Source organism: Polyodon spathula, chromosome 14, assembly GCF_017654505.1.
Source record: "Polyodon spathula isolate WHYD16114869_AA chromosome 14, ASM1765450v1, whole genome shotgun sequence".
NCBI lineage: Eukaryota > Metazoa > Chordata > Actinopteri > Acipenseriformes > Polyodontidae > Polyodon > Polyodon spathula.
Window position 1 is genome coordinate 19,237,941 of NC_054547.1, and position 72,089 is coordinate 19,310,029.

General features: G+C 39.8%; 1 protein-coding gene and 1 pseudogene across 1 annotated transcript in view; both read left to right on the forward strand.

The window, feature by feature from the left end:
• Nucleotides 1-9,926: 9,926 nt before the first annotated feature.
• Nucleotides 9,927-38,207, forward strand: LOC121327139 (annotated as a pseudogene).
• A 27,700-nt stretch (nucleotides 38,208-65,907) lies between these two features.
• The window catches only part of LOC121327166 (vitellogenin-like), a 16,322-nt gene continuing 10,140 nt past the window's right edge, over nucleotides 65,908-72,089 (forward strand). Inside the window, exons 1-20 of the mRNA XM_041271014.1 lie at nucleotides 65,908-65,983; nucleotides 66,669-66,689; nucleotides 66,775-66,926; nucleotides 67,216-67,467; nucleotides 67,552-67,713; nucleotides 67,793-67,941; nucleotides 68,058-68,208; nucleotides 68,310-68,467; nucleotides 68,560-68,725; nucleotides 68,815-68,940; nucleotides 69,024-69,242; nucleotides 69,334-69,551; nucleotides 69,645-69,742; nucleotides 69,832-69,956; nucleotides 70,049-70,150; nucleotides 70,511-70,630; nucleotides 70,735-70,924; nucleotides 71,434-71,527; nucleotides 71,620-71,805; nucleotides 72,048-72,089. The exon at nucleotides 72,048-72,089 is cut by the window's right edge and continues 106 nt beyond it. Coding sequence (XP_041126948.1) covers nucleotides 65,923-65,983; nucleotides 66,669-66,689; nucleotides 66,775-66,926; nucleotides 67,216-67,467; nucleotides 67,552-67,713; nucleotides 67,793-67,941; nucleotides 68,058-68,208; nucleotides 68,310-68,467; nucleotides 68,560-68,725; nucleotides 68,815-68,940; nucleotides 69,024-69,242; nucleotides 69,334-69,551; nucleotides 69,645-69,742; nucleotides 69,832-69,956; nucleotides 70,049-70,150; nucleotides 70,511-70,630; nucleotides 70,735-70,924; nucleotides 71,434-71,527; nucleotides 71,620-71,805; nucleotides 72,048-72,089 — 2,792 coding nt within the window. The 5' untranslated portion in view covers nucleotides 65,908-65,922. The remainder of the gene's footprint in view (nucleotides 65,984-66,668; nucleotides 66,690-66,774; nucleotides 66,927-67,215; nucleotides 67,468-67,551; nucleotides 67,714-67,792; nucleotides 67,942-68,057; nucleotides 68,209-68,309; nucleotides 68,468-68,559; nucleotides 68,726-68,814; nucleotides 68,941-69,023; nucleotides 69,243-69,333; nucleotides 69,552-69,644; nucleotides 69,743-69,831; nucleotides 69,957-70,048; nucleotides 70,151-70,510; nucleotides 70,631-70,734; nucleotides 70,925-71,433; nucleotides 71,528-71,619; nucleotides 71,806-72,047) is intronic.

Below are 72,089 nucleotides of genomic sequence, written 5' to 3' on the forward strand. Positions count from 1 at the left end.
TCTAGAAGCTAGAAAGGGCAAATTTGAAATGGAGCGAAAATTATTAAGATTATCCAAGCCATATGGGTTTTTTTAGGCACAGGTGTTACTGCAACAGTTTTAAAAGCAACCGGAACCACACCGGAACTCGTTTATAATAATTAACTCCAAGGGGCAGAGCATCTCGAAACAGGACTGAAAAAGAACAGAGGGGATAGGATCCAACAGAAAACTGGTGGCTTTCATACGAAAGGCCAGGTCTGTAAGAGAATTAAGAGTGAGAGGTGTAAAACAGGATAGAGAGGACCCCACAAAGCAAGACAAACCGAGAGACTGTGCAGGAGGAGTCTGAGAAGAGGTACTAATGTGTAGGCGGATATTGTCAATCTTAGACTTAAAAAACTCTAAGAAACTATTGCATAACTGATGTGAAGCAGGTAATATGGAGGGACAGTTAGGCTTTAACAATCTATCAATAATAGAGAACAAGTGTCTTGGATTATTGTGATTATTAGAAATAATATTTGAAAAATAGCTTAATCTGGCAGCTGCCAAATCAGCCCTGTATTCAACCAAAGATTCCTTCCAGGAGTGTAGATGGACAGTAAGAGCAGAATCCCGCCATCTACGTTCAATTTTACGACAGCCATCCTTAAGAGAGAGCAGCTCCATGGCATACCATGGCGCACGACGGATGTAGGAGACATACCTAGTCTTGACTGGGGCCATGGAGTCCAAGGTATTAACTAAGGAGCTGTTGAAAGACTGCACTTTCTCATCCAATGTATTAGGAATAGGAGAAACAGAGAGTGAAGAACGAACAGATTCAGAGAACTTAACATGATCAACAGAGCGCCAGTTTCGAAAGTTGACTGTACGTTTTGGAGTAGAAAGAGGGACAATGAATTCTAATTCAAATAAAACGGCTAGATCATCAGATATTCCTAAATCTAAGTTATTCATGAAAGACGCCGAAGGACAGTTAGTGATAATTAAATCAGGTGTGTGGCCTTTATTGTGAGATGGAGCGTGGAATGTCTGTTTAAGGCCAAAACAGTCCAAGAGGGCTAGAAAACCCCATGCTAGGTAACAGTGATCAGAGTCACTGTGAATATTAAAATCACCTAGAATTACAATCTTGTCAAACTTAAAGCACCACAAAGATAAATTCACCTAGAAAGGCAGCATTGTGTTTAGTCTGTAGACAGTAATAACAACCAAGGACTGGGGAGCAGAGACTTTTAGAACCAGGCACACGATTGAAGTGTAGTTGGGAGTAAAAATAGGGCTCAGACTAAATTCTAGCTTATAAACTAAAATAAGTCCACCACCACAGCCAACAGGGCGGGATTTTTCAAACAGCCCAAAACCAGGGGGTACAATTTGATTAAGCAAAAAATTGTCATTTTGTTTGTGCCAGGTTTCAGTTAGGCACAAAAAGTCGAGATCCTTGTCATTAATAAAGTTGTTTAGAAGTTGTGCTTTGTGATTTAGAGAGCACATGTTAAACAAAGCAAATCTATCTGGACGCACAGAAGCACAGTTGTTGAGAGACGAATGTTCGAGACTTGACAGTTTACCTCTGAAACGGGCCGACAGACAGAGTTCAAAGAAGTCGGGATGAGACAGTGTCCAAGGCTGCGATGTATATATCTGGGTCTACACAAAATCCCAAGTTCATAACAGTTACTGTAAGCAAAAGGAGCAAAAATTAAGTTTTGTTTATAATGCAATAGTAGCCAAGGAGAGTACCTTAAAACCATAGTGGAGATGATCAGGTCGAGAGGGCCAGAGATCGGAGATCCACAGTTGAAAAACGATGATCAACAGAACCAGCCACTCCAAAACCAGGAAAGCCTCACAGCAAGGGACCAGTGATGAGGGATATCAAAGGCCGGGCCACACACACAGAGCAGCAGACCTAACAACACAGCCCGCAGTGACATCGACAAGCCATAAGAAAACACCCAGCCAGCACCCTGCTCACCGGGCAAGCAGGAAAGAGCACCTCTCTAGAGACCGAGACAGGCAGGCGGAGGCAGCCGAAGGACGGGCAATCACGTCAGTCAGGTAGCACACAGCAGCAGGTAGCAACGGTGAGCAAAACAGCCCGGCAGAGAGACGGCAGACCGGGCATGTAGCAACGGAGACAGCTGGGCAGAGCGAGTGCATTTGATTATTTTTTTTTTTGCCTTTTTAGTAGCCTTTACGCTCAATTTTAGTTGGTTGTCTCTCTGATTGTTTGCCCGTTACTCGGTCTACCGTGGTTACCTGCCTGTACTGCCGTCGCCCGGCTGTCTCTGCTGCTACCTGCCTGGACTGCCGTCTCTCTGCCCAGCTGTCTCCACTGCCAACTGCCTGGACTGTCGTCTCTCTGCCCAGCTGTCTCCGCTGCTACCTGCCATGATGATGGTGATGATAATAATAATGTATTTGGGGAGTAATGTTTATCGATGTCCCCTCCTCTGCACGCACTAACGTTTTGTGTTCTGTGTTTTATGTTTGTTTTTAAACCGTTTTTAATTTCGGATCCTTTTAATGTGATTTAAAACAAAACTCTTGTTTGTTTTTTTTTTTCTTGCACAAAGCACATAGTGCTTTCGTAATGATCTGCTGCTAACTATTTTAATTCTGTGCAATAAAACATTATTTTAATTGATAACGACTGTGTCCTGGTTGCTCAGTTCCCCGATTTGCCCTCTGAAAAAAAGAACTTAAATTCCGAGGGTGTAGTTTCCCTCGGTGGTGTAGTCAGGGCTACCTTGCAGGTGTCACACTGGCCTTATTTATGAACACTTCATTTAAGAGATTTGGAGGTTTAACAATTAATGGTTTTCTAGTTGTGTTTTTTTTTTTTGTCACTAGAACTTGAAAACTTATTACTGCATCCAAAATCCACAGCTCTTGTTCAAATATACCCAAGAGCAGCAACACATACTGTATATGTGGTCATCTTTGATCAAAGAAATGAATGCTTTTCATGTGCAAAGGCAAATCTACAGTTTATATTATCATTCTAGTTCATCTATTATTATGCAATTACTACAGCGATTTCCAGATTTTAGTCTGGTCCCTACAGCTCTGCCAACTCCAGCAGTGACATCCCAGTTCCCAGCTAATTTTCAACTGAACCTATCTATCAGTGGACTGCTCAATACAGAGCAAGCATACATGGCTGCAGCACTTGTTCTTCCATCACCCCTCTTATTTCACAGGCTGGACCAGCTATTGACTTTCTGTTCCCAAAGCAGGATTAATTCGACTCAGTTTAACCAGAATTGAATCATGGCTTTCATAGTTAAATAATGCTAAATAATCTTTACATCTGGCACCAGCTACTATCAAATCGCTTCTCCAATTATAATATCAATCCCAGTTGTTCGTCTCCTCTTGCAAGGAATTTCCAAGTGCTCTCTGGCTCCATCTGCTCACCTGGCTATCTCTATATTCATTTTAGGCAACTTTGTCCACCCAAGCAGCTTCTCTCCATTTGACGATTTAACTATGGAAATCATATGCCTAACAGTATTTTGGGGTTTTGAGATGCTCTGAATATAGAGTTCTTTCTATTTCCAGCTTTCCTACTCTAGGTATCTGCTGCAGTAACCTGAACCTCATTCAGGATTCTTATTTCATCCTATTCCTTTGAATTTCAAAAACAGATCAGCTGTGGCAAGCACAATGTATTCAGCTTTCAGAAATCAACTCTCCTCTGTGCCCCTACACTTCCATACTGAAGTAAATCACAGAACGCAAGACCATTTCATCCTCTGACCGTTTGTTCTTCAATTCAAGTCAGTCCATTGTAAAAAAAAACAAACAAAAAAAACCCAAATAAACAAAAAAAATCTCTCCTATGCCCATATGCTTACATGCTGAAATACATGATTACAAAACGTAAACCCAAATCTCCTTCTGACCCCCTATTCATCAATGCAAGCGGATCTGTTGTTTCAAGGCATTGGTTTTGTTCTCAGCTGTCCGCTTTGGTTTCCAGAGCAGGTCTTTCCCCACAATTCTACACTCCGCATTCATTCAGAATCGGGGCAGCCACTTCAGCAGCAAGAGCAAAGATTAACCAGCATCTAATAAAAAAAATATTGGATGCTGGACCTCATCTGAAGACCTCAATCGAAGCTTACATTCGTTCTTCACCAGCCAAAATAGCATCTGCCGATCTGTCTATTGCTAGTATGTCCATAGTGGGGACAACCTATCCAGCTGGGCCACAAAAAGTTTCTTCCTAAATAGAAATTAAATAAAAATAAAAGGGGGTTTTTCCTTTCCACTGTGCGGGGGGTCTTCACATAGTTAACAGGGTACAGTTACTAACCCCTGTGTCACATTAAGCGTTTTCTTTCTTTTTGTGTTAAATGTTTTCTCATTTTTCTTATTTTCTATATGCATTAACAGTTCTCTTTTTTCTTCTCATAAATGTCTTCAGTGGGGAGCTGGGGGTCCATCATTTGGGGGGTTAGTGTGTAGCAATTCACTTGCTCCATAAAGTGGGTGTAAGTTTCACCCACATGTCCCTTTACTTAGGGACAGTAGCCTGGCCAGGTTAACTAAATTTCCTGTAGTTCCTTGCTTTCACCGTCTGTTCATCCTCTCCCCCCATTGGCTCATTCAGATATCCACTCCTCCAATCTCAGAGCTCCTTGGAAGCCAGTACCGGTATTAAAGCTGGCTGGCTAGGCCAAGGAGGACTCAATTTTCTCTTGAGGAATCCATTTACAAACAAATAGCATATTACTTAATTAACTAATTTAGAAATTAAACTACTGGTGCATCCATTTTCTCTTTTCATAATCTTGTACTTTGTCTAAACCTTTCTTTTTTGTTTCCACTGTTACTTGTTTAAGTTTAGTTGCTGTTCAAGGTCTGTTTAGGGTTTGTTTTTTTGGTAGTGTGTTCAGTCTCCATTTTGTTCCTGATCCTCCAGATATTTTCCAAACGGCTGTTCACCACTCAGCCCGGTACTACTCAACAGACTCACCATTTTCAACGATCGTTATTTTTTCATCAGCCTTCATCCGCCATCATCAGTACAGGACTCTATTCGGGACTTCATTATTTGTTGGTGAGATTATTCCTTTTCTGTTGGCTGGTTTTTTTCTACTTTACTTTGATACTTTTGTTCCTGTAGTTTTGGTTTTGTCACTTTTTTTACTTTGGATTTCATGCGCATTGCTTCGCTGGACTTGTTAGGCCTAAATTTAATTTATCATCCATTGCCATCAAGACTGTCTTTGTAATTGTTTTCCCTGTATAATTATTCATTCACCTTCGTCTCTTTTGCCTGTCCGTGTGTTAGGTGTATATTGGAAAAGTGTTTGTGTGTATGTGGGTTTATTGGAGGCCCACTGGACACCGCATTCATTTCGCTTTAATGTTAGTTTGTTTGGATGTTTGTTTAATTCACTTTACTTTCTTACTCACCTGTACCTTCCACTAAATGTTATCTGCAATATGTTGTTGCCATTATATTTCATTTATTACATTATAGTTTACAACAATAAACCTTTTGTTTGTGAAATTGACACCTCTGACGTCCCTGCTTTTGCTGTCTGTCACTCTTGCTGACTTAAATTAGTTATAGATATTGGGCCAGTAGTATCTCCTTAGGGAGGACAGTACAACTGCTTCTCAGTTGTGCAGAGTGATCGTTACAAGTGACTCCACTTTCTCCAACCCTTTGTTAAGCGCTGCTTCATTTACTTCATAGAGGAGGGTTCTCCATGAGTCAGAGGGGACCCCTGGCCAAACTCTTCTTTTATCATGCATGATTCTTTGTCTTCTTCTCTTTCATGTGCTGATGCCTCTATTTATGTGAGGGCCCCAAGCGGTGGAACCACTCTTGTTTTTTGGGTCTCATCAAAGATAATGACCCCTCTGCTGTTTGTCGGATCTCCTCAGCGATGGAACCCCCCTACTGCATATGTTGGGTCATTGAAGAGCTGGAACTGCTTTTACATGTTAATATTACTAACCAATGTGTTTTCTCTCTGGTTCATGAGCTTCTTTGTATGTTGGGTCATCTCAGAGATGGTGACCCCTCTTCGTATGTCGGATCTCCTCAATGACGGAACCCCCCTTTATATGCATAGGACCTTTGAAGGATGGAGCCTCTCTCTTTATATGTTCTATTTGTTACTAACATTGTGTCCTAAACATTACAGCAGGTGGCCTAGCTCCGCCCCTTGAAATGCTTGTGCACGGTAGCGTTAAAGATGTATTTTAACTGCTGCTGATATGCTAATAAGTAAATCATGGATTTGTCTACCAACCGTCACTAAAGAGGGGGTGCTAAACGGAATGAAAAAAAGAAAATTAAAATTAAAAAAAGCAGATTTAGTGCAAAAAATTCCAAAGCATAGCGTGTTTTAAAAAAAGAAAAACAGACAAGCCCCTACAAGACAGCTGTGAAGTGGCTGAAAAAAAAGACGAGGAGCAATATGGCCTGTCTAGAGCTGGTAATGTTAAGGAACTGCAAGCAGAATAAAATGCAATAGAAATACAACAGCCTCTTACTACATTTGAAGCTGCTCAACAAAAGGTACATTTATCTACCATTGTCCAAGTTTCTACAGCTCCTGCACTGTGGAGAAAATTTGATGAAAATGACAGGCTGTTTTGGTTGCTAAAGAATGTTTTTTAAAGATCCTTTTTCATGTCACCTGCACAATGGCATCTACTGGCAATGTGTACTGCTTTGCATGTAAGCTTTTCTCCAGTAGATCACATGCTTTTACATAAGGATTTAGCGATTGAAAACATCCTGAGCGACTCTGTGTTCAAAGGGTACAGAAAACAATAATTTTAGCCAATTGTTCATTAATTCTGCTTTAGTGAGTATTATTACTATTTCCCACTACAAATTCTATCTATTTCCCACTACATCTAGCTTCTGCTGCAGTCCCTACTCAATCCCTCTGTTTCTGTTCCCCTGTAGCGCACTCATGTCTTTTTTTGCCTTGAATTGCTGATATATCTAATGTAGCTTGGTATTGAGCAGACAGTGCTTCTGTAGCTAACCCTAATTCTGTATATCTGGCTATTGTGCGTGTGTTGATCCCTTATTCTGTTAATTCTTTAAATTGTTAATATTGTTAATTCTGTAAATGGCATGTATTTATTCATATTGGGAAAATGTAAGAAAAGGGTGGGGTGGGCTCAGGATATTCTGTGCCCAGGGCCCCATGAGTTCTTAATCCAGCTCTGAATTACATAATTACAAACATGACAAAGTTACAAAGATATGTGTACTCACCATGGAAGAGCACGCATTTATATAAGCATGTGTTTTACAGGATTGCCAGCTCTATTATTTAGAAAGAGCAGATATTACAATTAAAAAAGAATAATAGTAATAACAATTTGCATTTCTGCCTTGTCGATTTAAGGCAATCATTTTTCAACTTCTGTGCTTTTCAACTTACCCTTTCAATGTTATGTTGTGTATTTTTGGTGCATTATTAAAGTATGAAGTTTATTTCAGGAACTGCTGATCAATGGCAGTAGCTGCTGAATCGCTGTGAACCTGCTTTGACAAAATCAGCAGATCATGTGTAGTGACTGGAAAAAGATAGCTCTACATATGTGAACAATTATCAGGGGACACAAAATTCTATGGGGAACCGAATTCGATGCTACACCGGATCAGTCCAGAGATGATAGACAAAGAGAAGGAGATGCAATACCTTTTATTGGACTAACTAAACAATAATTAATCACAAGCTTTCAAGACCTCAAAGGTCTCGTCTTCAGGATAAAGTAGGAATCTCTCTTTTTTTATTTTTTTTTGCACAACATAAAGTATGCAGCACATACTTTTAAATATATATTTTTTATTGAGTGTTTATAACTGTAACACAATTATAACTAATAATTTGTTTTGTACTTACCTGAAAAAAGAAAACAAAGGCAAAAAACTGAAATATGTAAAAATGCTACATTCAGCAATTCGGTTTATTTTTGAAGATAAATACCACATGTGTACTACATGACCTGTTGTTATCTGAGACAGCAGAGTATAAGAACTGACAGAGCTTTCAGAACAACCTGGCCAGCTCTTTCTGTTTATCTTTGTCTGACCTGGAACTGTTGGACTCTGAAGGTATTTCTTAGAATGAAATTCAATATTTATCTGAATTATCAATATACATTTGTAGATTAAATGGTCAAGTTTAGTTTTACATAAACTAAATATAGGCATATTCCAAAACAACAAGTTCAAAATGGATTTCAAAAACAAAAAAAGCATTTCTGCTTATAAGTGATTGATAATACTTGTATTTACAGTGGTGGACAGAAAAAATTGAAAGCACCTGATAACTGCAGATTTCAACCCACAACTATTTGCATGGAATCATTGAGAAGTGGTCTGTTATCCCTCTGGAACAATCACCTTGGACACTTGAAGATCAGTGCATTCCTGTGCAAATAATTCATACTTTTGTCTAGAAAAATAAAAAAAAAAATGTTCTCAAGTATCTCTTAATTTTGAGTATGCATATTTAACAAGGCAAATCATGCAGTTTGAAAAGACATTTGTACGAAACAATTCAGGCGGACACCCACCCCCACCAAACACACGTCAAGGGAAACAAAAAGCTAAATCCAGTGGTGTACTGTATTCAATTCAGTATACATATCAATATAAATACTCATGTCATCATATTGATTCAGACTGCAGTTTTTCACCTTTAACAGAAAATTACAATTTTTTACAATTACAATTACAAAATCCTATATATGAATGTAATGTACACATAGTTAGCTGTCAGAGTTGGAGAAATCAACATTTAACATAAAGAGAAATATTGCAGTATATATTAACACTACACTTGGCAACTCCAATACAATCAATGAATTGCCTAACATTTTGTGTGGAAGAGACTGTCGTGGAACTTTTCAGGTCCGCAACTAAAAGAACAGCTCAGCACATCAGTGCTAGGAAACCCGAGCAGTGTTCTGCCATACAGAGTTAGCATACAGTTATTATACCTTTACAGACAGACAGGGTCGTTTCCCTTTCAACCAATAAGCTGGAGCCAGCTCAGTTGGGGCAACAACAACAGGGGGGACAGGTATTTACGAGGTAACACAATAAAGATCAACAGATAAGCTGGAGCCAGCTCAGTTGGGGTAATTAACAGATAAGCTGGAGCCAGCTCAGTTGTCACACCATCCACAGTTTAATTTTCAGTGACATGTACCTGCAGTTTAATACATTTCATAAACTCAGATTGTTTTAAAACATATAACTCGGTGAATAATGGTAGTACAGGGTAGCAACAAACAGGTACAGGAATGGTTCTATGCAATTATTCCCCTACAAGACCCAAGAAGCACAGGACGACCGGTGGTCATCTAGGTCATCACAACCTAGAGTTAAAACAACTGCCAGTTTCTTCTAATGTTTCAAATATTATCTATCTATCTATCTATCTATCTATCTATCTATCTATCTATCTATCTATCTATCTATCTATCTATAGAGAGATAAGGAAATGTTGGCTCAGCATATATGTATATATTAGCTCAAAGAGCCAGCTGCCCAACATTTCGATATGTTGTACATATCTTTCTCAACGGAGCATGTGTCTGAATCAAAACATTGGAGGTTTTTATAGATGTTTGACAGCATGACAACGACAAGTTATTGTTTATATACAAATCCATGATTTATTCTTACATGATGTAATGATGTATATATAGATAGATAGATACATATATTATATGATAGTCCTTCCTAACCATTACATACATAGTTAGGTCTGTTCTCAAATGTTATATTTAATTATTAATGCATCATTATTATTTTCCATAGAGAGATAAGGAAATGTTGGCTCAGCAACTGAAATGGGCCACCCCACTAGCATGTGTGGCTTATTGGTCTCTATATAATGACCTGACATATTCAGTACCCTCGTTCAGCCTTCACCATGAGGGGAATCCTACTAGCACTAACTGTAGCTCTTGTGGGTAAGTGAATAGTTTTTTTAACACAATGTAATAAGTAATACTGAACAATTATCTATTGCTTTTTTGAGACTAGTTTTAATCTTCTTTTAGTTTAGTACCAAAAAAGAAAAACACACTTTTAAATAAAGTGTTTGTAACTACACTGTAATTACACAGAGTTACAAAGTAATTATATTCATTTACAACATAACCTGTGAATACTAAAGGTGCTACAAACTGGCAACATTTGAAATCATTTAAAGAAACCTGTTGTGGCATTGTAACTACACAATAATCTGCGTAATTACTATGTTATTACATACACTTAAAAACAGATTTATGCATAGCCAAATGTATCTGATTTTTTAAATGTATTCCTACATAATCCTTGTTTGATACTTTGATAGTACAACTGACTACAATCCACTTAGTTAAAAATAAGATAAAGGGTATATAATACATTGGGTTTATAATGCTGTCATTTCATCTCTCATATTCACTCTTGTATCTCAGGACTTCAGGCATACATCAAATTGTAGTACAGTACAGTACTGCCAGAAGTTTTAAAAAATATATATTGACAGAAAGTGCTCTAAGTGTGTTCCTTATAGTATTTCTGTTTTCAAGAGGTATTGTTTTATATGTGTTACAAGCTCAAAACCATTACAAATAAGCAGTGTATGAAAAACATTATAAACATAGTCTTCTGCGTAAGTCTCATTTTCAGGTTTAATCTAGTAATGGATGTATGTGTGTATTTTGGCTTTTCTTTCTTAAGAAGCTCTTTCTAATCTGCCTGTAATATTTTAACACAGAACCAAGTTTCAGTGGAAGCAAGACCTATCAGTATCAGTATGAAGGTGTGATTCTGACTGGCCTCCCTGAAAAAGGATTGACGAGAGCCGGACTGAAAGTGCACTGCAAAGTGGAGATCAGTGAAGTGGCACAGAAAACATACCTGCTGAAGGTGAGTGCCATTTAAAGGAAAGGGTCCAAGGAAATATTCCAGCTAAAACTGCTGTGTCCAACAGTCAAACTCGATTCACCACAGGCCTCTTGGTTGATGTTACACAACTGTAAAATCAGAATTCAGGAATCATTGTTGCTTTTTAAATGTGTGTGTAAAGTGTCTCCTATGTTATAAGATATGTCATCTCATGCAGGTTGAAGCTGAGCTAAAACAGTGCCTAATTATTTGTTATAATAAGAGACATCCTACACATATATTAACTTATAAAGCATTATAAATCACAAAAATCAAGATTAAAGTATATTAACTACTTTTAAACATCAACGGATGCTTTCACAGACCCTGATCAACATGTCTTGGACCACTTCAGTTAAAATAACATTAGTTAATTCAAGATAAGTGACTATCGGGGTCTTTAGAACTATGATATCTGTATAATGCACGTAGATGACATCTATACATAGGATAAGATGTACTAAAAAGGAATTTTGTTTCCTGATACACCTTTTTTGTTACTGAACACTATTTACTTTCAGATTCTGAATCCAGAAATTCAGGAGTATAATGGGATCTGGCCAAAGGCCCCATTCTACCCAGCATCCAAGCTGACGCAGGCACTAGCAAGTCAGCTAACCCAGCCAATTAAGTTTCAGTACAGGAATGGCAAGATTGGTAACATTTTTGCCTCTGAAGACGTGTCTGACACAGTCCTCAACATCCAGAGGGGGAGCCTGAACATGCTGCAACTAACCATCAAGACCACACAGAATGTGTACAGTCTGCAGGAGGCAAGTGTCATAGCTATCCTTTCACACACACACACACACACACACACACACACACACACACACACACACGCAATTCACACTCTCCTCCCCTTGTGTTCATTTATTCATTGATTCATCCCTCTCTTTGTTCCTAGAATGGCATTGCGGGTATCTGTGAGGCAAGCTATGTCATCCAGGAAGACAGGAAAGCTAATAAAATCATTGTCACAAAATCCAAAGATCTGAATAACTGTGATGAGAAAATCAAGATGGATATTGGCATGGCTTATTCACACACATGCTCAAACTGCAGAAAGGTCAATTTCTTTAAATAATGTGTCTATGTGCCGGACGTCTTATGTGTAGGGGGTCACATGAGCGTGGGCAGTTCCAGTCTTGATACCTCTCAAATGGACCAACTTTTGGGTCAAAATAATCACTAGGGCTTTCCCATTCACAAATATTTGTAAATGTCTAAACTAATTGCAGTTAACTAACCTGTAGTGTTTACACTTTGTGATTGACTATTCCAAAAGAAACACAATCCTGGCAGCAGCTCACAGAAGTATTGCCCACATTCTACATTGCTCAAACAGTGCTGTCAATTGGTAAGCAATATAGAAGGTACTGAATTAAATAGTCTTAAGAAAGAGGAAAGAGAAAACTTACTGAGTGAATTTAGCAGTGCAGCAGTCTGCGATTTTTTTTTTGTTTACTAAACCGAAGGGAATACATGTTTAAAATTGGTCTCTAACTTTTACACAACCCTAACTCAATCTTTAGCTTGTACTGTATTAGAAACAAAATGAATATATTGTTTTAAATTTAAAATAAGTGGTCTTTTAATTGTATTCAGATTAGAAAGAACTCCAGGGGTACTGCTGCCTACACTTACATCCTGAAACCCACAGACGCTGGCACTCTGATCACTCAAGCTACTTCACAGGAGGTACACCAGCTCACTCCATTCAATGAAATGACTGGCACTGCCATCACTGAAGCAAGGTACAGTGACACTGTAGTAATACGAAAAGAAACTTCTCTTGCTCCGGCCCCCTGAACCACACTGGTTATAATAATATTACCATTAGTAGTTGTAGTGACAGTAGTTGTTGAAATAGCAATAGTCATTATTATTATTATTATTATTATTTATTATTATTATTATTATTATTATTATTATTATTATTATTATGACGAAGGGGAATAAGAATAAAAGCCAAAGTGTTACTCTGTCCTAATTTTAGTAGCAGTTGAGATAAAAGGAAACTTAAAAGGGCTAACGTTTTCCAGTTACATTTGTGTATCAAACTGATAACAACTTGTTTGACTGATATTTGCTTAAACAGGCAGAAGCTTGTTTTGGAGGATGTTAAAATAGTCCACATAACTGTTCCAGAGCAAGAGTTAAAGAATCGGGGGTCTATTCAGTACCAGTTTGCTTCTGAAATTCTCCAGACCCCAATTCAGCTTTTTAAGACTAGAAGCCCAGAGACTCAGGTCAGTATGTGAAATAATAAAAAAATGTGTTTAAGACCACAAATGTATGATGCAACATCAACAATACTGTTTACAGATTACACACCGCTGTACAGAAGTAGAATAAGATAAGAGAAACTCATCTTTTTGCTTGTTTTCTAATTGTAAAGCACCTGCTTTGTTATCCTGTGAAGCACAGTCCTGAAACATAATGCTTCCATACAAGCCCCAATTCTCCCTCTTAAAGATCAAAGAAGTCCTTCAGCATCTCGTCCAGAACAATCAGCAGCAGGTTCACACTGATGCCCCCTCCAAGTTCCTGCAGCTGACTCAGCTGCTGCGGGCCTGCACCCATGAAAACATTGAGGACATCTGAAGGCAGTACGAACAAACACAGCAATACAGGTAATAGCACTTAGGGTCCAGCTCTCTTTTCCAGTGGAACATAAAACCTACCTGGAATATGCAATGCTTTTCAATTGTGTTTGTAAATGGCAACATAAGAATTAAAAAAAAAAAAAAATGTACAAAAAAATCAGTAGTGAGAAAACTCCCAAATATACTTGTAATATACTTTTTAAATAATATAATGAAAAACTATTTTATTTCCATATGGAAATATATATGTGTTTCATTTCCACAAACATATAAAGAATATACAGGGTACAATAAAAAAAAAAAAAAAAAAAAAAAAAAAAAAAGTCTTAGAACATGTTTTCTTCACATTCCATCTTTCTAATTCTAAGGCGCTGGATTCTCGACGCACTCCCTGCGGCTGCTACACCCACTGCATTCAGGTTCATCAGCCAGAGGATCGTGAAGAGAGCTCTCACAGACAATGAAGCAATCCAGACTCTGGTCACTGCAATGCATTTAGTCCAAAAGAACCACTAAATAATGCAAATTGCTGCTGTGAGTATGACAGCTGTCTTTGTCCTTTATGGCGTTCTAATCGGTAGCCAAAGTTAAGAGATTGTGCTATTTGTGTTTTAACTTAGAACTTGATGTACTTGTTTTTTTACAACCCAAATGGCGAAACACCCCAAAACCTTCACTCTTAACAACAACAGAGTTGTCAATCCTGTTCATCAGAATAGATTATGTTAAAAAAAAGGCTACGCAAAGGCCGGCATGCAGCTATTGACACCAACAATAAGGCATGAAAACTACAAACCGATGAGAACCTGAAGCATATATGGAAGCTACTGTAAACCAAAGCTAATACATTAGGTCTTGAAACAAAAATGCGATCACTCTTTTTTAATGTTTTCAATTGAAGCCCTGAATCAAAGCATAAGCAAACACATTAAAGTAGACACCACAATGGGCCCATAACCATTTGTAAAGCAAAGTAAATGCATAGAGTGATCAGGAAAAAAGGATGTGGGCAATAACTAGACAGACTAACTGGCAAAAACTTCAATAAAGTTATTTTCTGAAGAGCAGTAGCAAAAGATCTATGGCTATATTCAGATTTTCTTTTTTATATGCAATAGCAACTAATGCTTGGGAACTTTTAAAGTTGTTGTGAGGCGTGTGAGTAAAAATGGATTTTCCAGACAGTGATTTACGTGTAAAAATTAAAATTTTATTTAATATTACACAGAAAAAAAAAGAAAAATAATAAAGAAGGATGTGAGGGAGGGAGTGTTGGAGTAATCAAAAATAAAGGAACGGAAGCCTCTTAGTCCTCTTCGCGCTCTGCTTAAATCCAAAAATAAAACAAAAAGGAATAAAAACAGAAAAGATCCAAGTTAGTAAGGCCTCCGTTCGTGACACAGTCCAAACTCCCACGTACTTCCCTCCAGCCTTTTTTCCCCCGCCTCTATTCCTTAGGACCAACCCCGAACACAGTAGCACGTTCCCTTTAGTATGCAAACCCTGCCCCGGTAGTCAGTGGATCACCAATCCCAAACTGACAGGTATCCTTAATTTCACTTGACTCCAGTGGCTGGAATTTACAAACTCGTACTTCCGCCCCTCACCAAGGTGCCGCCCCTCAAAAAGATGACTTTTGTCATGGTCACAAGACCTTGGTAAGGGAAGTCCCGAGTTGGTTTGATGCCTTCTACTGTTGGGAGGCTGAATTGCAGACCGAAACCCCTTTGACTCATCACAGTTGTGTTGTTATATTAATACATAGACCAACTGGGAATTGGAAACTTGAACTATTGACAATTCACCCCCTCAGGAACTGGTGTTCGACCAGGCTAATCTGAAATGCCCTGTACTTCGTAAGCATGCTGTGCTGGCATATGGTTCCATGGTGAACTGATACTGTGCAGAGACTCTCAATTGCCGTGAGGAAGCTTTGAAGGTGCAGTATTATCTCTTTATGCCCCAATTCCCACAACACCTAGAAATGTGAGATGTTTTTTTCTCCTTATAACATCCTTTTGTTGTACATTGGTGCATAATGCCATTGTGGGCAATTATTCTAAATGTACTCAGTGTGTGTCTTGTAAGAAGAAAACTGGAGCTTAAACTAAAATATTTTTTTACTCCAATAAATCCCCTCCATGACTTTGCCAATGATGCTATAAGCAGAGCCCATGAAGAGGATTCAGTACTTGCCCTGAAGGCTTTGGGCAATGCGGGACAGCCTTCTAGTATCAAGCGCATTCAAAAATGCCTACCAGGGTTTTCCTCTGGAGCTTCGCAGCTTCCAGTCAAAATTCAAGCAGATGCTGTAATGGCCCCCAGGAACATCGCCAGGAAGGAACCAGGAAAGGTGACAGCTTGTGAACACATTAGTCCAGATTGTTGTTAAAGTGCCCTTCTGTAAGTCATTCTCTTGAAAGGAAAATACAACTGTTACAACTGCTTTGAAGATTATTATAGCTTCCCTTATATAAGCTTCCCACAATAAAACATAGCAAGAGTGTAATAAAACATAGCGAAAGCACAGTAAAGCATAGGTCAGCATTGTAAAAATAGCAAGGTATGGTAAAGCATATTAATAAACATGACAAACTAGGATAAACTATGGTAAATGCACAGTATAATCAAGGGAAAAGTAAAACAGCAAAGATACTGAAAAATATGGTGGGTTTATAAGGGTTAGCTAAGTGAACATAGGTCATCAAATATTCAAGCTAATCAGAGTCTGTATGTAACTCAAAAAAATTAAATTTTTTAATTATCTGACATCAAGTCTCTATGTATTTGCTTTCTTCATGCAGGTGCAAGAGCTTACCATGCAATCTTTATGGCTCACCAGCTTCACTCTGAGGTCAGAATGGTTGCCTCCATGGTTCTGCTTGAAACCAGACCCCCCATGGCACTGGTGGCAACACTCGCTGAGGCCCTGCTGAAGGAGACCAGTTTGCAAGTGGCCAGTTTGACATACTCCCACATGAAGGCTCTCACCAGAAGCACTGCCCCAGAAAACTATACAATGTAAGCAAGCCATGAACACACATTCAGTACATCTGTGACTAGAACTTTCAGTTATTCTTTAAAAAAAAAAAAAAAAAAAAAAAACTTTCTTTATAAATGGACTTTATATCATCTACATTTTCATCACATATAATTTCTAAATATTGTAATATAGCACTATTGTCTCTATTGCTATTTCTTCGATGGCCACTGTTTACCATGCTTAGGTACCACTGGGTCTGCTTTTAAAAACTGAATTTCTGAAGTGAGGTATTTAAAAAAATTACCACAAGCTGTCATTTCAGAGGGGGTAGAAATTACAGTTGTACACCTCTAGTGGATATTTCTAAATACACCTCACTTCAGAAATTTATCTTTTACAAGTGTTTTTAGGAGCAGTCCCCATGGCTGAATAAGGGGATTCGTCTGTAAGCCTGGTAAAAAAAAATAATAAAGTCAATAGGTAGAAACAGCTTTAAAGAATCATGCAAAACAATCACAAAAGGATCTTAAACTGGTAAGAAAGTACATATTCATACACTGCAGTGCCAATGACTCATGATGGATATTAATAAGGGTTGCAGGATTAGCAGACACTCATACTTTATTGTCTTGACAGATCTGCAGCCTGTAACGTAGCTGTTAAACTGCTCAGCCGTAAACTTGACAGGCTGAGCTATCGGTACAGCAAGGCTATGCAAATGGATATTTTCAAATGTAAGTAAAAGGAAACAAAAAATTAAACAAAGATATGGCCTGTGCCAGTTATATATATATATATGTGGTGGTAATATTAAGATCCAATGCTGTTGAGACGAATTGAATATATTTTTTGTGCGATATATACTGTAATGTTTGTCTGATCTTAAGTTTCTTTTTAGTGCTGTTTAATATTTGCTCAATATCTTTACATCAGTAACTGCACATCAGATGCCTGTCTTGCATAATAACTTTCAATGTACTGCTTTACAATTTGTCTGTTGGATGCTGTTAACCCAAATGCCGACAGTAAGACTTGTTCTTTTGTTCTTTGTAGATCCATTGATGGCTGGCGCAGCAGCAAACATCCATATAATTAACAACGCAGCCAGCATCCTCCCATCAGCTGTGGTGTTGACATTTCAAGCTTATATTCTTGCTGCAACCACTGATCCTCTGGAGGTATGTCACCCGTGAAATTCATAATCTGTACATTAGAACGTACAACATGTAAATCAGGAACAACAAAAGGCCAGCAATCCCAAGACTTCATGCTTCATTTCAGGTCTGTCTCTCTGACTGCTTTCTTACCATATCTACCTTAGGCTCTTTTAGTAAACACCTAAGGCATCACAGACAGACTAAAGTTTTTTTGAAGGACAAGTTTTAGTGAACTGCTGAAAATGTATGTTAGAGAGAGAGAGAGAGAGAGAGAGAGAGAGAGAGAGAGAGAGAGAGAGAGAGAGAGAGAGAGAGAGAGAGAGAGAGAGAGAGTACAGGGAACTCAAACAGCAAATAGCTCCATATTCAAGAAGAATCAGGATCCAACAAGATACTTATCAATCACTAGAAATACTTAATAAAAGAACAAAAGTAAATGATAAACTGAAAACTAGGAATCCAGAAGTTTTCCTTTTTATCTAACATGTTAGGATTTTACCGATACCGATAGGATACCGATAATAATACCGTGTTTCCATAGTCAAGCCAACTCAAGGGCTCCAGGGTTAGCCTAATTTTTCCAAAACTCGAGTTAAAACGCAACGCGAGTTTGCTATAAAAATACAGTTTCCAGGGTTTCCTAAGTTTCTTGAGTTATTACGTGAGATGGACAAGTCTCACTCATGTTATCGCGAGAGGTGACCAGATAGTGACCAGATAACCAGATTACTGTATCATCGTTATTGACAGTGGGTGCATTAAGTAAGTGAGCCACTCAGAGTGAGAACACTCAGAAAGCACACTGAGCTCATTTATATGACTTAACACTCTGCTCCACGAGAGCGCTGAGCAACATTTAAAAATGGAGAATAATAATTCGTTGCTTGTTTGTGTTTCTGAGGTGATGGTAGATGAAATCTCCCTGTGTGAAGTTACTGTCCCCTGCTGTACCTCACTGAGTTGGGCACTCTGTTTGGACTGAACCTCCTATTTGGCTGTGTTTAATACCTACAATACTGACAATAATGAAAATTATGAATAATATCAGTACTACAAGGCTAATAATAATACATCAATAACCGTAAAACAGCTCTACTTTTTAAAAAAATGAAATTAAATGATACAAATTCGAAAAACAACAATTTTTAGCCTCTTATTTAGCCAATTAATTCATAACTTCATAAGTGGAAACCAGTTCAAACGTATCTGTCAATCCTGCCTGTCATCTCCACTTGTGTCCTGCAGGTGGCCATTCCTCTTGCTCACTCTGATCACTGATGAGAAATGCTCAGGAGCTGCTCTGAGCGGCTCAGCAGGAGCGGAACAGAACAAGTCGTTAAGTTGATTCTTTTACTGAGCTGCTCTGAGCCGCTTACTTACTTAACACACCCACTGACTTTCATAGAGATTGTGGCTAAGACCTGGGATTCCATGATTAGTGACGTATTTTGTGCTTTTATAATTGTACCTATACTGTACAGTAGAAAAGAAATGTAGCCTACGCAATGTCAAGTACAACAACGTTTGTTAAATTCTTAAGCATACACTGCTTAAATGCAGCACAGCTTAAATTGTTCACTTAATCAAGAAAAAAAAATCTCATAAAAATATAAAATTTCTGGTTATAAAATTCTCTCAAACTTGAATTTGTTACTTAACAAAAGACTGCACAGTAATCAATTTCTGCTTCAAAATGCCACCAAATACACCTGCTAACAATGCAGACAAGCAAGATAAACACATTATAAAAGGTCCTTTTGAAGTACATTGTGTAGTAATAATAATAATAATAAATAATAAATAATAATAATAATAATAATATAATAATAATAATAATAATAATGACCTGGCAGTCTGAGCTAACTAAGTGCTGTTTGGACACGGTGAGAGTGTTGAACAGCACTGGGCAGGCTAACACTTGAGTCTTAAATATTCAAAGAAGAGAGCTTTCTTAAAAAGCATCACAATAATATTCTACTTACAGTTCGTCGTTAGATTTACTGTAGCATCAAGTCTGTTCTGCAAACAATTTGCTATCCTATTGTTGTCTTCAGATATAAAATTTAAAAAATAAAAATAAATAAATTAAAAAAAAACATTTTGAGCACTGGAAAATTACTGTCTCGGTGTTTTTATGCCATTAGTATAGTAAGCAAGCATCCTGACCAAACATTGAATTATGTGCTGGAAGAAATTCAAGCATGACTATTGATGTACATTGTCAGCTAAAATAACAAAAACTGCCAATTGCGATTGCATTTTTTTTCTTGCTTGTATCGGCGCCTTGTAGATAGGGTACCAATTTTATATACAGTGGCTTGCAAAAGTATTCAGACCCCTGACCAATTCTCTTATATTACCGAATTACAAATGGTACATTGAAATTTCGTTCTGTTTGATATTTTATTTTTAAACACTGAAACTCAGAATCAATTATTGTAAGGTGACATTGGTTTTATGGTGGGAAATATTTTTAAGAAAAATAAAAAACTGAAATATCTTGCTTGCATAAATATTCAACCCCTGTGCTGTGGAAGCTCCTAGTTTGCACCAATGAAAGAAATAGCCCTAACGAGGACACAATTACCTTACCATTGGCCTCCACCTGAAAACCATTAAAGTTGCTGTCACATTTTCTGGATAAAAAACCCACTGTTGAAGGATCATTGGTAAGGCTGTGAATCTGAAGGAAAATGAAGACCAAAGAGCATTCTACAGAAGTTAGAGATAAAGTAATACAAATGCATAGATTAGGGAAAGGGTACAAAACAATATCCAAGTGTTTGGATATCCCAGTAAGCACAGTTGGATCAGTAATCAGGAAGTGGAAGCTGCATCACACCACCCAGGTGCTGCCAAGAAAAGGCCGTCCCTCAAAACTCAGCGCTCAAACAAGAAGGAGACTTGTGAGAGAAGCCACAGCGAGGCCAACAATCACTTTGAAGGAGCTACAGAGTTCAGTGGCTGGGAGTGGAGTAATTGTGCGCCATTCAACCATATCAAGAGCTCTGCATAACGCTGGCCTGTATGGGAGGGTGGCAAGAAAGAAGCTGTTACTCAAAAAGTACCATCTGAAAGCACATCTGGAGTTTGCCAGAAAGCATGAGAGTGACCCAGCTGTGATGTGGGAAAAGGTCAGATGAGATCAAGATAGAGCTTTTTGGCCAAAACTCAAAGCGCTATGTGTGGCGCAAAACTAACACTGCCCATGCCTCGAGACACACCATCCCTACAGTGAAGTATGCTGGTGGCAGCATCATGCTGTCTGGATGCTTCTCATCAGCAGGGACTGGGCATCTTGTTACACCTGAAGGAAGAATGGATGGAGCAAAATACATGAAAATACTGCATGAGAATCTGCTTCAGTCCGCTAAAAAACTGAAGCTTGGGAGAAAATTCACCTTTCAGCAGGACAATGATCCCAAGCACAAGGCCAAAGCAACATTGGTGTGGCTCAAGAACAAAAAGGTGACTGTCCTACAGTGGCTCAGTCAAAGTCTTAATCTCAATCCCATTGAGAATCTGTGGCACTATTTGAAAATTGCGGTCCACGAGCGTCGTCCAACCAACCTGAACAGCCTGGAGCAAATCTGCCAAGAAGAATGGGCCAAAATCACTCCGACACTGTGTGCAAAGATGGTACATAGTACTAAACAAGACTAAACAAGAATGGCATTCATGGAAGGATATAGTTATGTAATTGAGAGTTCGGTTGGAATGAAAACCAGCAGCCACAGGGGGTCCCCAGGATTGAGTTTGAGAAGCCCTGACATAGTCAAAGGTAGAACTTTTTGAGAAACACTATGTTTGGCAAAAACCAAGCACTGCGTTTGAACAGAAGTACCTCATCCAAACCACCAAGCATGGTGGTAGAAGTGTGATCGTTTGGGGCTGCTTTGCTGCCTCAGAACTTGGACGGCTTGCCATCGTTAACACCACCACAAATTCTGCCTTGTATCAGAAGATTCTAGAGGCGAATGTCAGGCCATCTATGACAGGACATGAAGTGAGCTGTCCTTGTCACCGAGTTAAAGCAGTTCTGTAAGGAGGAATGGGCCAAAATTCCTCAAAACAGATGTGAGAGTCCAAGAATTATAAGAAACGCTTAGTTGAAGTCATTGCTGCTCAAAGGGGTGCCACCGGTTACTGAATCTAAAGGATCACATACTTTTTTACACATGGATATTGAATGCTGAATCATTTCTGGATAAATGTTGAAAAAGTATCATGTTTTGTGTCATTTCTTTAATCAGGTTATCTGTACCTATCCTGTGTATTAGTACTTAGATTAAGATCTAATAACATTATAGGTTTGAAATAGGTGAAATATGTGAAAATCTTAAGGGGTTCACAAACTTTTTCTTGGCACTGTATATATTGGACAATAAGGTTTATGTTTATGTTTTAGGCTGCAGAACAATAACCACCCTTTTGGTTTGTCCTATCTAGATTGGTTTACATACAGAAGGCCTGCAGGAGGCTCTAATGCAAAACCATGAGCACATGGACCAAGTGCCTTCAGCTGGGAAGATCCAGCAAATTATAAAGATGGTAAGTAAAGGGGGGAGTTTTCCTTGATGTAACATTTTTTGTTCAGTTGAGCTTGAACTGCATAGTCAAATATATGTGAATAATATAATTATAAAGTATTGTGCCAAAAAGTATTACCCTGCCAGATGCCTTAATACTTGTGTCACAAACACGGCTGTAGTAGGTGATGTCAGACCAGAAACAAGAACCAGGAAATAAACAAAGAGGTGGAGTTTTGGAGAAGCTGAGCTCTTCCTTACGCTCAGCATTTAATAAATGAACAAACAGTCAATAAAAAGGTTGTAACAAAAACATCACACGACACGTTAGGCCAAAATAAACAGATAAACAAAACGGACTACACTTAAACAAACAGTGGACCAACAGACAAACATGGTGAGTCAAAACAAAGGTTATATATTTTACTTTGTTTAGTTTTCTTGTTTTTAATTCTCTCCACTCCATACCCTTTCACCACTCACCGAACACAAAACTCCGTGCCTAAATACAAAATATACATTTTAAACACTTGTGCTCGCAACCCATATTTATATCCCATGTGTTTTATACATAAACACCAACATTAAACACACTACATACAACAAAAACAGTTATAATCATAAAGGGGCGGGACACTCTGCCACATATGCCCCCCCTTGTGCACAGCACACCTGGCCTCAATGGCCACCTCCCCTCTCAGTCCCAAAACCCCAGGTTTATAGTCCCGGCCCAGGAACAGGGGCAGCAACGGGCCAAAGGTCTTGGCCATGGTGGGAGGTCCTCGTCCCACCCCAGCAGCTGTAGTGGCCAGGCTGACTGTATCCAGGCCGGCTCCTCCGGCCAAGGCAATCCTGGCCGCTGTCCGGCTGTCTGTGGGGTTGGTCTCCAGACCTCCCCCAAGATCTCTGGCAGCGAAACTGCTGCGGGGGAAGGTGGTCTCCTGACCTCTCCCCCCTTCATAGCCGGCAGCTCCCTCTGGGGAGACTCCAGCCCCCAGAACTCCTGCAGCGAAATTGTTTCAGGAAATGGTGGTTTCCTGACCTCTCCCCCCCCCCCCTTTTTCATAGCCGGCAGCTCCCTCTGGTGGGGCTCCGGCCACACTGACCCCTGCGGCCAAGCAGAGCTGACAGCGACCCCTGGTGAAGCAGTTCCAGCGACCCCAGGCTATGCGGAACGGCTGGCAACCCCAGGCGATGCGGAGCGGCAGGCAACCCCAGGCGATGCGGAGCGGCTGGCAACCCCAGGCGATGCGGAGCGGCTGACAACCCCAGGCGATGGGGAGCAGCAGGCAGCAACAGGCAGCCCCAGGCGATGCGGAGTGGCAGGCAACCCCAGGCGATGCAGAGCAGCAGGCAACCCCAGGTGATGCGGAGCGGCTGACAACCCCAGGCGATGCGGAACAACAGGCAGCCCCAGGCGATGCGGAGCGGCTGGCAACCCCAGGTGATGCAGAATGGCTGGCAACCCCAGGCGATGCGGAATGGCTGGCAACCCCAGGTGATGCAGAATGGCTGGCAACCCCAGGCGAGGCGAAACGGCTGGCAACCCCAGGCGATGCAGAGCGGCAGGCAACCCCAGGAGATGCAGCACGGCTGGCAACCCCAGGCGATGCGGAGCGGCTGACAACCCCAGGCGATGCGGAGCAACAGGTAGCCCCAGGCGATGCGGAGTGGCAGGTAACCCCAGGCAATGCGGAGCGGCAGGCAACCCCAGGCGATGCAGAGAGCCAGGCAACCCCAGGCGATGCGATGCGACAGGCAACCCCAGGCAATGCATTGCCTCCCCACTTTACAAGATAATTGGGCAACATTATTGTAAAATAGCCCTGAAACCATGTAAGGATTCTTTACCGTCTATGGACTTGGGCTAACTATGAATTATCAAAAGCGTATTTGGTTAATTAATAGTGGTATAAGTAAAGGTTCTTGTAATAGAGGTATAATGTACATGCATAATTAATAGTGGTATAAACAGAAAGCAGTGTTGGTTTTCTCTTAATCGTTGATTTGTTTTTGCATTACCAACTTCGAACCATCATGTATCCTCTCTGTGTGCATTTCAGAACTGTCTCTAATCATTTGTGTTTTACTGACAGCACACAGTAGTGAAGCAACAGTAGAGAAGATTGAGCTTGAACTCCAAACAGGGAATAAAGCAGCTTCTAAAATCATCAGAGTTGTTGCAATGCAGGGTCTTGCCGAAGCAGACGAAATGAAGGGCAACATCCTGAAGAAACTGAATAAACTCCTGACAGTAGATGGTGAGACCCAGGTACGTGGAAATTGTAAAGAGCTCAGTTGTACCCAGCCTTTACTTTTACTGCTCTTCCATTATCCAGACCTGAGATATGATGCTTTGTTTGCGGAGTTTCATGTGCAGTTTTATGTTTTTTGATGATCATGTTTTGTTTAGTATTTTTAATCGGGTTGTAACAGGGGGGAGACCTGTACTGGCTCTTTGGTGCAAGCATGATCCTGCAGGGGGAGCTCGGGAGCCATGAAGGGCCCACCTGTTAATCATGGCAGTGACACAGGGAGGTTGGGAGTGGGCTTGCTTTTTTCTTTCTCTCGGAGTGGTTGAAAGGCAGGTTTTGAGTGGCGCTTGACCTATAATAACACATTGTAACAATTTTATTTAATTTTTTTTGGTTCCTGGGTAGTAAGTGTTATTTCCTAATTGCTTATGCCTCAAAGGTATAGACAATGGCTATTATTCCCCACAAACTTTGCTTTTGTGACCAGGACAGTGATATTTTGAAATTTACCTATTTTCATGAACATTCCAAATAGATTCACTGCTGAGTACACTTGGAGTAACTTCTAGAACTTTCTAGAACTTTCCAGTAATATAAATATTAGTATAAATACAGGGGCCTTAAGCCCACCAGTTCAGTTTAGTTCCAGCTGCCTAAGTGGATACATATCTGCATTTTTCTGGGACGTCATACGAGACTTCAAAATGGTGGCATTCCTGATGGGTCTCCAAGGCGGTTTTACCAAGTGTCCCTGCTATCTTTGCCTTTGGGACAGCAGGGACACCAAGGGGCACTACCACAGGCGGGACTGGCCACAGCGGACTGAGTTCTCTGTGGGGAGGAACAACGTCAAGTGGGAGCCACTGGTGGACCCCCGGAAGGTGCTGATGCCACCACTGCACATCAAATTGGGCCTTATGAAACAATTTGTCAGAGCTCTAGATAAGGAGTCGGCAGCCTTCAAGTACCTTCAAGACTTCTTCCCTAAGCTGTCTGAGGCAAAGGTCAAAGCCGGTGTCTTCGTCAGACCACAGATAAAGAAGATCCTGGAGTGCAAAGAATTCCCTAAGAAGCTCACTAGTAAGGAGAAAGCAGCTTGGAACAGCTTTGTCGCAGTGGTTCAGGGCTTCCTGGGCAATCACAAGGCCAAAAACTATGTGGAGCTGGTTGAGATTCTGATGAAGAACTACGGCACAATGGGCTGTAGGATTTCCCTCAAAATCCATATCCTTGATGCTCATCTTGATAAAATCAAGGAGAACATGGGGGCGTACTCGGAGGAGCAAGGCGAGCGCTTCCACCAGGATATACTGGACTTTGAACGCCACTACCAAGGACAGTATAACGAGAACATGATGGGAGACTACATTCGGGGGCTGATTCGTGAAAGTGATTTACAGTATAATCGTAAATCCCGAGAAACTACTCACTTCTAAATCTTTTGTAGTCATTTTTGTATTACTTTAGTATAAATACATGTTAATTTGGATTCATATGTTGTTTTTTTCTGACTATGTGAACGAAGAGACACAAATTCGCCCATTTTCTCATTGGAAATAGGTAAATTTCCAAACATCACTGCCCTGGTCACAAAAGCGAAGTTTGTGGGGAATAATAGCCATTTTTTATACTTTTGAGGCATAAGCAATTAGGAAATAACACTTACTACCCAGGAACAAAAATTGTGTTACATAGTGTAATGATGCTCTGCTACTCCTCAGGGCGGCCCTTCTGGGAGAACGACAGTGGGAGCTCTACTCAAAAATAACAGAGAGACTGCAACAGAACGCCAGCGTCTGGAGCTATCAGACCAGCAAAACAAGCAGAGGAATATAGCCTGGAATCGGGGAGGACACACCTTTCTTTTATTATGGTCCCAAGGGGAAACGTGTGTAGTTAGCGGGGAAACCTTGGGCATCCCCACACAATGTTAGGTAGAGGAGTAGCGAGCAGACACAGGCTTGTGGCAGCAACCTTTTGTTTGTAGTTTTATTTTATTTTATTATTGTGTTTTATTTTCTCTTTTTGCTTTCACATTTTGTTTGGACTATTATTTTGAAGCACTTGCTGTGTGTGTGCCTTCTCCATTCTCCCCCCATTTACCATAGTTGGTATTCGGGTGAGGTAGCAGTGCAGTGCCACCTTGTGGTGAAATTAATAAAGTACACCCCTGCGGGGTGTTCAAACGTGAAACTTTGTGTTTGTGTTCAGTGAATTCCATCACCCTCTCACACGTGGTGTTAGTAGTGGGATTCACTGGCACTGCCCACGTACAGCAGTGCAAGCAAAGACCAGTTTTTCGCAATGATGGACCTCCTGCACCAAACTCTGATGGCCACCCAGACTTGCAGGGCAAGACCCGAGGCTACAGAGACCGACCAATATGATAGCGGAGGATCAACCAGAAGCGTATTTGGAGATTTTTGAAGCTATGGCGACCTCTGCTGGGTGGCCCCAGGCTCAGTGGGCTGGATACCTCCTACCACAATTCACAGGGGTGGCGCATGCGGCCGCCAGGTCCTTGGATCCCGAGGCGATGGTCGATTACCCAGCATTAAAAGCAGCCATTCTTAACCACGGAGGGCTACTGCCGCAAGTTTCGGGAGGAGATCTTTGCGGCAGACTAACATCCTCCAACCATCGCCCATTGGCTGAAAGATTATGCCATGAGCTGGCTAGTCCCGATCCAGTCCACCAAAGCAAGGTTGGTGAAAACCATCGTGGTGGAGCAGTTTGTGGAATGCTTGGCCCCAGAACCGTGTGTATGGGTGCAGCGGCATGGCCCAGAATCTTTGGATCAGGCGGTGTTATTAGCAGAACAGTTCAGAGCCACGGAATCAACGCCTGCCAAGCCACCTGGGAAGATCGCGACTCTTGCATCATCCTCACTCCTAGCCCCAGGGAGGTGAGGGAACGGGGGGGAAGGGGTAGCCAGGGTTTTGGACGGGGTGTGGCTGTGGGAGCTCCCGGCCCGGGATCCGGGGCGGGGTGGGGGTACCTGCGTGCTGCTGCGGGATCGGGCCAGGGTCCCGCACGACCACCCTACTGTCGAGCCCCTTTGATGGCTTCAGTTTTTCAACCACATGCTGAAGCTCCAAGGCAGGAAACTAGCCCACCGAGGTGTTGGACATGCCGGGAGGTGGGTCACATTGCTTGGGATTGCACTGCTATGGAATGTTACGTCATCCAACCATGTAAGAATGTTCAATTATCTCAGTCACTCCAGCAGACGGATTTTGTCATTCCTGTTACCGTGGATGGTACACAAACCCAGGCTCTCTTGGATTCGAGGTGTAGTCAGTCCCTAATACAGGAGAGCTTAATCTCATTGGGGCATAAGCCAATATTGGGGCGGGTGCATATTAAATGTGTTCATGGAGATTTGTGCACTTATCCAAAAGTTAATGTGAATTTAAAAATTGGCCAGAGGGAGATGCGAGTACAAGTGGGTTTGTTTTCTCCAGTGCCGGTAGTTTTTGTTTGTTTTTGCCAGTGCCGGTAGTTTTTGTTTGTTTTTGCCAGTGCCGGTAGTTCTGGGACGGGACTGCGAGCAGTTTAAGGGTTGACTAGCTGCTGTGACAGCCCTGTCCTCCTTATTGGCTAGAGGAAGTAATTGGAGAGATCTTTCCCTTTCGTGAGCCGGCTTGGTTTTGCCATAGATTTAAACCCCAGAAAACTAAACGGGAACACCGGGCCACTAAGAATGAGGGCTGGCAATGGAGCGGGTCCGAGAAAGTTCAGGTGGGGGTGATTGGTGAAGAGTCTGGGGAGGAGGCCACGAAGCCAGCACAGGGGTCTGGCTTGGCTGCCTCTGCTCTGGACCGACCTGATCCCGAGATGGAAGCCAGGGGAGCTGATTTTTTAGCTCGTTTCCATGACTTCTGACTTGAGCAAGTGCACGACGACGTGCTGGGCAGGCTCTTTGACCAAGCAGCTATGGTTAATGGTCGGGTGGTCGAGCCCAGACGCGCACCCTCACTTTGAAATCAATAGAGACCTCTTGTACCGTGTTGAGAAATTATCACAGACTGGGGAAGTGCATCACCAGTTGCTCATTCCCTAGCCCTTTAAGGAGGATTTGCTGCAGCTGACTCATGCTATTCCCCTGTATGGTCATTTGGGAAGGGACAAGACTAGAGCTAGGCTCGTGACACGGTTCTATTGGCTGGGGCTGGATGGTGACGTCAAGCGGTTTTGTGAATGCTATAGGCAGGATCAGAACGCTAGCCCTAGAGCCATCCCACGAGCCCCATTGATGCCATTGCCCCTAGTGGAAGCTCCGTTTGAGAGTATTGGGATGGATTTGGTAGGACCCCTAGAGGGGAGCACGGCAGGATACACTCACCTATTGGTCATACTGGACTAGGCTATGTGTTATCCAGAGGCCATACCCCTTCGCTCTGAGTCCGCTAAGTCTGTTGCCAACGAGCTAGTGAAGTACCCCAGGCTTCTAAGGGGTTTTCGCCATTCAAGCTGCTGTATGGGCAGAGACCCCGGGGAGTGCTTGATCTGGTTAGAGAGATGTGGGAGGAGCAGCAGGATAATTCGATCAATGCTGTCCGGTATATGTTGGACCTGCGCAAACGTCTTCAGTCTGTGGGGAAATGGGCGCATGATAATTTGCAGCGGGTTCAATGCAGACAGGAGACACAATATAACAGGGGAGCCCAGTTGTGCACTTTTCAGCCAGGGGATAAAGTGCTTCTATTACTATTTAGTTTGGAGTCTAAACTTCTGGCCATCTGGCAAGGACCTTATGAGGTTACACACCGGATTGAGATGGTGGACTATGAGATCTGCTAGCCGGCGCAATGGAGAGAAAAACACGTTTATCATGTGAACCTCTTGAAACCCTGGTTGCAACAGGAGGCTTTGTTAGTGGCACAAACAGAGGACGTCACAGACCTGGGACCTGATCTTTCTGTGTTGGCGAAAAAGGGGTCGGTCCAAAGAGGTCTCATTGATGACGACACTGGATTTAACGAAGGGGTACTGGCAAATACCCCTGACCCCAGAATTTAGAGAGAGGACGGTATTTTCGACTCCCTTTGGGTTGTACCAATTTAGGACCATGCCCTTTGGGTTGCACGGAGAGCCATCCACGTTCCAGTGGATGATGGATCGCATTTTGCGGCCCCATCAGCAGTACTCCGCTGCTTACATAGATAACGTGGTTATCCACAGTGAGGACTGGCCTAGTTATTTGTGTAAGGTAGCGTTGGTACTGCAGTCCTAGTAAGAGGCTGGGCTCACTGCTAACCTAAAAAAAAGTTGCAATTGGGAAGAGTGAGTTGGAGTATTTGGGGTATCGAGTAGGGAGCAGCCAGATCAGACCGCTAATTGCTAAGGTGAAAGCCTTGGCTGACTGGCTGGTCCCTACGACCAAAATCCAGGTGCGCTCTTTCTTGGGATTAGCAAGCTATTATAGAAAGTCGAGTCACTCCGGTCTGGGCAGTCGAGTCACTCCGGTACTACCTCCTTGGGCGACACTTCACTCTGGTAACAGATCATGCCCCCTTAGCATGGCTCCACTGGATGAAGGATAACAATGCCAGAATCACACGGTAGTACTTGGCGCTGCAACCTTATGCCTTCACCGAGCAGGAAAACTGCATCAAAATGCAGATTTTTTTCTCTCGGGAAGGCATGGGTTTGTAGGATTTTCGACTGGACCAGTGGTGCCATTTTGAGGGGAGGGATGTGTAACAGGAGGGAGACCTGTACTGGCTCTTTGGTGCATGCATGATCCTGCAGGGGGAGGTCGGGAGCCATGAAGGACCCACCTATCAATCATGGCAGTGACACGGGGAGGCTGTGAGAGGGTTGAAAGACGGGTCTTAAGTGGCGCTTGACCTATAATAATGATGCTCTGTTACTCCTCAGGGCAGCCCTTCTGGGAGAACGACAGTGGGAGCTCTAATCAAAAATAACAGAGAGACCGCAATAGAACGCCAGCGTCTGGAGCTATCAAACCAGCAAAACAAGCAGAGGAATATAGCCTGGAATCAGGGAGGACAAACCTTTCTTTTATTTCTGTCCCAAGAGGGACTGTGTGTAGTTAGCGGGGAAACCTTGGGCATCCCCACACAGTGTTAAGTAGAGGAGTAGCGAGCAAGCACAGGCTGAAGAGCCGTACGGGTAGCAACAGTGGGGGAATGCTGCTGTGTCAGCATCCTTTTGTTTGTAGTTTTATTATTGTGTTTTATTTTCTCTTTTTGCTTTCAAATTGTGTTTGGACTATTATTTTATTATTTTGACGCACATGCGTGTGTGTGTGTGTACCTTCTCCATTCTCTCCCCGTTTACCATAGATGGTATTCGGGTGAGCTAGCAGTGCAGTGCCACCTTGTGGTGAAATTAATAAAGTACACCCCTGCGGGGTGTTCAAACGTGAAACTTTGTGTTTGTGTTCAGTGTATTCCACCACCCTCTCACACAGGTGTGTCTAAAATATGCAGCTATGGCCAAAAGTATGGCATCAGCTAGAATTTTAGGATTGGGACATAATACAAAAAACAACAATGACAAAAAAAAACAAACTATATGAACATAATTTAGATAATTTATTTAACATCATGTAATCAAAGAAACTACAAAATGACATCGCAAAAGTCTACTGGAAGCCATAATGGTAGTACAGTATTTTATGTTCGATTTCGCGATGTCCTATTTTTCAATTTTGGTCAGTTTTTTGTTAGTACAAAGCACTACATAATTCAAAATGTTAATGTAACATTATTGAGCAGGTTACATTTGACTTCATGATGCAAAATGATTTAATTCTATAGGGTGATGCAAAACTTTTGGCCATAGTTGTAGGTGTACCAAACCAAGCAACATGGTTATATCCCTGGATGTGATTTTGACAGCAGTCAGCTTCATCTTTATTTCATCTTCAGGTACTGAATCTCTTTTGTCTTATCTTCTAAAGGGCTCAACGTTGAGAGGATTTAAAAGAAGGTCTTCTAGTTCATCTTCGAGCTCTTCTTCCAGCTCATCTTCTAGCTCATCTTCCAGCTCATCTTCTAGCCAGCATTCTGGGAATCTGGAAAGAGTGGCGTCGCAGAAACTTACTGAGAACCTGGAGCTTGACAGAGATCACATGCGGGGAAAGCAGGCTACAAACAAGAAACAGGAGAGGAAGGACAAACAGAAAAAGCACCAAAAGCAGCTTTCTATCAGCAGCAGCATTAGCAGCAGCAGCAGCAGCAGGAATCACAATCATAGAAATAATACCAGAACCCCCAGTAAGTCCAAGAGGTATCAAAAAAACAATAACAACAGCTCTTCTAGCAATGGGTCCAGTTCATCTTCAGAGGAGGTAAAATAATCGATTTATTTTTATTTTTTATAAATCACTGTGCTTAGAGAAATACAGACTAGCTGTGCTTTTTCACTTCCAAATATTTATTCTAAAGACATTCTAAATGATCTAGACAAGATTCAAAACTGGGCAGACACATGGCAAATGACATTTAATAGAGAAAAGTGTAAGGTACTGCAAGCAGGAAATAAAAATGTACATTATAAATATCATATGGGAGATACTGAAATTGGAGAAGGAATCTATGAAAAAGAGTTTTTGTTGACTCAGAAATGTCTTCATCTAGACAATGGGGGAAGCTATAAAAAAGGCTAACAAGATGCTCGGATACATTGTGAAAAGTGTTGAATTTAAATCAAGGGAAGTAATGTTAAAACTGTACAATGCATTAGTAAGACCACATCTTGAATATTGTGTTCGGTTCGGGTCAACTCGCTATAAAAAAGATATTGCTGCTCTAGAAAGAGTGCAAAGAAGAGTGACCAGAATTATTCTGGGCTTAAAAGGCATGTCATATGCAGACAGTCTAAAAGAATTGAATCTGCTCAGTATTGAACAAAGAAGACTACGTGGCGACCTAATTCAAGCATTCAAAATTCTAAAAGGTATTGACAATGTCGACCCAAGGGACTTTTTTAACCTGAAAAAAGAAACAAGAACCAGGGGTCAAAAATGGAGATTAGACAAAGGGGCATTCAGAACAGAAAATAGGAGTTACTTTTTTACACAGCGAATTGTGAGGGTCTGGAATCAACGCCCCAGTAATGTTGTTGAAGCTGACACCCTGGGGTCCTTCAAGAAGCTGCTTGATGAGACTCTGGGATCAATAAGCTACTAACAGCCAAACGAGCAAGATGGGCCAAATGGCTTCCTCTCGTTTGTAAACTTTCTTATGTTCTTATATTAGTAATTGTTGTCAGAGGTTCAATGTAATTATTTTCAGGGTTCATTAATAATTGTTTTCAGGGTTCATTAGTATTTGTTGTCGGGGGTTCATTAGTAATTGTTTTCAGGGTTCATTTGTAATTGTTGTCAGGGGTTCATTAGTAATTGTTTTCAGGGTTCATTAGTAATTGTTGTCGGGGGTTCATTAGTAATTGTTGTCAGGGGTTGATTAGTAATTGTTTTCAGGGTTCAATAATAATTGTTTTTGGGGGTTCATTAGAAATTGTTTTCAGGGTTCATTAATAATTGTTTTTGGGGGTTCATTAGTAATTGTTTTCAGGGGTTCATTAGTCATTGTTTTCAGGGTTCATTAGTAACTGTTGTCAGGGGTTAATTAGTAATTGTTTTCAGGGTTCATTAGTAATTGTTGTCAGAGGTTAATTAGTAATTGTTTTCAGGGTTCATTAGTAATTGTTTTCGGGGGTTCATTAGTAATTGTTGTTGGGGGTTCATTAGTAACTGTTTTCAGGGTTCATTAGTAATTGTTGTCGGGGGTTCATTAGTAACTGTTTTCAGGGTTCATTAGTAATTGTTTTCAGGGTTCATTTATAGTTGTTTTCGGGGGTTCATTAGTAATTGTTGTCAGGGGTTCATTAGTAATTGTTTTCAGGGTTCATTGGTAATTGTTGTCGGGGGTTCATTAGTAATTGTTTTCGGGGGTTAATTAGTAATTGTTTTCAGGGTTCATTAATGAAGTACTTGAAAAATAGATGGTGAGTAAGTAGATTCAAGTCCTTTTCTTCAATCAGTTGCCAGGTTTATTGAAATATGCAGGGAGTCTGGTCCCAGGTACAGGACAAACAACACTCAAAATTACAATGTATAGATGGTCCACCTCCCCTTTCTCTGACATTAACCAATGGTCAAGGTAATTTAATTTATTGTGTGAGTGTTAATGTGTGTGTGTCTGTGTGTGTAGTCTAGTGTGACAACCTCTGAACTCAGTGCATTCTTCACACTCCTGGAGACAAAAGGTCCATACGTCTGCCTTTTGTTATCTCCTTGCGACCCCCTTTGATGCCAGTGGGATTATCTCTTTTGATCTCTCTGAAGTCTAGAGCCTGTTCCCTTCTAGTCCACAGCATTGTTATCTCATTAGCTTGCAGTCATTGTTGGGCAGTTTGTAGATGCAGCGTCTCTATCAGTGGTTAGCAGTACATGCAATTTGAACCAAACAGTCTGCTATCTGCAATATTAGTCTCTTTTCAGAAAAGAACAACAGTATAGCTCTGTTAGTCCACATGCGTAGCAAACCCCTAATCAATTCTCAATCCATGTTTTCCAACAATTAATCATTGTTTTCAGGGTTCATTGGTAATTGTTGTCGAGGGATCATTAGTAATTGTTGTCAGGGGTTCATTAGTAATTGTTTTCAGGGTTCATTAGTAATTGTTGTCTGGTGTTCATTAGTAATTGTTGTCGGGGGTACATTAGTAATTGTTTTGGGGGTTCCTTAGTAATTGTTGTCTGGTGTTCATTAGTATTTGTTATCGGGGGTTCATTAGTAATTGTTTTCAGGGTTCATTTGTAATTGTTGTCAGGGGTTCATTATTAATTGTTTTCAGGGTTCATTAGTAATTGTTGTCAGGGTTCATTAGTAATTGATGTCGGGGGTTCATTAGTAATTGTTTTCAGGGTTCATTAGTAATTGTTGTCATGGGATCATTAGTAATTGTTGTCGGGGGTACATTAGTAATTGTTTTCAGGGTTCATTAGTAATTGTTGTCTGGTGTTCATTAGTATTTGTTATCGGGGGTTCATTAGTAATTGTTTTCAGGGTTCATTTGTAATTGTTGTCAGGGGTTCATTAGTAATTGTTTTCAGGGTTCATTAGTAATTGTTGTCATGGGATCATTAGTAATTGTTGTCGGGGGTACATTAGTAATTGTTTTCAGGGTTCATTAGTAATTGTTGTCATGGGATCATTAGTAATTGTTGTCGGGGGTACATTAGTAATTGTTTTCAGGGTTCATTAGTAATTGTTGTCGGGGGTTTATTAGTAATTGTTGTCGGGGTTTCATTAGTAATTGTTTTCAGGGTTCATTAGTAATTGTTTTCAGGGTTCATTAGTAATTGTTGTCGGGGGTATATTAGTAATTGTTTTGGGGATTCCTTATTAATTGTTTTCAGGGTTCATTAGTAATTGTTGTCAGGGGTTCATTAGTAATTGTTTTCAGGGTTCATTAGTAATTGTTGTCGTGTGGTTCATTAGTAATTGTTGTTGGGGGTACATTAGTAATTATTTTCAGGGTTCATTAGTAATTGTTTTCGAGGGTTCATTAGTAATTGTTGTCAGGGGGTTCATTAGTAATTGTTGTCAGAGTTTCATTAGTTACTGTTTTCAGGGTTCATTAGTAATTGATGTCGGGGGTTCATTATTAATTGTTGTCGGGGGTTTATTTTTAATTGTTGTCGGTGTTTCATTAGTAATTGTTTTCAGGGTTCATTAGTAATTGTTTTCGGGGGTTCATTAGTAATTGTTGTCATGGGGTTCATTAGTAATTGTTGTCAGGATTCATTAGTAATTGATGTCAGGGGTTCATTAGTAATTGTTGTCAGAGTTTCATTAGTAATTGTTTTCAGGGTTCATTAGTAATTGTTGTCGGGGGTTCATTAGTAATTGTTGTCAAGGGGTTCATTAGTAATTGTTGTCAGGATTCATTAGTAATTGATGTCATGGGTTCATTAGTAATTGTTGTCGGGGGTTTATTAGTAATTGTTGTCGGGGTTTCATTAGTAATTGTTTTCAGGGTTCATTAGTAATTGTTGTCGGGGGTTCATTAGTAATTGTTGTCGGGGGTACATTAGTAATTGTTTTCAGGGTTTATTAGTAATTGTTCTCATGGGGTTCATTAGTAATTGTTTTCAGGGTTCATTAGTAATTGTTGTCGGGGGTTCATTAGTAATTGTTTTGGGGCGTTCATTAGTAATTGTTTTCAGGGTTCTTTAATAATTGTTTTCAGGGTTCATTAGTAATTGTTTTCAGGGTTCATTAGCAATTTTTGTTGGGGGTTCATTAGTAATTGTTGTTGGGGGTTCATTAGTAATTGTTTTCAGTGTTCATTAGTAATTGTTGTCGTGTGGTTCATTAGTAATTGTTTTCAGGGTTCATTAGTAATTGTTGTCAGGGGTTCGTTAGTAATTGTTTTCAGGTTTCATTATTAATTGTTTTCGGGGGTTCATTAGTAATTGTTGTCGGGGGTTCATTAGTAATTGTTGTCAGGGGTTCATTAGTAATTGTTGTTGGGCGTTCATTAGTAATTGTTTTCAGGGTTCTTTAGTAATTTTTGTCAGGGGTTCGTTCGTATTTGTTTTCAGGGTTCTTTAGTAATTGTTGTCTGGTGTTCATTAGTAATTGTTGTCGGGGGTTCATTAGTAATTGTTTTCAGGGTTCATTAGTAATTGATGTCGGGGGTTCATTAGTAATTGTTGTCGGGGGTTCATTAGTAATTGTTTTCAGGGTTCATTAGTAATTGTTTTCGGGGGTTCATTAGTAATTGTTTTCGGGGGTTCATTAGTAATTGTTGTCATGGGGTTCATTAGTAATTGTTGTCAGGATTCATTAGTAATTGATGTCAGGGGTTCATTAGTAATTGTTGTCAGGGTTTCATTAGTAATTGTTTTCAGGGTTCATTAGTAATTGTTGTCGGGGGTTCATTAGTAATTGTTGTCATGGGGTTCATTAGTAATTGTTGTCAGGGTTCATTAGTAATTGTTGTCAGGGGTTCATTAGTAATTGTTGTCGGGGGTTCATTAGTAATTGTTGTCGGGGGTTCATTAGTAATTGTTTTCAGGGTTCATTAGTAATTGTTGTCGGGGGTTCATTAGTAATTGTTTTCAGTTTTCATTAGTAATTTTTGTCGGGGGTTCATTAGTAATTGTTGTCGGGGGTACATTAGTAATTGTTTTCAGGGTTCATTAGTAATTGTTGTCATGGGGTTCATTAGTAATTGTTGTCAGGGTTTCATTAGTAATTGTTTTCGGGGGTACATTAGTAATTGTTGTCGGGATTTCATTAGTAATTGTTTTCAGGGTTCATTAGTAATTGTTGTCAGGGTTCATTAGTAATTGATTTCGGGGGTTCATTAGTAATTGTTGTTGGGGTTCATTAATTGTTGTCGAGGATACATTAGTAATTGTTGTCGGGGTTTCATTAGTAATTGTTTTCAGGGTTCATTAGTAATTGTTGTCAGGGGTTCTTTAGTAATTGTTTTCAGGGTTCATTATTAATTGTTTTCGGGGGTTCATTAGTAATTGTTGTCGGGGGTTCATTAATAATTGTTGTCAGGGGTTCGTTCGTAATTGTTGTCAGGGGTTCGTTTGTAATTGTTGTCTGCTGTTCATTAGTAATTGTTGTCGGGGGAACATTAGTAATTGTTTTGGGGATTCCTTAGTAATTGTTTTCAGGGTTCATTAGTAATTTTTGTCAGGGGTTCATTAGTAATTGTTTTCAGGGTTCATTAGTAATTGTTGTCGTGGGGTATATTAGTAATTGTTGTCAGGGTTCATTAGTAATTATTTTCAGGGGTTTATTAGTAATTGTTGTTGGGGTTTCATTAGTAATTGTTTTCAGGGTTCATTAGTAATTGTTGTCGTGGGGTACATTAGTAATTGTTGTCAGGGTTCATTAGTAATTATTTTCAGGGGTTCATTAGTAATTTTTGTCAGGGGTTCATTAGTAATTGTTTTCAGGGTTCATTAGTAATTGTTGTCGTGGGGTTCATTAGTAATTGTTGTCAGGGGTTCATTAGTAATTGTTTTCAGGGTTCATTAGTAATTGTTGTCGGGGGTTCATTCGTAATTGTTGTCGGGGGTTCATTAGCAACATTGATGCTATTTACAAATTAGTGTTTAAATATTTGCTGTTTGTAAATGGAAAATTTAACAATAACAAGCCACATGCTACGTGCAACATACAATTCTGGAACTAGAAAGTGCTTTGCTACTAGTTTCGTTATTATAATGTAATCATTTTAGTTAGCCATTTTGTTCAGTTTATTGGAACACAAATCCTGTCTCTTACTGGTCTACTAAAATTGTAAAAAGTTAAAGTCTAGATTAAATACATCGAATCCCTTCATATTCATATCAAGAGAGCAGACAAAGGGGTGACTTTGAGTGCTCAGCAGTATGGCCTGGAATCCTTGTACTTCGACGGGAAGACAGTGCAGGTCAAGGTCACCTCAGAGATGAGAGGAAAGACTTGCGGACTCTGCGGACACAACGACGGAGAGAGGAGAAAGAAGTTCCACATGCCAGATGGACGCCAGGCCAAGAGCCCCAACAGTTTCACCCACTCCTGGGTCATCCCTGGAGAAAACTGCAACAGAGGTATAAACAAATACGTAACAATCAATCGTAATCTCTGTGGTAAAACGTCAACAGACTTTATGCCCCCAAGTAAAAGACGGCAGATATTGTAAGTATTGTGTAATTTTAGCTGAGGATCGCTTGATTCCTTGCTAATTAGGTTAGTGAGTGAGTGGAAGCTGCAGATTATTCAGGAGCTGCCAGTTGTTTTTGAATCAAACAACCCAACAATTGTTTGTTAAACTTGAAAAGAATAAGGGACTATTCACTCAGCTCCACCAAACTCCACCTCTCTCTTGTTGTTATATTTCCTGGCTCTGGTCTGACGCCACCCACTCCGGCCGTGTAATAAAAAAAAAAAGTGTGTTCTAGAAAGTTCTAGAAGTGTGTTCGAGTTCACCTGTGCCCTTGCCCTATAATAACCCCGTATCTTATATAACTTGTTTTTGTCACGTTTATATAACTTGTTTTTGTTAGAATGTTCTAGGGAAAGGGATGGTTTATTCAGAGGGCCGAGCCTCGAGGGAGTGATCTGGCCAATTACTCTCTCGCATGCAAAAGCCTAACTTGGTAAGTTATAAAGGACGGGGTTCTCCCCTGCTCTGATGAGAGTCAGCCGTGAGGATTAGCGCGCAGTCCTGCTCGGTAATTTCTTGGAGACAGCTGCTTTCTCTTACCAGGGTCGAAGGGCTCTCCCGATCCGCTAGGAAGGGTAAGAATTAGTTCAGTTGCGTCTCATGGATTGTATTGATCTGTGATTAATATAATCTTTGTATGTAACCTTGTTGGGTTGTGTCCCGTTAGGGATATCGTTATTTGCAGTATAGCATCTGTGTATGTAACTGCGTGTGTGTGTGTGTGTGTGTGTGTGTGTGTGTGTGTGTGTGTGTGTGTGTGTGAAATAATAAAGGACCTTTTAAAATTATTCTGTGAAGTAATTGTCTTATTTACTTCCACATCAACTTCCTTTTAAATTTAAAGTAATTAAATTTCACACAACAGGCTGTCTTCGTGACATTTAGTTAAAACAAGAGCTGGCCATAGCTGGACTAATCTCTGCCTTGTTTTTTCAAAGTTTAGATATAATCTAGAGATTAATTACTAAAGAACACATTTACCTGAATATTTTAAAGTTTGATAGATATTCCTTACATATATTAAAAAAAAAACTTATTTTTTCTTCTTGAGATTTGTGTTGGTTTTCAAGCCTCTTATGGAGGTTATGGGAAACTACAAGATCAAAATTAAGCCTATTTAAATATATATTAGCTGCAGAAAGTAATGGTCCAAACTTTAGAAACTTAAAGAATGTAAAAATTCATATGCCGATCCTGGCACAATTGATTGTTTGTATTTGCTGACTAGTTACTTCATACTGATTCCTTGTATTTTTGTTTTGTTTCAGGTACCGTTATCAGCACAGGAGATTATGGCAGCTTTGCTGGGAAGAGTGAAGATATGGAGGTGGCAGTGGTTGCCCACACTCAGTGCTCCTGTCAAGCTGACCAGTGCTCTGATATGTAGATCCTAGCAAGCCATAACACAATGGATCACTTACCTGAAATGCTCTTGAAATTTATAAACATGATTACAGTATAACTGCACTGGGACTTGTTTTCTAAAGTTATGGATGTCATTAATGATAGTGAATACCAATTGTATATCAAAATGCTTAATAAAATATGTCTGCATGGAATCTCTTGGTTTCTCAGTGTCTTTTTTATTGACTAAGTTTTGGTTAACACTTTATTTGAATTTTATGCTATGGGACAGGTCCACAAAATTCAATTTACACTAATTCTTGCTCCACAACTGGCAGCTTATACCATAGGCACTATTTTACTTTCACAAAAAAGCATTAATAACACCTTCATAAAGGCTATGTAACAACTAAGGCCAAATATTTTGCATCAATCTATAGAATTAACACTAGAACCGCCACGAGGATCATTTTGACCCATACATTTTTAAACTGCTTTGTTATGAAAACCGACATACAGTCAGTTACAACTCCAAAGTTTTATTCATGAACATCATATCTAACATTTGCATCACAGAAACATGGCATTTAGATGTAAAATTAAATATAAAAGGCTTTATTTTCAAACTGAGTGCATATAGAGCAGGAATACAAACTGAAAAAATATAAAAAACATACATTTCAAAAGAAACAGGTATGTACATTTATCTGTTTACAGGTGTAAATGGGTATATGTACATACAAAATTGTAAAACTGAAATCATTGTTTCTAATACTACATAAAAAGAAAATATAACACTGCTTCCGCTTTGATGGCTGCATTGTACTCTATGGAGGAGCGTACGCGTCTGCCAGCTGACTGCGCCTGCATCCAGGAGCTGTGTTGTAAACACAGATGCAGTTCCATTGAACACTATTGTGTAAACTGGTACATACAAACCTGTACAACCGAAATATATATATATTTTTAAAGTATTATAAAAAAAGAAAATATAACATAATATAACATTTCAGTTTGCTGTATGCAACTGAGTGCAGCTTGCTGTATTCCAATCAAAATGACTACTTTCAAGATTAAATATTTCCTTCTGAATTCCCTATTGCAATTCTGGAACAAAATGAAGGATTGCTCTCTCCCAGGTACATACTGAGAAATAAAGCAACTAGGCTTTCCCTGAGTTGGTATCTTGGTGCAATTGTACAAATCCACAATCATAGCACTCTCTGTCTCATAGTTGCGGCTGCGAGGGTGGCATGGATGTCTTAGACGACAGTGTCATGTAGCCTTATGAGGGTGCTAAGAATGCTACATTTAGCTTCCAATTTAAATAAAGTATTACCGGTTATTTACATGAGTAATAATAGTATGATTAGTAATAATAAAACTGTTATAATACACTTTTGCCATTTGTTTTTTTTTTGCTATAACACATTATAAAAAGCTTATAATATACAGTGCCTATAGAAAGTCTACACCCCCTTGAACTTTTTTCACATTTTGTTGAGTCAGTGCCTCAGAGTTTCATGCATTTAAATTAGGATTTTTTTTCTACTTATCTACACACCATACTCCACACTGTTAGGGGTAAAAACTTTTTTATTGAGAAAAAAATATATATTAAAAATACAAAACTGAAAGATCATAATTGGATATGTCTTCACCCCCTGAATTAATACTTGGTGGAAGCACCTTTGGCAGCAATTACAGCTGTGAATCTGTTGGGATAGGTCTCTACCAACTTTCCACACCTAGATTTGGCAATATTTGACCATTATACTTTACAAAACTGTTCAAGCTCTGTCAAGTTCCTTGGAGAGCATTGATGGACAGCAATCTTCAAGTCATGCCACAAATTTTCATTTGGATTTAGGTCGGGGCTCTGACTGGGCCACTCAAGGACATAAACTTTTTGTTCCTTTGGGTCGTTGTCATGCTGAAAGGTGAACTTACATCCCAATTTCAGCTTTCTTGCACAGGGCAGCAGGTTTTCCTCCAGGACTTCTTTGTACTTTGCTCCATTCATTTTCCCTTCTATCCAGAAGTGCCCCAGCCCCTGCTAATGAGAAAGATCCCCATAACATGATGCTGTCACCACCATGCTTCACAGTATGGATGGTGTTCTTTGGGTGATGCACTGTGTTGGGTTTGTGTCAAACATTACGCTTTGCATTTAGGCCAAAATGTTCCATTTTAGTTTCGCCAGACCACACAACTTTTTGCCACATGACTACAGAACCTCCTGAGTGTTTTTTTGCATACTTCAAATGGGATTCAAGGTGGGCTTTCTTGAGTAATGGCTTCCTTCTTGCCACCCTACCATTCAGGCCAGATTTGTGGAGTGCTTGGGATATTGTTGACACATGCACACTTTGACCAGTCTTGGCCATAAAAGCCTGTAGGTCTTGCAAAGTTGCCACTGGCCTCTTGGTAGCCTCTCTGATCAGTCTCCTTCTTGCTCTGTCATCCAGTTTGAAGGGACGGTCTGATCTAAGCAGGGTCTTGGTGGTGCCATACATATTCCACTTCTTAATAATCGTCTTGACTGTGCTCTAAGGGATAGTCAAGACCTTTGATATTTTTTATACCCATCCCCTGATCTGTGCCTTTCAACAACTTTGTCCCGGAGTTCTTTTGAAAGTGTCTTGGTGCTCATGGTTGAGTCTTTGCTTTGAATGCAGTACCCAGCAGAGGGAACCTACAGGAACTGCTGAATTTATCAAAAATCATGTGAATCGCTACAATTTAACACAGGTGGAAACCACTTAACTGGGTGTGTGATATTGAAGGCGACTGGTTACACCTGAGCTAATTTAGGATTGCTATTACAAGGGTGGTGGACACTTATCTAACCAAGCTATTTCAGTTTTTATTTTTAATTAATTTTCTACAAACTTCTAGAATATTTTTTTCACTTGGAAATTGTGGGGCAGGATGTGTAGATAAATGAAAAAAAAAAAAAACTATTTTAATGCATTTTAATTCCAGGCTATAAGGCAACAAAAGGTGACAATTTTGAAAGGGTGTGTAGACATTCTATAGGCACAGATTACAACAGTATTTATAATGTAATATGTGTAATTTGCCCACTAATAACAATATATTGTAAAAATCTCAAAGTAAATTTGTAAAGCTATTATAAAGTATGTTATAAGACTTGATAATTACATATATTATAAGTATCCAATTATGTAGGTTATTGTATGTTTTATAAGATGACTTTATTACAACTATATATAAATATATTAATCACCCCAAGAAACTTTCATTCACTATTTTAAAGCAAGCCACAGTGCACTTTGGTTCCCTACCTTTATATATTTGTTCCCATAGCTGCCAATCTGAAAAGGAGAGCTTTTTAAAAATTGTTATTGATTGATGATATCTATGAAAAATACAGCCTTATTTAGCTTGTTTTCATACTACTATTCTTCTAATTCAGTGTCTCTTGATGTAAATTAAGCATTGCTATTAACAATAATGGGTTTATGAGAACATAATCTTAGAAAGATAGTGACACACTTTAATAACCCTTAAATATGCCATTGCAAGAAACATTTTTACTTTATTATACAACACAAAGCTTTCCACTGCTAGTATTTTAAGTTATTTTCCAGTTAACCATCCAGCCTTGCTAATACCACTCAAATTCTTAATACACTGTGAAAGGGTGAGGAATTCACTGACAAAGGAGACAGAAAATTGGAGTTCTGAACACCACTTGGGTGTGTCATTTAATGTGGCCACAAGTTGGCACTGTTGTTACCAGCAATGGTTTACTAATAATCTTTATTTTCACATAGCGTCTTTCACAGGGGACAACTATCATAAAGCGCTTTACAGGAAAGGAGACTAGGGTGTGTGAACAATGCATCAGCTACAGAATCACTTACAACAACATCACACCTGAAAGATGGAGCACAATGAGTCAGTGGCTGAGCTGGGATTTGAACCGGGGGCCTCCTGGTTATAGGCCCGTTTTTTTAACCACTGGACCGCACAGCCTCCTATGAGTGACTAACATATCACCTTCAGTGCACACGCAGGTGCTGAAAATTTAAATAAAAAACAAAGTACAAAAAAAAAAGAGAAAATAAAATACTGGTAATCAAAACTACAAAATAAAGGTGCTGCATTCTGCAGCATTACCCCGACCATCACTATCCGGTATCTATCCATCCTACACTCACACATTCCCTCAACCTGTCATACTTTCCTGGGGTCTGCCCAAGTTTTTCCCCACTACTAATAAAAAAAAATTTTCTTTCCTTTTATTTTGTTTTGTGCTCCTTCCTCTCTGGTTATGCTTGGTCCAGCAGCCACGCTTCCGCTGGCTCATTTTTCATCTTTAAGGGGCACATCTGAGGGAATAACAGCATTATTTTATAGGCTAAGCAATCCCCCAAGGCCCGCCTCTCACCCACTCAGAAAGAGAGAAAGCCAGCACACCCTCTTTCCCATCTCAGTGTCACTGACATGACTGACAGGCAGATCTTACAAGACTGCTGTCCTGTTCCTGCAGCACCATGAATACATCAGACAATCAACACCGATCTCCCCTGTTACATATCCTCCCCCTCAGAATGGCACCACAGGTCCATTCGAAAATTCTACACCCCATGCCTTTCCAAGAGAAACCCTGAAGGCATGGGGCTGCAGGGCCAAGTACCACCGAGTGATTGTTTCATCCGGTGAAACCATGCTAAGCGGGCATGATCTGTCACCAGGGTGAAGTGTCACCCCAGGAGGTAGTACTGGAATGACTAGACTGTCCATTTTATTGCAAGACACACCTTCTCGATGGTACTATAGTTTTTCTCGGGGGGAAGGAGCTTCTTGCAGATGTACAGGACTGGGTGCTCACTTCCCCGTACCTCCTGAGACAACACTGCCCTGAGACCTGTCTCTGACGCATCTGTCTGCAGGGTGAACCTCTTACTGAAATCAGGACTGCACAGCACTGGCTTGCTACACAGCCTTCACTTTCTCTCAGAAAGGCCCTTTGGCATGGCTACGTCCACTGAATCGTATTTGAGACAACCTTCTGGGTGAGGTCTGACAAGGGAGTAGTGAACGTGGCGAAGCTCGGGATGAACTTCCTATAATATCCCGCTAGTCCGAAGATCAGTGTTCTGATCTAGCCACTCCCTACTTGATACCCCAAATACTCCGACTCACTCTTCCCAACGGCACATTTCTTTGGGTTAGCAGTGAGCTCAGCCTCCCACAAGGATTGCAGTACCTCCACTACTTTACACAGTTGATAGCTAATCCTCACTGTGGATAACAACTTCATCTATGTAAGCAGCGGTGTACTGCTGATGGGGCCACAAAACACGATCCATTATCTGCTGGAAAGTGGCTGGCACTCCGTGCAACCCAAAAGGCATGGTGCTGAATTAGTACAACCCGAAGGCAGTTGAAAACGCCATCCTCTCTCTGGATTCCGGGGTCAGGGGTATCTGCTAGTACCTCTTCGTTAAATCCAGTGTCCTCATAAAATGAGCCATGCCTAGATGCTCCAGCAACTCATCTACTCGGGGCATGGGATAAGCGTCAAACTTTGATTTTTCATTAACATGCAAAACCGAGTTGACCCTTCTGGGTTATCTACTAAAACAATGGGACTGTTCCAGTCACTTTGGGACTTTTCTGTTATCCCCAGTTTAAGCATCTCATCAATATCCATATTTATTACCTATAATTTGCGATCAGGTATACGGTATGGCCTTTGTCAAACTGGCACCCCTGGCTCAACTTCAATGTGATGATGGGCTACTCAAGTCTGACCCGGGACAGGAGAAAACACGTCAGGCAATTCCGCCCCCAGAGCCTGAGCCTGACATTTGTGTGTTGGTGTCAGATTATCTGTAATCTGTACCAACCCTTTTTTGCCAACACAGAAAGATCAGATCCCAGGTCTGTGATGTCGTCTGCTAGCGCCACTAACAATGCCTCCTGTTGCAACCAGGGCTTCAAGAGGTTAACATGATAAATGTGCTTTTCTCTCCATCGCTCCGGCAGGTAGATCACATAGTCCACCATCCCAATCCAGCGTGTAACCTCAAAAGGTCCTTGCCACTTAGCCAGAAGTTTCAACTCAGAACTAGTTAATAACAGAAGATGAAATGTGAGTAACTGAGCTCCTCTGTTCTATTGTGTCTCCTACTGGTACTGGCAATCGAGGACACAACCCTACCTGTACTCATGTCACCTGCTAGCCAAGTTTTACATTTATACTAACCTTGGGATAAGAGCATACATCCCCATGAATACATTTAATATGCATCCTTCTGAATATTTGTTTATGCCCTGTGAGATTAGGCTCTTCTGTATTAGGGACTGACCACACCCTGAATCCAAGAGAGCCTGGGTTCTTAGATCAACCACTAACACAGGAATAACAAAACCTGTCTGCTGAAGTGACTGAGGTAATTGAACATGCTTACCTGGTCAGCTGAGGTCACAATCCATCACGGGGCAATCCCGAGCGACGTGGTCCACCTCCCTGCACGTCCAACACCTCTGTGGACTAGTTTCCCGCCCTGGAGCTTCAACAAGGGATGGAAATACTGGACCATCAAACAGGCTCGACGATAAGGTGACTGCACGAGACCCCGGTCCAACACTGCAGCAGCCCGTGGTTAACCCCATCCTGCCCAGATTCCCAGGCCAGGAGCTCCCACTGCCACCCCCCATCCAAAAACCTGCCTCCCCCTTCCCCCCAGTCCCTTCGCCCTCTCCGGGGCTAGTAGAGGGGGTGATACAATAGTCACACTCTTTCCAGGCAGTCTAGCTCGCGTTTATTCCGCTGCCTGGTACAGCTCTGCCAATTCGACTGCCCGCTCCAGAGTAACAGGGTCCTACCGTTGTACCCATAGCCGAGGAACCGGAGTTAAGCACGTCAAAAACTACTCGACCATGATCATCTCCACCAGCCTGGCTTTCCTGTTCTCACCCGGGTTCAGCCAGCCCATGGCGTAATCCTTCAGCCAATGTGCGATGGTTCTGGGATGCTCCTCCGCCAAGAAGCACTCCTCTCAAAACATTTGCCGGTATCCCTCCAGCGAGGCCCCCACGCGATTAAAGATGGCTGCTTTCAGGGTAATCCATCGTCCACTCGCTGTGGTAAGAGGTAGCTAGCCCATTGTGCCTGTGCCCAACCAGCAGGGGTCACCATTGCCTCAAACACCTCCAGATAGGCTTCGGGTCGATCCTCTGCTGTCATCTCGGTTGATCTTTGCAACCTGGGATCTGGTCCCACCGGCCTAGGAGCCCCTTGCACCGCAACAGGGTCTGGCGTAGGAGACCCAGCATGGCCGCAAACTGGGTGGCATCCATTTCTGCTCCTTCATTTCGATGCACTGCTTTTTGTGGACAGTGCCAGTGAATCCCACATCTTACACGATGTGTGAAAGGGTAAGGAATTCACTGGCACAGGAGACAGAAAATTGGAGTTTCTAACCATCACTCGGGTGCACGATTTATTGTGGCCACAAGGTTGCACTGTTGTTAACAGCAATGGTATAAGCGACTAACAGATCACCTTAAGTGCACACGCAGGTGCATAAAATAATAATCAAAAACAGAAGGTACAAATAAAGAGAAAATAAAACACTAGTAATCAAAACTATAAAATAAATGTGCTGCACTCTGCAGCGTTACCCCGACCATCGCTATCCGATATCTATCAGTCCTACGCTCACACGTTCCTGGGGTCTGCTCAAGTTTTTCCCCACTACTAAAAAAAATAATTTTTCTTTCTTTTTTTTCGTCATAAAGGGGCACATCTGAGGGAATAACAGCATTATTTTATATGTTCAGCAATCCCCCAAGACCCGCCTCTCAGCCACTCAGAAAGAGGGAAAACCAGCACACCCTCTTCCCCACCTCTCCAAGTCACTGCCATGACTGATAGACGGATCTTACTAGACTGCTGCCCTCTTTCTGCAGCACCATGCATACATCAGACAGTCAGCACAGATCTCCCCTGTTACACACACATTTACAGATTCTTCAAAATGTACCTTATGCTATGATCTTAAAGGTTTATGAATACCCTTAAAGCATAGTTTAGCCTTCACCACACTGGTGACATCCACCCTCTCTGTTGTCATTACACACCTCTTTGGTGAAATATAAATAAATAAATAAATAAATAAATAAATAAAAAACAAACAAACTTAGTACTATTATTATATATTACAATGACACTGCACAAATTGTAATTTTTTTCCTTTGCAGCCAACATATTAATTTAAGCATTTTCTTGGTGGTTGGTTTGCCTTCTATCTTATTTAGGAGCATTTTTGTAGTGTCATAATGTAAAATAATTATAGTAGGCTACTAATTTAAGTTTTTTTTTTTTTTATGCGAACAAACTTGTTCACGTTGTAAAACAGTACAGTATACATGGGTATCCACAGATAGGTCGGTGGCTGTTTATCTGAATTTACAAAAAAAATTTAAGTTTTTAATTGTACAGTGTTTTTTAGGAAAATTAATAGACTGATCTTTAGATCTGTGTTGCATTTTTTAAAAATAAACAAATAAAAACAGACTAATTTTCTCCAAGAGACATCCTCCCTGTACTACGTGTCAAGACAAGTTACACACACACACACACATACTCAAACACTAGGGCTTCTGCCTTTTGGTGTTTTCTTCTGACTTGTCGCCTCTCCTTTACAAATTAATTTCACAATTAAGAGTTTCTCTGTTTTAATTCAGAAACCAAAACATATTAAACAGTGCTCAGGGTCATTTTGAAAGGGGAGTTGCAGTTAAACATGACAAAAACATGGATGCTGGTGTGTAAATGACTCCTCAGATGAATATTATGTTAATTTAAGGTAGGGCTAAGGAAAGGCGGCGTGTGCGTGACGAATCATTACCATTTTGCAAATTTGCATATGTTTTGCTCATGTTTTGTATCATTTACGGCAGTTCTGACAGCGCACGTGAAGAAGATGCCAGCTCCAGCAATGTAAAGGAATAGAACATGTCCTGAGGATTCAAAGGCATTTGCCAAGCACTCCCACCTTTCACTTTTAGAGCTCGGCAACTCTGCGAAATAAAGGCACCCTGACTTTAACCCAACCCCAACCTTAAGCAACCCATGCCCTAAAACCTAGCGAGCGAGCGTGTCGTGCAAGTAAAAACTTTTTAAAAGTTGATTTAAATGGATGGAAAACACAGACACAAAGATATAGAGAACATTTTTTAATTCTCTAAAACTAATTTCTTGTAGGAAATTCGTGTGTGCTGACTTACCCTTACAAATTCTTTTTACGCTGTATCATTCATTATATCTTAATAATTTGCGAGAAGACATGCATTTTTTTTGTTTTGTTTCAAAGAATAGATGTAAAGCAAGTTTATATATTATATAGAACGCAGAGCAACACCCAAGGAGGCAGCATGCGCGCTGAGTCCGGTGTAAAGGCCCCTTTATATGTGATGCACACATATTCAAGTCCGTTTTCATCCTTTTAGATCTCAAAAGATGTTTTTGTTAGTGTCGAACACCCTTGTGTGAACATTGTGGCAGATTAAGTTTAAGATCAAACCAGACTTTACGCACCAATCTGACCGTGGTGTGCCTCAGTTCCTGCATTCGCTTCAAAACCAGTCGGGGGTGGTATCTGGCCTTGTCTACCTGCTTTTGTAAAAGTTTTCATGACTGACAGGAATACGTTCTTGCTGTCAGCAGAGTTGTTAACACTTCTATTAAAATATGTATTTAGTCCAGCTCAGCGTTATAAAACTGGAGATTGAATACTGGTCACCAGTTGAACTTCTTGCACTGGCATAAAATCCCCTTTAATGTTGTTGAGATTTTTGGGGGATTTATTTCCTTAAAATGAATGTCCATATTTTTTTTTTCTTTAAATAATAATAATAATAATCTTTATATAGCGCCTTTCATAGTGGACCCCCCTCACAAAGAGCTTTGCAAGATACAAAACTAGGGTGTGTGAACTGTGCATCAGCTGCAGAGTCACTTACAAGAACATCTCACCCTAAAGACAGAGCACAAGGAGGTTAAGTGACTTGTACAGAATTACGCAATGAGTCAGTGGCCGAGTTGGGATTTGAACCAGGTACCTCCTCATTACAAACCTGGTTCTTTAAACGCTGGAATACACAGCCTCCTACATTTACTGGGTTTGTGAGGCAATTCTGAAAACACACATACACTATGTATCTAGTTCAACTACTGGCCATTAACCACCCATCATGTTTTTGAAACAATGTTAGGATATATAGAAGTTATGCCCTTTAATGTAATCATTGGAGATTAAAACAATAATACTAATACATGTCTTGTGTATTTTTTTCAGGGTGAAAATGAATGAGAATGAAAAGAAACCAAGTCAAGGAAAACTTGGAAGCAAAATAGGAACAAAGAGCAATATATTTAAGAGACAGCCATACTTACATTTATTTTTTAATACATTAAGGTGCCAATGTAAGATGTATATATGTGAATGCTTTTTCAACATATTTTGCTATTTAGGTTTCAAAGTCTTAACATTTTCCAGCTGATGTTTGTGTTACAGTTTAAATAATAATAAATAAATAATAATAAATTAATAATAATAATAATAATAATAATAATAATAATAATAATAAGTTGAATCAAGGAAAAAATACATTCAGGTTGTCTTTCTTAAAAATGAATACATTTTGACATTCAAGCTAAAGAAGAAAACAATGGGCAATGGAAGATCTACACAGTTACATGTGGTAAAAAAAAAATAAAAAAAACTCTGAGTTTGCACAAACAATAGTTTAAATATTTAATTCCATGAGCACTTTGGGTGCATCTTGCTGAAAGCATCAAAATCAAACACTTGTAAAACATGCTACCCTTAAGAAAAGATTGTTTTTCAATTAGCATAATTATGAAGGTATAAATGACTTAGATTTGGGGCTGAAAATGGTTTATTGATAAGTTGTAAAAAGTATACTGTTTTAGATTAGAATTGGGCATCACTTTAGTTTAGGGGTTTGCAAAATATTTTATTAATATCTTATAAATTGTTGATAGAGTAAACAGTACTTTAATAGGAAACTTGACTGCATTTCTGATGTATTTTACATACATTTATAATGATGTTATAGATTCGAATTGTGCAACACTTTAGCTTAGACATTGTAAAATATTGTATTACTATCCTATAAATGAAAGAATTTGTAATTAAAGGTTAATAGGAAAATATTTCACCATAGAGGTATTTAATGACAACAGAACGGGTGGATGTCACCAGTGTGGTGAAGGCTAAGCAAACTGCTTTAAGGGTATTCATAAACCTTTAAGATCTCAACATGACATACATTTGGAATAATCTATAAATGTGTGATTAAGAATTTGAGTGATATTAGCAAGGCTGGATGGTTAATTGGAAAATAACTTAAAATACTAGCAGTGGAAAGCTTTGTGTTGTATAATAAAGTAAAAATGTTTCTTTCCATGGCGTGTGTTCCAAGGATTATTAAAATATATCACTGTCATTCTAATATTATGTTCTGATAATCTCACTTATTGTTAACGGCAATACTTAATTTACATCAAGAGACAATGAATCAGAAAAAAGTAGTATGAAAAGTCAAAATAAGGCTGTATTTTTTCATAGATAGCATCAATCAATAGTAATTTTTAAAAAGCGCCCTTTTCAGATTGGCAGCTATGGGAACAAATTATATATAAAGGTAGGGAACCAAAGTGCAATGTGGCATGCTTTAAAATAGTGAATGAAATAATCTTATAAAACATACAATAACCTACATAATAGGTTACTGAGCATCAAAAGAAAAGTATCACTTATAGTGGTGTTATAGTACAAAGGTGTATTATAAGTTTTGTTATTTCTAATCATACTTTATAAGGATTAATAGCATAGCTAATAACATGTTTATAGATTGTTTATATCCATCTATAACAGATAGCTAAACTAAAGTGTTTCTGTTGTATTTATATCTTCTACAATGACAGTTTTCGCACACTTTAAACAACAGTCTGCCAAGCAGTCACAAACATAACAGTACAAAGCTGTGTAGAAATGCACTAGTCCTGTATCCAATCCTGGGTTACAGAACTCCACTTGTATTGAAATAGTATTGAAAATACCCCAGAAAATAACAAAACTATACCATGACACCCTGGTTTGCTGTAGCAAGTGGCCCTGTAGGACCCTAGGAACCAGGGAATCTTTTTTTTTTTTTTTTTTGTATTCCAACTTATACGCACATACTGTAATTGATTCATTGTTATCAGTTGGTGAGGTTATATGAACTAGCCGTTCTGTGTGAATGGAGATGAAAAGTAGACATGGTGAGGGTTGCTTTCTTGTTGCTTGTTTCTCCTGATTTGTTTTGTGTTTTAGTCTATTTTCAAACTTAAAATACCTTTTTTAATATGAGGCAACATACTGTATGTAATGGTATTGTGGATTCTATTAACACTGAAATCAAATCCATTAATCTACCCCCTTAAAATAACATTAACTTTACCTTACTTTCAATTGTCTTCAATCATACTTAAGGTAATGCATTTTTTACCTTAATTTACTCTGAATTTCCCCTTATTCTACGTGCATACTATAAGGGGTTGTGGCAGGATGACAGAGGGCTGAGGCTCAGAGAAAATGTATAGTCAAAAATAAAGTTATTTATTTAAAACAAAATAATCAAATAAATAGGCACAAGGGCCAACATAAAAGAGATTCAAACAGAAATAGTAAGTGAACTTACAAAGTAAATGGTCAGGTTCCAAGCCTTTTTTAAACAAGACACTCGTTTCTTCTAAAACACAAAACTCTCCAACACAAAGCAAACTCCCAAACAAAAAAACACCTCCCAGCCAGTGCCTCTCCCCTGGCTTTTATCCCATGTGGCTGGAGCCCAATTAATCAATAATCATTCAATTAGAGCTCCAGCCACATTCTTACATGTTTTCCTGGCAGGGAGAAATTTAACCCCCTCTCTGTCAGTTCCAAACACATTCATATAGACGGGCAGTTCCCCGTCACAGGGGTATATAAGGGGTACTTCTTAAATACTTCCCTTAATGGTAAATTTTTCATTCCCAGGCTAAGGCAGGATTAAATACTTTATTATATATCCCTTATATATATATATATATATATATATATATATATATATATATATATATATATATATATATATATATATATATATATATATACACAGCTCTGGAAAAAATTAAGAGACCACTGCAAAATTATCAGTTTCTCTGGTTTTACTATTTATAGGTATGTGTTTGGGTAAAATGAACATTTTTGTTTTATTCTATAAATAACTGACAACATTTCTCCCAAATTCCAAATAAAAATATTGTCATTTAGAGCATTTATTTGCAGAAAATGACAACTGGTCAAAATAACAAAAAAGATGCAGTGTTGTCAGAACTCGAATACTGCAAAGAAAATAAGTTCAAAGTTCATAAGTTCATAAGTTTTTAAACAACACATACTAATGTTTTAACTTAAGAAGAGTTCAGAAATCAATATTTGGTGGAATAACCCTGATTTTCAAGCACAGCTTTCGTACGTCTTGGCATGCTCTCCACCAGTCTTTCACATTGATGTTGGGTGACTTTACGCCACTCCTGGTGCAAAAATTCAAGCAGCTCGGCTTTGTTTGATGGCGTGTGACCATCCATCTTCCTCTTGATCACATTCCAGAGGTTTTCAGTGGGGTTCAGATCTGGAGATTGGGCTGGCCATGACAGGGTCTTGATCTGGTGGTCCTCCATCCACACCTTGATTGATCTGGCTGTGTGGCATGGAGCATTGAGGATTTTTTTTTCCAGCAGGACAATGCTCCATGCCACACAGCCAGGTCAATCAAGGTGTGGATGCAGGACCACCAGATCAATTAAAGGAACTCCATTATTCAGTCCTTTCATTGTGGTTTAACGTTCACAGCTGACTACATACAACAAAGAACAATTAATAGGATAACACTGCTGTCCCACAATTTTCAATTAAAGTTCATTTTAAAAAAGATATCATTCTACCTTATTCTTTCTATTTTAAAGCATTTTAACAAATGTGTTTAAAGATGCAGACATTATATTTACACATAAAGTAAATACACTGAATGTAAAATTTCAATATACTTATTGAAAAAAAAAACTTAAGTAACAACAAAAAACATTTCAGTTGTTTTATTGCAATGAATATAAGACAGGAAAGTTACTGTACAGTCTACCAACTGCATTTCTTTTTGGGTGAACTTTTACCAGAAACTTACCTACGGTAGGTCAGCCACAAGAAACATGAACAACAGGAAAGTAAAAGACGATAAATGGTCTTAACATCCAACAGAGACAGGGTTTGGGGCACTGCTATCCTTTGGAGTGTTATTTGTTTAAGACTGCACACTCTGTTGTCCCTGAAATGTGTAATTGTGTGCATTAGTGCATATTACATGCAGATCTTGAAGTTTAATAAAGTATTGCTATTAAACTGACTGATTGTTGTATTGTGTGAATTGTTCTGGGTTAAATCCACAAGATACGATTTACACAAGCGAGCCAGTTAACAACAGTGTCTTTTTAACGGACAAAATAGTACCAACAAATACACATCTATTCATTATATAGGTTTCATTTATACATTAATTTTCATTTCAAAACATGATATCTAGTACTAGGGTAAATAAATATCTGTTTACCAGCCATGCTTTTAGGTTGACTTATACTTCCAGTGTACCTTCATCTGGAGAGTGAAATTGTCCTCATCCCTTCACTGGGCCGATTTACATGAGTGTTTTCTGTTTCTCGAGACATGTATGACTTGTGAAATAAATGTAGACTTGTTACTTTTTTGCGTTTCATGTAAAGCCTTTCGTTTTCCTCTGAATGCCTACTTTTCCTCAATCGCTATGCAAATGAAGGAAAGCAGGATGGGGTCAGATGACCCACTTAGATGCTCTTGCTGTTAACCGTGAAAGTGCCCAAAATACTGTTTACATGAGCAAAGAACAGTTTCACGAGGAAGAATCCAAGTGTCATCGTGTTTGATAAGTAGTTATTAAAGATCTGATTTTCTGATGGATAGTGCCTGTTTTTTTAATACTTTGTTTTATTGTTGTTTAGCTTTTCACACATCATCTGTGGTGGGGGTTGGGTGGTGGTTAGGTCTTTATTAATAATAAACAGGTCCAAATCCAGGTGGTGGTTGAACAGGTGTTTGGGATATTGAAAGGGAGGTGGCAGATATTACTGAGGCATACTGAAGTGAACCTCGAGTTTGTTCCCCAAATTATTACTGCCTGCTGTATAATGTCTGGGCTGGTGCATAACGTTAATGATGTTTTGTATGTATTGTCCGGACATGGGTATGAGGAGGCTTGATTAAATTATTGCTACCTTGTTAAGAAGGGGAGGAATCTTTTTGTGTAATGTTAAGCAGCTTGCCCTCCGAGTAAACATTAAGGATTTTAACTGGTTTTATTCAGTTAGCTTAGTTCAATATTAATCCTATCTGGTTTAGCTATTTGTTCTTTAGGCAGCTACCAAATGCAGCCCAATTAGAAAAGCCAGGGGAGCTGAAGATAGACACAGAGCAGCTAGTGCAGTATACAGGATTAGTGGGTGTGAGTGATTTCACATTAGCATTTATTATTATTGTTTTAAATCACTAAGTATGGTATTAATTTCATTGATTGCACCGAGGGCCTTGCTGGTTGGTTCTTTTATTTCTTTTTTTTTTACCTTTTATGCTTGTTTGCAGTGGTTAATGTGTGCTTACATATTAATAGGGCTATTAGGACGTTCATAAACCCCTACACTAGCATTGGCCTCCCAGGTGGTCTGACGGAGAAAAAAGTGGGGTTATCTGCAACCTCAATCTGATAATGGAAATACTGCAAAAAATTAAAAATTGACTTCCCTGCTATCATCTCTGGACCATGGTAACTTACATATCCCCATGTGACTTTTATAGTGGCTTTAGGGAAGACTTCAACAAGCAAATTAGCATTTTCACGAGAAACTTGTGTTTGCTTGTGTAAGTAGGTGTTGATTTCACAAGCTTTTCCTGGAATCTCACATGAAAACAGGACTTTCCCACTTAAATACTTGGTCAGTTTTTCGGGCCAGTTTCATGAGTTTTTCCAGCCAACATGCACGCACATTGTTGATCCCCGTGAGAAAAAGTATTCTTTTAAACTGGTCCATTGTCTTCTTTTTTAACCAATCTGCTGCTTCCACTATTGACTGACATGGTTTCAGCCAGTAACATGCTTTGACTTATGAAGATAAATAATCCAGAGTACAAGTGCAAACAGATAACCGAAGAATAAGAAAGTAGAAGCTAGAAACTGAGTTTCCTTTAACTTAAATCCTGTTTTAAAATGAAAAATATAGCATGTGTTTCTTTTAAAACTGCACAGATGTATGTAGTTAATGGAAGCACAAAATTGTTAAGATTTATAGAACTGTTTGCTACAATTACTTTCAAGTAATATATACAATTGCTATTAATCACTTCAATAGACCATACAGTTAATCTATATACATTACATATGTACATGACACTGTATAATTGTATTGTGCCTACAATACTCATTTGTATACCCAAGGGACTTTTTCAGCCTGAAAAAAGAAACAAGGACCAGGGGTCACAAATGGAGTTTAGAAAAAGGGGCATTCAGAACAGAAAATAGGAGACACTTTTTTACACAGAGAATTGTGAGGGTCTGGAATCAACTCCCCAGTAATGTTGTTGAAGCTGACACCCTGGGATCCTTCAAGAAGCTGCTTGATGAGATTTTGGGATCAATAAGCTACTAACAACCAAACGAGCAAGATGGGCTGAATGGCCTCCTCTCGTTTGTAAACTTTCTTATGTTCTTATGTTCTTATAGCAAACACAGTGGGGGAGTGTGGCAAAGTGGTTTGTAGTGCACAGGTGCAGTGTTGATGCAGTGCTCAGGAGTGATAGATCCAAGACAATTCATGGTGAAAAAGCAGCTCTATTTGCTGATAAATAATAATACCTTGCGATGACTTCTGACGTGACACCCTACACATTTCAGGTTTCTGTCGACTCAATTTATTTTATTCAAGAACACCCTTTTTTCACCTGATGTCATGCAAATGAAGGGGAAAGGAGGAGGTCGGTATGCAAATTAGCAATGCATAGCATTCTCGTGCTGTTTTCACAAACAGCTCGGGAAAATGTGGTTTTTATGCATAGGGAACAGGTACACCGGAGAATCACATCTGGAAATGCATGGTTGTCAGGTGACATCTTGTTTGAGTGAAACTTTAAATACAGTGTTAAGCTCATGTAATAAAGCTGTAATTTGTAAATGTCTCATGCCTGGTTTCTTAATACTGTAATTTGTTTTACTGCTCTGGCCTAAATTCTTTTCAAATGTGCATTGTTGGGGTGGAATGTTGTTAGTAGTGAATAATATTTAAACTAATTTATCACACAACTTATTAATTAAAGAAAAAAGCAAATAATTAACCTGGAGTTATATAATGAAACTGTCCAACCCAGCTATTGCAGATCACCAGCGCTGAAAACCAGGAGAGACGTAGGATTATAGAAATCTTTGCCAGGCTCTTTCCACGTATGCTCCCAAGGCTGTCTGGATTGGGAGCAGTGGATGTTTTCAAGCTTATCGTTTTTGATATACTGTATGAAATTAGTGTTTTCCAAAATGCTTGAGCACTTTGTTTTGTGTCAAAATATGTTTAGTAACTCAACAGTACACAATTAAGTTGTACCTTCTTTCCTTTGCTGTCTTCCACAATGAAATCCCTATGGTCATGAGCACATTTTTCTAGGGTTTTTGTGTGTGGTGAGGAGGAGACAGAGAAGGGGAAAGGGGAAGAGGAAGGTAGAGTGTCCACCACCCAAGTCTCCACCAGCAGAGGAAGAATGCCTGCTGGTTTTGCCTCCAGAGCCAGAGGGAGAGGAGCCGTTGCTGCCGTCTCCAGTGCCAGAGGGAGAGGTCCCACCACTGTCTCCAGAGCAGAAGGGAGAGCCGCTGCAGTTCCCTGTAACAAGGGTAGACTACACGCTGCTCCTACCTCCGCTGTCAGGAGACTACACGCCTCCACCACCTCCATCGGCAGGAGCAGGGCAGCAGGATCTGCCTCAGACTCTGTCACCTTCACTGGCAGGAGACTACACGCCTCCGCCACCTCCACCGGCAGGAGCAGAGCAGCAGGAGCTGCCTCTGCCTCTGGCTCTGCCACCTCCACCAGCAAGAGCAGAGCTGCAGGAGCTGCCTCTGCCTCCGCCACCTTCACCGGCAGGAGCAGAGCCGCAGGAGCTACCTCTGCCTCCGCCACATCCACCAGCAGAGGGTGAATGCCTGCTGGGCCCCTTTCCACCAGCAGAGGATGAATGTCTGCTGGTATCTCTTCCCCCACCAGCTGAGGTTGAATGCCTGCTGGTGTTACTTCCACCACCAGCAGAGGGTGAATGCCTGCTGGGACCCTTTCCACCAGCAGAGGATGAATGTCTGCTGGTATCACTTCCCCCACCATCACGAGGAGAGGAGCTGGAGCTGCCTCTACCTCCATCACCGTCAGGGGGAGAGGAGCAGGAGTTTCCCAACTCGCCTCGCCCAAGGATTCCTGCCATGCCTCGCCCAAGGATGTCTGTCTCGCTTCACCCAAATATGCCTGCCTCGCTTCAACCAAGGATGCCTGCCTCGCTTCGCCCAAAGATGCCTGCCTGGCATCGTCTGGGGTTGCCAGCTGTTCTTCATCGCCTGGGGTTGCCTGTTGCTCTGCATCACCTGGGATTGCCTGTTGCTCCACATCGCCTGGGGTTGCCTGTTGCTTCGCATCGCCTGGAGTTGCTGGAACTGCTTCACCAGGGGTTGCAATCAGCTCTGCTTGGCCGCAGGGGTAAGTGTGGCCGGAGCCCCACTAGAGGGAGCTTCCGGCTATGAAAAAGGGGGGAGAGGTCAGGAGACCACCCTTCCTCGCAGCAGTTTCGTTTCAGGAGTTCTGGGGGCTGGAGTCCCGCCAGAGGGAGCTGCCGGCTATAAAGGGGGGATAGGTCAGGAGACCACCTTCCCCCACAGCAGTTTCGCTGCCGGAGATCTTGGGGGAGGTCTGAAGACCACCAACCCCAGTAGCTTTTCTACTGCTGGACTTGCCCTGGCTGAAGGAGTCAGTCTGGGAGCTGTCAGCACGTCTGCTGACAGCCGCACCATTGGCAGCATTTCCGCTACCAGTGGTACAGCGGGTGAAGAGATTCGCCCCATTGTCAGCACGTCTGCTGACAGCATGGCCAGTAGCAGCCTGGCTACTGGCAACATTGCCACCCATCAACCCCTTAAAGTCCCTGTTCTTGGCCCAGGACTTTGAGCGAGACTTTTCGGATTTTAAGGGGGGAGGTGGCCATTGAGGACATGTGTGCTTTGCACAAGTAGATGTACATGTGGCAAAGTGCCTGCCCCGTGTATATTTTGTGTTAGGTGTTGTGTTTTAATGTTGGTGTATAGTCATCGGTACATGGGATATAAATGGGTCTGTGTGACATGAGTGTTTAAAATGTATATTTGTATTTAGGCACGAGGATTGCACAGCACTTCACGTGCAAGTAAAAAGTAATAATATATGAGCACTGGGAATTGCACTTTATTAATTCATGTGCAGTTGTACTGCGACTCCAGTTGAATGATTGATTAGCAGTCGAGAGTACAGCTGCATAAAAGCAACATGTTTTCACATACTCGGGGTTGTGATTTCGGTGAGTGGAGAATGGAATTGGAGAAGGAGGTAATAATAAGAATAAGAATAAGAATAAGAATCGTTATATCAGCTCACCGTGTTTGTCTGTATAGTCAGTTTTTTTGTCTTGGTGAATGTGCCGTGTCCTGTATTTTTGTTTGTTACAACCTTTTTATTTTCTGTTCTGTTTATTAAATGCTGAGTGAAACCATTCGCTCAGCTCCACCAGACTACACCTCTCTCGTTGTTTATTTCCCGGCTCTGATCTGACGCCACCCACTCCGGCAGTCTTTGTGACATTTTCCCACATTTTTTGTCATTTACATGCATAAATGAGATTTACCCTATCCCTCTCTTTGGCCATTTTTTTTGGCCACAAATCTGATTTACACGAGTAGTTCTCCCAAATGTGCATGTTCACATGTAAATTGCCCCGCATGGAAACTGGCCCAATGAATTTTACCCTATCCCTCACTGTGGCCATTATTTTCAGCCACAAATGTGATCCTTTCCAGCTGTTCTCCCAAACGTGCACTTCACGTGTAAATAACCACACATGGATACTCCCCCATAGAAAACTGTTCAATAAAATGCCAGCATCCAACATTTGTCTATGCTGAAGTACATCTTTATAATGATACTGGTAATACAAAACAGTTTTAGAGGTACACAAAAACACTCCAAAAAATAACTTACTTTATATTACTGATCAAAAGATCAGTAATAATGAATGTAAGACATAGTTAAAAAGATAGTTTGCTCTATTACAAAGGAATGTCAGGTCTGACAAAGGGCATCTATATAAATAACAGGTCATCACCGTCCCAATAATGTAAATGTTATTGTTTTCACAAAACTCTGCATGGACAGACTAATCAAGATAACTTTATGTCCGTAAATGTCATCCCTATCAATATGTACTTCTGCAAATAATTTATAATATTTATATATGAATGAATAACACCTAAATTTAAATGAGCTAATCTCTTTGAAAATATCTTGTAAACTATGCTAGCGAGAGCTATGATACTACATTTATGATTGCTATCAGAAATGTAGTATCAATATTTTATATCAATTTCACAGAGAAATGTAATTACATACAGCCGTGGTCAAAAGCATTAACTAATTTTGCTTCATAAAGTCTGAACTCTGCTGAATAATGCTACATTAACATAGCGAATTACATACCGCTTTGTAGTTTTCCATATGCTAAATGAAAAATTGACGTGATGTAACATTTCTGGCCATAGCTGTACATGAGTCTCCCAGATGGGAATCCTCACAATTATGGCACAATTTCCAGTTTTAATCACAATAAAAAACGGCTTATCAGGTAGTATCTTTGTAACAGACCTTACCTTACCTTCTTGATGTGGCCAACTAGCAGACGGTAAAGTTCTTCATTTTAGAACCAGAACATTTATCGTGGTTGCAGTTTTAAATTTGTAAACTTTCCCTACACAGTACAGCTGTTGATATAAATCCCTAACCCTACTAAAGCAGAATACTCTCATTGGCTCATACACAATAATTAGCTTACAATCTTGTAGGAGTATATTGTACTTAACTACTACATATACTCGATCATTCTGTGAGTTTAACAGTAGTGATTGCACACTATAAAATGGTTAACCACATTTTAAATGGCTGAATGTTTACATAAATAAAATACATATAGAAATACATATAATCATTTTTTTTTTATTATTATTGCTTTTTTAGATATGTGGAAAGAACCATGTGTGTCACTTTTTAGAACATGGAAACAAAGTCAGTTATAAAATATGTATACAAAAGGGACTTGCTACAATATGCTATATTTATAAGCGGTTATGATCATAAGTGATATATATATATATATATATATATATATATATATATATATATATATATATATATATATATATATGTGTGTGTGTGTGTGTGTGTGTGTGTAAAAATCATATTATTACCAGTTTTAATGTTTATTAATTCCCACACACAATTCAACAGTATTAGCTTTTTTTTTTTTTTTTTTTTTTTTTTTGTTAAATGCAATGGCTAAACCTTGCTTTAACCTTCTCTGGGATATTGATCTGGACACATGTTTACATACCAAAGCCCTGTGTTTGTGTTGAATGATCTGCTAGGGTCAATATGACCCTTTTTAGTGTCATTTGGAAACACATTTGGTATAGTTTGAAGTACAATAATCAGACTTTATTTCATCATCTGGTTACGCTCAGATAGCCATTCTTTGTATGTATATATAGCATTTCTCCTTTGCCAAGATAATCCATCCATCTGACAGGCATGGCATATCAAGAAGCTGATTAAACAGCATGATCATTACACAGGTGCACCTTGTGCTGGGGACAATAAAAGGCCACTCTAAAATGTGCAGTTTTGTCACACAACACAATGCCACAGATATCTCAAGTTTTGAGGGAGCGTGCAATTGGCATGCTGACTGCAGGAATGTCCATCAGTGTTGTTGCCAGAGAATTGAATGTTAATTTCTCTACCATAAGCCGCCTTCAACGCCGTTTTAGAGAATTTGGCAGTACGTCCAACCGGCCTCACAACCGCAGATCACGTGTAACCACGGAAGCCCAGGACCTCCACATCCGGCTTCTTCACCTGCGGGATCGTCTGAGACCAGCCACTTGGACAGTTGATGAAACTGTGTGTTTGCACAACTGAAGAATTTCTGCACAAACTGTCAGAAACTGTCTCAGGGAAGCTCATCTGCGTGCTTGTTGTCCTCACCAGGGTCTTGACCTGACTGCAGTTCGGCTTCGTAACCAACTTCAGTGGACAAATGTTCACCTTTGATGGCCACTGGCAAGCTGGAGAAGTGTGCTCTTCACTGGATGAATCCATGTTTCAACTGTGCCGAGCAGATAGCAGACAGCATGTATGGTGTCGTGTGGGCGAGCGGTTTGCTGATTTCAATGTTTTGAAAAGATTGCCTCATGGTGGCGGTTGGGTTATGGTATGGGCAGGCATAAGCTACAGACAATGAACACAATTGCATTTTATCGACGGCAATTTGAATGCACAGAGATACTGTGACGAGATCCTGAGGCTCATTGTCATGCCATTCATCCGCCGCCATCACCTCATGTTTCAGCATGATAATGCACGGCCCCATGTCGCAAGGATCTGTACACAATTCCTGGAAGCTGAAAATGTCCCAGTTCTTCCATGGCCTGCATACTCACCAGACATGTCACCCATTGAGCATGTTTGGGATGCTCTGGACGTGTACGACAGCGTGTTCCAGTTCCCGCCAATATCCAGTAACTTCACACAGCCATTGAAGAGGAGTGGGACAACATTCCACAGGCCACAATCAACAGCCTGATCAACTCTATGCAAAGGAAATGAGTCGCGCTTCATGAGGCAAATGGTGGTCACACCAGACACTGACTGGTTTTCTGATCCACGCCCCTACCATTTTTTTAAGGTATCTGTGACCAACAGGTGCATATCTGTTATTCCCAGTCATGTGAAATACATAGATTAGGGTCTAATGAATTTATTTCTATTGACTGATTTCCTTATATGAACTGTAACTCAGTAAAATCTTTGAAATTGTTGCATGTTGCATTTATATTTTTGTTCTGTGTATATATATATATATATATGCAGTGCCGTGAAAAAATATTAGATAGTATAGTAGTATATAGAGGGTCTGAGAAAATATTACACCAAAGTTTGGTGCTTTTTTCATTTGTTTGGTGTGCAAGGTAATCAAACATGCAATCTTCAGGTGTGAAAAAGTTATTGCCCCCTAGTTAACTCAACCCAATTAAAGGGATAATTAAGGTCAGCTGTTTGAATACTGTTTTAATAATCAGGCCTGATTTGGGCCAGCACTGCCCAATATAAATCTGACTAACTTTGGCCCTTACCATCAGAATGAAATTGTCAGCACACAGGTTCTAGAGGCACATCATGCCACGATCAAAAGAAATTCCTTTGTTGTGGATGCCTATCAGTCTGGAAAGGGTCACAAAGCCATTTCTAAGACTCTGGGGCTCCACCAAACCACAGTCAGAGCCATATTGTCCAAATGGAGAAAGTTTGGGACAGTAGTGAATCTTCCCAGGAGTGGCAGTCTTACCAAAATCTTTCCCAGAACAAGTCGTAAAATCGTCCAGGAAGTCACAAAGAACCCTAGAACAACATCCAGGGATCTACAGACCTCTCTTGCCTCGGCAAAGATCAGTGTTCAGAGTCCACCATCAGGAAGATACTGGGCAAAAATGAAATTCGTGGCATAATGGCAAGGCGGAAACCGCTGTTCACTAATAAGACCATGAATGCTTGTCTCAAGTTTGCCAAAAAGCACCTGGATCATTCTCAAGAGTTCTGGAATAATGTTCTATGGACAGATGAGTCAAAAGTGGAACTTTTTGGCCTGCATGGGCCCTGTTATGTCTGGCAAAAACCAAACACTGCATTCCACAGTAAGAACCTCATACGAACAGTCAAGCATGGTGGTGGTAGTTATGATTTGGGGATGCTTTGCTGCATCAGGACCTGGATGACTTGCCATCATTGAAGGAACCATGAATTCTGCTCTGTATCAGATAATTCTACAGGAGAATGTCAGGCCATCTGTCCGTGAGCTGAAGTTTAAGAGCAGCTGGGTCATACAGCAAGACAATGATCCGAAACACACAAGCAAGTCTACATTAGAATGGTTGAAGAACAAGAAATTTTAAGTTTTGAAATGGCCTAGTCAAAGTCCAGACCTAAACCCCATTGAGATGTTGTGGCAGGACCTAAAACGAGCAATTTATGTTCAAAAACCCACAAACGTCATTGAGTTGAAGCAGTTCTGCATGAAGGAGTGGGTCAAAACTCCTCCACAGCGCTGTGAGAGACTGATCAATAACTACAGGAAGCGTTTGGTTGCAGTTATTGCTGCTAAATGTGGCATAACCAGTTATTGAGTCTAAGGGGGCGATTACTTTTTCACACGGGGGCATTGGGTGTTGCATAACTTTCTTTAATAAATAAATGAAATAAGTATCAACATTTTGTGTTATGTGTTCACTCAGGGTTCCTTTTATCTTATACAGTATTCGATTTTGGTTGAACATAACATTTAGTGTCAAAACTATGCTAAAATGCAAAAAATCAGATGGGGCAAATACTTTTTCAAGGCACTGTGTGTGTGTGTGTGTGTGTGTGTGTGTGTGTATATATATATCTTAACTAATCTATGCATACAGTTTTTAAACATATACAGTGCAGTGAGTGCTATTATACATTAACATAGTTAAACTGTTTTCATAGGAAGAAATGTAAAAATATAGTAAAATTATCTATATAGAGACACTTAAATTCAACTGATATTCATAACATATTCCACCATTGTCACTGCACCTTTTCCTAGCAATTAAACCATGTTCGAATCAACAGTTTAATTGCCTTTCAGATAGGAAAGTGAGGAACATACTGCAGTGAATTCAGTGCATGTGGTTTCTGTGATGAATCTACAGTTCTGTGTATTTTCTGTGTTCTCACAGTAATCAATCAAAGGATCAAAGGCGGCCATCACAGACATGTTTTGATATTGGTTAGATGCTAAAAACTCAATTTAAGAAGAAAAATAAAAGCACCTTCTGCTATGGCCAAAAGGTTTGCATCACCTAGAATTTTAGAATTGAGACATAATAATAAAAAAATAAACATATTAACATAATTTCTATCTTTTATTTAACATCATGTAATCAAGAAACTACAAAACAGCATTGCAAAAGCCTACCAGACGCCATAATATTTGTACAGTATTTTATGTTAGAGTTTGAAATGTCACATTTCTCAATTTTGTCAGGATTTTTTGTATATGAAAAACTACAAAGCAGTATGCATTTCAATATGTTAACGTAACATTATTCAGCAGGTTTCATTCAACTTTATGATAGTTAATTTTATAGGGGATGCAAAACATTTGGCCATAGCTGTATATGTGTGTGTGCATATATATATATATATATATATATATATATATATATATATATATATATATATATATATATATATATATGATATCACATTGTGTATTAGAGCATGCAAAGATTTGGTAACACTTGGTAACATGAGTTTGGTAAAACAGTTATTCATTATTATCTCTACCACTAACATGAATTAGTCATAAATAAGCACACTGATTCAAATACCATCAGTAGAATATGTATTAAATATATCCTCAATTCAAGCTTTATATCTACATTTCATTGAAAAAGTAGACAGAGTTTTACCTCGGAATTTTGATTCAGGCTTTTGAGGTATGGATCTTAAAACTTTTAAAATCTAAACTGGAAATAAAAATTTGAGATCGTAGTCACCAATACAGTCTGTGTAATCAATGAGTGACACTGATGAACAAATGTGAACGTTGCTCTTAATCTGTTATCAAAATGACAAATTGGCAAACGACAAGTCAACCTAACCTGGACGAGGACATGACAACCTATGCAACTGTTTTTAGTTAAGGGAAAGGTGTAATTTGAATAGTAATTTGACATGTTGTGTTGAAAGATGGGCAAGGTGATATTTTGATAAGAGTAGGAAAACAGTTCAGAAAAACTGATAACAGAAATTGATGGTCAGCAAAAACTTACACATCTCCTGGGTCTGATTATTATATAAAGGCTGAATCGAAATCATGCAAGCACTGGACTTCACCATGAGGAGGCTTGTACTTGCACTGGCTTTAGCCCTTGTGGGTGAGTAAATCTTTTATTTTATTTCATATTTGTACTATGCTGCACTGTGATTTAACAAGCATAGGCATATGTCTATTATCAATCATTAAAGAAATGCAATTTATTCAAAGTTATTCAAAAACTACATGATATTATGTTAACAATTTAGGGATCACTATATGGTTATATATATGAAACATGCAATGGTAAAACTTTAGTTTAGAGATCCGTTATAAGTGATTATAAACAATATATAAGCATACTATTATTTATGCTATTAACAATTATGGACTATGTATATGTCTGCCTCACGTTATTATACCCTATTGTTTATAACCAGATATAACCACTTATAATGGCTCTCTAAACAAAAGTGTTACCCATGTAATAATATACTGTATCACATGTTATATCACATATTATAGAATGCAATGATTTCAAACTAATTTTGTATTATTATTTCTAATCATAATCTATACATTTGCAACCAATCTTTTAATTAACAAACATTTAAAATCATCAATTGTGCTGCAAATACACTTAGTTTACTGTATTGTCTAACCTGTTCTTTCAACCAGACCTACAAGTGTAAATATAGATATAAAACGATCCTTTGTCCATATACAGTATTTCCCTAGTTCACACCAAGGATGGCATATGTTTCAGCAGTTTCCTCACATGTTTTCTTATTCTCTTTATATTTCAGCTGGTCAACAATCCAACATAGGTAAGTGAAGGTTTCAATTTGAAATATTTACTTATGTAAATCTTAATGAAATTGCTGATGTAATGGTAACTGTCTTTCATTTTAGAACCAGATTTCAGTGCAAGTAAGACATACGTGTACAAATACGAGGGTTACCTTCTAGCTGGACTACAAGAGAAAGGGTTGGCAAAAGCTGGTCTGAAGTTAACCAGTAAAGTACACATCAGTGGGATTGCTCAAAAAACATATCTTCTAAAGGTAAGCTTGTTTGAGTAACAACTTTTTAAAGACCATTTTCTCCATTCCTCCATTGTAATTTTTTTTCAGAAAAAGAAAAACACTTAAAAAACTTAGAGTAAAGCACTTCACAAATAAATGCAACTGGAACAGTATGGGAAGACCCAAGCTTCTCAGATAGCTTTAGAACCAGTGGCAAGGCAGAAGATAGTCACAAAGGCATTGTTCATTTTGAAAGTACATATAGATAATTATCTACAGGATTCGTCACTCTGATTGAATTTTTCCCTTATTTTTTCCTTTGTTTCAGATTGTTGATCCTCAGATCAATGAGTATAATGGAATTTGGCCCAAAGATCAATTTGCTCCTAGTGAGAAATTAACCAAGGTACTGGCTTCACAGCTACAAAAACCCATCAAGTTTGAGTACAGCAACGGCCGTGTCGGAAATATTTACTCTCCTGCGGAGGTATCAGAGACTGTTACCAACATCCAGAGAGGAATCCTGAACCTCCTGCAACTCAACATCAAGAAGACCCAGAATGTGTATGATCTACAGGAGGTAATAACCCCCTTTTGCTAGTCATTGGGATACCTGTCAAAAGCTCTATTGCATTTGCTGAAAGAATGATGCTTCCTTTCCTAGGTTGGAGTTCAAGGTGTCTGCCAAACAAACTATGTGATTCAGGAAGACCAGAAGGCAAATCGCATCATTGTCACAAAATCCAAGGACCTGAATAACTGCGAGGACAGAAAAAAGAAGGACATTGGTATGGTTTATACAGAGCACTGTGCCCGCTGTCAACAGGTAAAATACTTTCTTTTGAACTTTCTTCTCCATGGTGTTTTTCTAGGTCTAACATATCTTCCTGTCCATATCTGATTAGAATGGAAAGAACCTGCGAGGTGCCGCTACCTACACATACGTGATGAAACCCACTGACAATGGTGCTCTGATCACTCAAGTGAATGCTCAGGAGATACATCAGTTCACACCCTTTAATGAAATGCATGGAGCTGCTCAAATGGAAGCAAGGTATGTTCCCTGCATAATATGAAGATGGCTAATTAAACTGACATAGTCATTCAGCTTCCTTGCAGCACAGCATGTCATTATTTTGAAATACTTTGTTAACAATTTTCCTTTTCCAGACAAAGTCTTAATTTCCAAGAAATCAGAAACAGTCCAGTTAAAGCAACTGATTCTGAGTACGAGAACCGAGGTTCATTGCAGTATGAGTTTGCATCTGAAATTCTTCAGACACCTATTCAACTCATCAGAAATAATAACCCAGAGACAAAGGTACAGTAAAATATTTTTTGATTCACAGCATTCTTCACATTTCTGTTAGCTACAGCTTATGTTTTTGTTTCTGTTAGCTACACTGCTTACCTTTTTTTTAGATAGTGGAGACTCTGCACCATCTGGTCCAGAACAATCAGGAGCAGGTCCACTCTGATGCCCCAGCCAAGTTTCTTCAACTCACCCAGTTGTTGCGTTCAGCCAGCCATCAGAACATTGAGGCCATCTGGAAGCAGTTTCAAAACAGAAATGACTACAGGTAACTTTTGTGGTTCTAGAGATTATAATAGACACAATTTCCTGAACATTGACAGTTAACTCTGCTTCTCCCCCTGTTTGCATATTTTATAGACACTGGATCCTGGATGCAGTTCCTGCAATAGGAACGCCCAATGCACTGAAGTTCATAAAGGACAAAATCCAGAATAGGGACATCACAGAGACAGAAGCATCCCAGGCTCTGCTCACAGCAATGCACCTAATGAAAGCTGATCAAGACACCATGCAAGTTGCGGCTGTAAGTTGGTCATGTCATGCACTTAACCACATTATCAGTAATACAATGAAAAACACATTTTACACTAAGAATGACCTTTCTCATTTCAGGACATCGCCACCTCTAGCCATGTTCAGAAATCACACGTTCTCCGCAAAATTGCTCTGCTTGGTTATGGCTCCATGGTTCACAAGTACTGTGCTAAATTGCAGAGCTGCCCAGAGAAAACATTACAGGTAGGTGTCTCTCAGGGTACTGGAGTCAGTCTCTCTATGAATTGCTGTGATAATGTTCATCTCAAACCTCCTTGTTTTCTCAGCCTCTCCATGACCTTGCTGCTGATGCTGCTAGCAGAGCCCATCATGAAGACATTAGCCTTGCTCTGAAGGCTTTGGGCAACGCGGGACAGCCTTCTAGTATCAAGCGCATCCAGAAGTTCCTACCAGGGTTTTCCTCTGGAGCTTCACAGCTTCCAGTCAAAATTCAAGCAGATGCTGTGATGGCCCTCAGGAACATCGCCAAGAAGGAACCGGGAAAGGTGAGATGGATTCAGAATACAATGCCATGAATGGTATTGCACATACAACGACATCGCTAAAACTCTACAATGCATACTATTGTTCTTACAGGTTCAAGAAATTGCTCTGCAGATCTTTATGGAGAAAAAATTACATCCTGAGGTCCGAATGCTGGCTTGTGTAGTTTTGTTTGAAACCAGACCCCCCATGGCACTGGTGGCAACGCTCGCTGATGCCCTGCTGAAGGAGACCAGTTTGCAAGTGGCCAGTTTCACCTACTCCCACATGAAGGCTCTTACCAGAAGCACTGCCCCAGACACACGCCCAGTGTAAGAACCAATGAGATTTCACAGTCTTTCCCTCATTTCCAAACTTTGGTCAAGGTTAATTGTTTAGATGATAATACAATTTTTCCACACTAGTGCTGCTGCCTGCAATGTAGCTGTCAAACTTCTGAGCCGCAAACTTGATAGACTGAGCTACCAATACAGCAAGGCTATTCACCTTGATGCTTTCAAAAGTAAGCATAATAATCCTTAAAAGGATAACCTTTTTTATCATACATAATAATCATACATAATAATAACTGACTACATTCTCTCTTTCTAGCTGAACTGATGGCTGGTGCTGCCGCTAATGTCTTTGTGATAAACAACGCAGCCAACATCCTCCCCACAGCTGTGGTGACCAAAATCCGGGGATATATGGCTGGATCTGCAGCAGATCTTCTAGAGGTAGAGGCATCAACTTAACGAGTTTCTTGAAAATATTACATTTAAAAAAAAATATCAAAATTATTCATAATTGCCATTATGTTTTGTCACAGGTTGGCCTCCGTGCCGAGGGACTGCAGGAGATCCTTAAGAAACATCAAGAGAAAGTCAGCAGCTCTCGAAGCACAAGCAAGATCCAGAGCATCCTTAAAACAGTAAGGGTGCTTTACAGAAAAGTTGTCCAACTTTTACGGTTGCAGCTTCACTTTTCATGTAGTGCATTCTAGTCATTTTAGTGCATGGTAAAAAGTATTTTCCAAGTTAGTGGATATATGTACACTGCTAAAATGTGAATCTACTACTTCATGATCTTTCCCTTTAAAGCAAATTTTACTTGTGCTATATTTTATAGTGTAAGGATCCTTTACTAATTCACTCCTCGTAATCTTTCAGTATATTTTGTCTAAGATAGCGAAATAATGAGTGAGCACTGTAATAGTACATTTTAAAGTTTTGCAATCAAATTGAAGGCTCACTGTTTTTTAACAGTTTTTTTTTCTTCTTACTGTGCACAGCTCTCCGGTTGGAAGTCCTTATCGTCAAACAAACCTCTGGCATCTGCTTATGTCAAGGTGTTTGGACAAGAGGTATCCTTCTCTGAGATCGACAAGAATGTCATTGAGAACTTCGTTCAGGTACAGAATGCCTTTAGCAGTCTTCAGCGCTCAGTTAAACATATTTTAAATGATCTTAAGGTTGAATAAATGAACCCCTCTGAACATATCTTATTTAATTGCAGACAATGACTGGACCTTTAGAAAGACAAGATGTTGTAAGAAGGGTGGTCAGGAGGCTTCAGGATGGAGCTGCAGCACAGTGGTCCAAGCCCTTGCTGGCTGCAGAAGTACGTCGAATTGTACCCACTTGCGTTGGCTTTCCCATGGAAGTAAGCTTGTACTCTGCTGCTGTGGCAGCTGCTGCTGCAAATGGTAAGTAAGTTCAATGAGCTCTTTGCCTACGTTGAATGTAAGCAAGTTTGACACAGCAAAATTAAATATAAAATAAAAAGAAAAGAATGACAAACTTATTATGATACTTCTGAAGTAAAGAATGATCGTGTACTTGTGTTTAACCTGTTGAAGTACTAACCTGGTTTAAGGGACACATTTCATTTTGAGCAGATTAACTTTATTGGCAGTCTCACATGAGAAAGGTCTCTGCGTTTATTAGGGAATGGCAGAGAGAGTCTTTATAGAGTGTCGTTGGGTTGAGGTTATTTGCAGAGCGTGAGGGACTCCCTTTGCATGACTGTTTTGTAGGTAACGGTTGCCAATACCTTTCATGAGCAACTCGTTGTTAAAACGGTTCTTTACTATTGAAACCCTTTCTATTATATGATTATATATATATATATATATATATATATATATATATAATATTTAGATATATATATATATATATAATATAATTATTATAGGTTATTCAGGCTTCCAATAAGTCCGAACCCAGCTGTCACCTGCCCCCACTGGCAGTTTCCACATCTCCCAGTTGCTGAATTCCCACATTCAGACACAAGTCGAACTCACCCCGAGGTAGGTCTGTTTAAAGAATATAAATACCTCTTGATTGATGCAATTGTGAAAAACATATTTCAATGTATGTGATAAAATGTTGCTTTTTGCAGTGTGTCCATTCACACAATCGCAGTGATGGGCATCAACACCCATTTAATTCAGGCTGGAGTGGAATTACGTGCAAAAGCCCGCATGGCAATCCCAATGAAGTTCAATGCAAGGATCGACATGAAGGAACAGAACTTCAAGATAGAGGCTTTACCGTGTCAGCAGGAGGAAGAGCTTCTGTCCCTGAGGTATACTGTTTGCTTACATTACTGTGCATATCATTTTAACTAATTACAATGAAAAGCTCAGCAAAAATAGAAAAGTAACAGACATACAAGAGGTTATTTTAGCTTTACATATAGATGTTTTAAGAGAAAAATATAAAAAAGTGAATGTTCTTTGAAATAATTTTTTTTTAATTGCTATTTTACAAATCCAAACTGACAAATCTGTGATTAGTTCAGCTCTAATGATCCCGTTCCCCCCATAGGGCTCAAGCCTTTGCTGTTACAAGAAATGTGGAAGATTTATC